General features: G+C 44.3%; 2 protein-coding genes across 2 annotated transcripts; both read right to left on the bottom strand.

Annotated features, from left to right (window-relative positions):
• Positions 1-1,831: 1,831 nt before the first annotated feature.
• Positions 1,832-14,942, bottom strand: AMDHD1 (amidohydrolase domain containing 1; the record flags this gene model as incomplete). The annotated part of the gene is made up of 9 exons (XM_082006674.1): positions 14,409-14,942; positions 13,176-13,282; positions 12,104-12,168; positions 11,256-11,533; positions 7,173-7,398; positions 6,073-6,197; positions 2,957-3,050; positions 2,393-2,553; positions 1,832-1,946 (listed from the first exon to the last, which is right to left on the bottom strand). The coding sequence occupies exons 1-9, from the start codon at positions 14,543-14,545 to the stop codon at positions 1,832-1,834; spliced, it is 1,308 nt and encodes a 435-aa protein (XP_081862800.1). The 5' UTR covers positions 14,546-14,942.
• Positions 14,943-23,920: 8,978 nt separating this feature from the next.
• Positions 23,921-25,939, bottom strand: SNRPF (small nuclear ribonucleoprotein polypeptide F; the record flags this gene model as incomplete). Its single annotated transcript, XM_082009488.1, has 4 exons — positions 23,921-24,381; positions 24,959-25,023; positions 25,265-25,390; positions 25,826-25,939. 4 exons carry the CDS (start codon positions 25,937-25,939, stop codon positions 24,315-24,317), a joined length of 372 nt encoding a protein of 123 aa, XP_081865614.1. The 3' UTR covers positions 23,921-24,314.
• Between the last annotated feature and the right edge of the window lie 31,268 nt (positions 25,940-57,207).

Below are 57,207 nucleotides of genomic sequence, written 5' to 3'. Positions count from 1 at the left end.
TCAGAAACGCCTCTGCTCGTACTCTGACAGCTTTCCCCAATGACCTGCATAAACATTATTTTTGAGTGCTGTCTTGGGTAGAATGGACCATGTGATTGCATACTTCAGTTGTTCTTCCAAGCTCTACAAAAACAAAGGTCCACACCCACATCTGGTTCAACATCTGATTGCAGGAAAACGCATCTAGTGGCAGGAATGCCATTAGATCATTTTAAAAACTGATTTAGTTGGCTAGCCTGATCAAATAAAGCATAAACAGGGATACTCTATGGGGTGGCTTAGATATTTTGGATGTTAACAGATGTGCCCAAGGCTCGGGGAGATCAGGAGGTCATAATAAAGCTCATACATGCTTGTGATGGCTTTCAAATACCTGCTAATCAGAACGAGACTGTTGTCCTTCCTCAGGGGTCTAGTTCAGTAAAGAGCTCTGCTCTGTCCCACAGACTAGGTTGCCTGCTTATATCAATAATTATTTTTGATGCTAAGTTCTTCATGCTTGTCAGGTGTAGTTTTATTACTTCATCTTAAGAAAGTTAAGCCCTTCTGTTTCTGCAGCTACCATCCATTTGAAAAGTTGAAGAAAAGTCCCAGTCAGTGTGCAGAGACCCTCTCTACCCCAGACTCTCTGCTTAAACACTGCAGCAGCTTGAACTCTAGAGCTGTATCACCCTTTTTTCTATGCACCACATCCCCAAATGATGGGACAAGCCCCAGAAAAAAGTAGTAGCTGAAAGAAAAGAGAGATTCAAAAAACATCAGGATCTTAAAGGTTTGACATTGCTCTGAGTAGGAGTCATCAAACTCACACTAAACTTGTAATCAGAAGCATATTCAAATTTCCATCAACAAACATGTCTCATGTTATTTCAGATTCTGCCTAGAATAAATCAAGTTGGGTTGTTTTGGAATATCTGTATCACACTGCATGTGATCTTCTATTAAATTTCATGGTAATTGAAATTGAAAGTTGTCTGTACTTACCAAGACCTCACTGGGCTAACTGCCTCGGAGAGTAAACTGTAAGGTTTTGGCATCACTGATTTCCAACGGTAGCCTGATTCAACCTCTGACTTACAGTGTACTCCAAATTTCAGCAGCCCAGTGAGTGGTGTACCTGATTGCATTTTCATCTCCTCCTTTTTCTTGTGCCTCTATAGCCCTGAAGGAGCTGTGAGATCCTCAGCAAGGCAAGATGTTGCAGATCAGCTGATAAGCAGTACCTTGCTGGGCTCCCAGCTGCTGCCTCCCATTGAGTTTCAAGGCTGTAGAAACCAGGTAACTTGGTATTTTGGAGAGGTAAGATACTGTGCTTCCTACCACGGCTGTGGTTCCTGGTATCTGCTGAGTTCAAGACTGAGCAGACCCAGGAGGTATGAATGTTTCCTCAGGATGCTGTGGCCTCCCAGCACCGCCAAGGGCCATTCCAAATGTGCATGCCTGAGCCCCTGACCCTCCGTCACAGGTTACTTAACATCACTCTTCCCAATAAATTTTACGTGGATCCAAACTTCTTCATTCATTCATGGTTTGTTGGGGTTACTTTCCAATATAATAATTTTATAGATTAATATTGTATAGGAAACCATTTTTTGAAACTGTTTTATTTCAAATGGGTACAATTAGAAATTATTTTCATGCGGTGGAGAGAAGGACAATGGACATAAAGATGCACCAGATGGGTAATGCCTGGTAAAGTTTACTTGAATAAGAGGGCTGGTAAGGTGAGCAAGCAAGCAATTTACCAGTAAATACAAATCTGATTTGTCTGTTGCTTTGAAATATTCCATTCTAATTTGATGACAGTAGCTTCCTAAATTACTGTCTTCTCTCAGTAACTGCTCATTGTCCCACAGCTCTCATTTTGATAGACCACTTTTCCTTTAACTATAACATAGTCGATCAATGCTTCATGTCCCCCGAACTGGTAAATCAAGTGCTCCCACCTAAAAAGACAACAACATGTTTAAGAATACCCAGACTTGCATAAAAGCAGGTCACATACCTAGTATACCTGGCAGTTATAAAAGATTTGCTTGAACCGTTGGAAAACACTACTCCATGTTCACATGTTGATCTCTTGTTGCATGATGTTGCATAATGTACAAATCAGCAGAGAATTCCACAAAATAAACAGGTATTATCTTTAGGTAATTTGTAATTAGGCATGGATTATTTGTAATATTAGCCCCAAAAGTTGTAGACTTTATTTTCCCCTGGAGTGATTAAGGAGAATGAAAGTGGGTCTAAAATGCCAGCAGTGTGCCTTTTTTCAGATGAAAATAACTTCTAAAGCACGAGGAATTCACTAACCTCTCCACTATCCACAATAGGGTGAAAAACAAAGTCCCTTATGTTAAATCACATTTCAAATTACAATGGAAGAACAAACCTTGATGAATTTATGATAACAAGATCCCCCTGCTTGCCAGTCTCTATGGAGCCATGCGTGTCCGATTTTCCCAGAGCATAAGCTGCATTAATGGTAGCAGCTGCTAGTGCTTCATTCATTGACATCTTCATGTTTACACAGGCCAGATGCATCACGATAGGCTAATAGGCAAGTTAAGTGGAAAATGGGAGTTACCAGTAACACAAATAAAGCTGTTCACACCTCAAAGCCCTAAGCATTCTCCTCCCTCCTTGTGCAACAGCAGGAGTTGTCCTGCATAATGTAAATCTTGCCAAATCCAAAATGAGAACTCTACAATCAGGAACCTTGAAAGCCTTTTTATAAGCCTCTCAGTGCATATGAAGAATAAAATTCCTACTGGTTTCAAGAATTTCTGGCAAAAGTACCAATCCATATAAATAAGCATGAACAATTGTCTAAGCTGGGCATAGAGCTCTCTTTGCAGATACAAAGACTATTTTAAGTGCACAAGATCTATACAGAAGTTGTACTGGTAAGAGATTTCATAATTTTGTGGTGTCATAAGTATTAAGAATAGCTTACCATTGAAAAGCAGTATGCATTAGGATTAAAGTCACTGCCAAGAGCAACTATAACTCCTTCTTCTAACATTTTTCTAGCTTGAGGTTGCTTCAGTCTAGTGAGAAAAAGACACTTGTCAGTACAACTTGCTTAGTTATTACACGATGATTTACAAGAGCAAAAGTCATCATTCAGTTTGGCTACATTCATGCATTCAGTTACACTAATCCTTTTAGAGACAAATATCTATCACTCTATGGACAGCATAAATGGGAAGTGTGATCCACTGCTGTTGCAGTAACAGCATGTGGCAGCAGCCAGTATCAAGCACAGGCCCCAGGCCATGGAAATTCTGGTATTCTGTTGGCAATTGAGTAAGCTGAGGCTGTGCGTTTAATTTGTATAGAGTATTTTTCCACTTAGCAATGTTAATGCAAAAGATATCTTCAGTAACTTCAGTATTTGGAATAGCCATTTCAGAATTGTTCGGCCACTGGGTTAATCCTGATAGGTGTTTGCAAGGGTGGGCACCAGCCATAGGAAATACGCTCTCTAAAAAGTTTTAGCCATAGTTGCTGTAAATGTAAATGACACCAAACATTGTGTCTGAAAACAGAATCATAGAATAGTTTCGTTTGGAAGGGACCTTTAAAGGTCATCTAGTAAACCCCCTCCAATAAGCAGGAACATATTCAACTAGATGAGGTTGCTCAGAGCCCTATCCAACCTCACCTTGAATGTTTCCAGGGATGGGGCATCTACCACCTCTCTGGGAAACCTGGGCCAGTGATTCACCACCCTCATTGTCAAAAATTTCTTCCTTAGATCTGGTCTAAATCTACACTCTTTTTAGTTTAAAATCATTACCCCTTGTCCTATCACTGCAGGACCTGCTAGCAAGTCTGTCCCCATCTTTCTTTTAAGCCTCCTTTAAGTACTGGGAGGCTGCAATAAAGTCTCCCCAGAGCTTTCTCTTCTCCAGGCTCAACAAGCCCAACTCTCTCAGCCTGTTCTCATAGGAGAGGTGCTCCATCCCTCTGATCATTTTTGTGGCCCTCCTCTGGACCCTCTTCAACAGGTCCATGTCTTTCCTGTGCTGAGGGCTCCAGAGCTGGATGGCAGGACTCCAGGTGGTGTCTCACCAGAGGGGAGTAGAGGGGCAGAATCCCCTCCCTCGACCTGCTGGCCACGCTTCTTTTGATGCAACCCAGGGTACAGTTGGCCTTCTGGGCTGTGAGTGCACATTTCCAGCTCATGTCCAGCTTTTCATCCACCAGTACCTCCAAGTCCTTCTCAGCAGGGCTGCTCTCAACCCCCCAGCCTGTACTGATACTGCAGGTTGCCTCGACCCAGGTGCAGGACCCTGCCCTTGGCCTTTTTGAACCTCACAAGTTTCACACGGGCCCATTCCTTGAGCTTGTCCAGGTCCCCCTGGATGGCATTCCAGTGTAACAATAAAAATGAAACATTAGAGCATCTGCTGCTCAAAAAGCAGTATTAAAACCACTGCAGTTAACAGAAAAGAACAGTAAATGAGCTCTCGATGAAGAGCTTATATTCGCTATAAGACAATCCTCTCCCTATAGAAGGATCTTGGCAGATTTATGAGAAAATACCACCTGCTCCTGCAAAACACGATGCTCCAGGAGTTAACCGCGAGACAAAAAAGATTTGTCCAAAGAGCTGTTCCTCGTCCTCAAGTGTCCTTCCAGCCTCTGCATCCCTTGCTGTGCTCTTGCTGCCAGACTCCTTAGGAGTACTGCAAGCAATGGTTAGCAAAGGCCAAAATGACAGACTGCTTACCATTAAGCAACTCTCCAGCTGCATAATTTGGCCATCAGGTGAAGCTCTGGCCGCTACTGCTTTTCTTAAAACCAGGGGTCAGTGTAGGGTATGACCGGTCGAGGTATGAGCTCTCATCATTGGTACTGAAGGAGCTGAGGGAGGCCAGCAAAGGATGTACCACATCACCTCATAGCAACTTCTAATATGTTGCACAGCTTTCGTCCCTCTAATACTCTTTAACCAGTTGTCATATCTCTTCTTCATTTTTAGAGTGCGTTAGACTGGGAGCCTTGTGTGCAATAAATAGTGCACCAGACACGGGGACAAACAAGGCCTTATTTCCCACGGCTTGTTATTATCTCCATCTGAGACTTATCCTGAGGTTATAAACTTTCCACCTCATGGAGTCTCTGGAGTAACACGTGAGTTACAGCTGCAAGCTTTTCCACAGGTGGCTGCATCTCTATTGTCTCCTCCCTGCCTGGGATCAGTTTGCAGGATGACACATCCTCCCTGAGATCCGTATTCTGGCGGCACATGTAGTTAGAGTCAGCCACTGGGTTCAAAAGCACTGGTGCAGGACACAGACAGCTAACCATAAATACAAACACAAGCACAGACCTAGAAGTGAGCACAGGTGGCAATCACATGAGCCTTAATGCCTTGGAAAGCAAGTTGCTGAAAATAAACCAAAATCAGCTCAAGGATCTTCTCTTCACAGAAGGGGAGGTATTATTGGGTCATGGTCCTCATCATCTAGTTGGCTTATTTTTGGCATTAGGGATAAGCAGGTGATCCATCTGTGCTTATCTGGAACATCTGCATATGGAAAATAGTGTTCTTAAGGCAATTCTGCTCAGTGTTGCCTGAATAAAATCAGACGAGATTTTTAAAATGCTACCCATGGTCTTTCAGCTCTTTAGATAACCAAAGGATTCATTTCCCAGCAAAATCTTCTGCAAGAGAGCAAATACATATATTGCAGATGTAATTTTCCTGAAAAGATGCCAATATGGTTTTCAAAGTCTAAATGGATTACAGAAAACCAGACCAATTTTCTTTTAAATGAACGCCTATCACCTTAGCCTGTCATAAGGGCAAATTCCAATGTTGACTGAACCACTTCAAATCTACTGCAAGAGTTCTCAGAAGTAGGATATTGCCTCATTTTTGAGGATCTCCACAGGAACAATGTATGGGGAGGCTCATTCAGCTCTTTCGTGATTATCTTCACTTATCCAGCCTGATCCTTAAGGCATAGATAGAAGCTTATGCTTGTACATTAAAAGACTCTAAAAACACAGATATGATTTTGCTGTTACAAAAGTTTTCCTCCAATCTAGTGGCCTTACCTTAGCATGTAGGCAGTTGTTGGTAAAAGGACAGCAGCACACTTAGCTCTTGCCATTGCTGTGATGCCTTCATCACTAACTTCTTCCAGGTGGCTGATAGCCTGGGCTCCTAGTTCAGCTCCAAGCTAAGCAAATTTTCAAGAAATTTACTCACCATTCTCAACTAATTCAGTAAAGTAATGTTGTTTTCAAATGACTGGAGGAGACAATTCACTATTAATGTAAAATTTACTAAAAGAAAAATCATAAAGAACGCTTGAAAGGACAAACAAAATACAGAGAAAAATTATTTGCTAATTTACTGCAGGAAAAGTTAGTCACGAAAAGGTATTAACCATCCACTGTGTGAAAGTGCACCTTCAGTGCTGTTTTTAACAGATGAACATGCAAAATATGGGACAGCTATGGATAAAACTATTATCAAGTCCTATTCACAAAGTATCCAGCAGAAAAGGGCTGACAAAACTGACACTGGTTGTAGAACTAGTAGTGCAACTGCTGCCTTCAATGGTGAAGCACCAAAAAGGCTTTTATGATCAATAAAGTTTTTGTTCTGGTTTGTTTTCTTTTAAATACAGCAGCGATAAGCTGAGCAGATCCCACAGGAAGGAAGCAACGTTTAAATGATGGTGAAACACAGTCTCAGAGTGACTTTCTTTATCAAGATATTTTGGAGCCTATTCTGGACTAAACCATCCTTCTGAGTGTGCTCACTGTACATCTGACTTGTTGCTGCTAACAGGACATTTAAGGAATAAAGATTTTTCAAGTTGCATAGAAATCATGGGGTTTTTTCATGCTTGGGTTCATGGATATCCACCTTCCCCATCTGTATCCCGTGTAGAAGATAAGCAAAGTCAATGTTTGACTAGTCAGTGCACGTTAGTCCCAGAGGTCAAGGCTTCCTCCCATGTCCTTAACTCCAAAGCTGCACAAGGGCTGCACTCTCTGTGGTCCGATAGAAATAGATGTCTATGAGTGGTCTATTTTACAAAGTCTTAGAAAAGAAAACCTTGGTTTTGAAAACTGCAGTTCTTTCAATGATTCGGCTCTCACAAAAGCAAAGCAAAAGGCTTAAGTGAATGGGAAGAAAGATGTACCTCAGCAGATTTCATCGGATGGAGTTCATCACCATGGAAGTTAATCTGTAACCCTATATCTTTTCCAGCTTGAAGAATTCTCCTAGTAGACTCCAGATCAAAGACTCCCTTCTCACAGAAGACGTCTATATTGTTAACATGTATTTCACCACTTAGTTCGAGTTCTTTCAGTTTAGGGAGATGGTTATTGATAATGTCATCTGTGGCTTCAGTAGCAGTTTTCCCTCTAATGAAAAGAAAATGTTACAATAAGAATAACATCCTTGAAGTCTGGGAAACATTCAAATTGTACATGCAATTTCTAGATTATTTGGAAAATGATGCAAATACAAAGCACTGAAAAAACCTTCAGTAAAAAATTTAAAACTACAGTAATTCATGTACTCTCAAACACTAATTATTTTCCATTCAAAGAATATTAGATCGAATTACTAGATATTTTTATAAGGTTACCTTCTTGGATGCTAACCAAGACAAGAGAATTTTAAAACTAATTCTTCTGCTTTCCTATTCATATATTCTGACCTACTTATAGTGTATTCTAAAACACATTTAAATATGTAAATGATTATTTAAATATTTAAACTATATTAATGCAATATTTTTATTAAAATATCAAAGCTCAAAGGGGATGTGCAGCACAAATGATCATTTTAAATTGACCTCTCCTCCTTTTATACCATTCAGAGTAATAGCTAGATAACTGTTTCTAAATCAGAGGGGCCTCACGAGGTTCGATTTGCCAAAGTCAGAACCATTTATAAACTCCCTATTACACAAAGATAACCCAGGAGAGATCAGTAAATGCCTTTGAAAGAGCAAACAATCCCCAAATCTGCAGCTGAGTTAATATTTTGCAATTTTAAGATCTGAAGATAAGTGACATACTGCAGCTACATGTCTATGACATCTCAATCCTCATTTCAGGCACCGGAAAGCATGTACAGACCAGCATTATAGAAGTGCCACATGTGGGCAAGTTGGGAGTTTTACAGTGGCAGTAAATTCAAGAAGCCAAATTCTGCTTGGATAACTGGTCGTGTGGTTATAAAGCAGAGCAGAACCCGGCTTAATGGCCCTTCTTTTGTTCACCTCTCACTGAAACAGTCATTGGGATTGCTCAAGCTTTTACCATGTCAAGCCTTCTCCCTTTTCTTCTTTTACTCTGCAGTCTTTGGAGGAATTTGGACTGAAAGATTAGGACCAGAGTCAAGACAAAACAGGGAAATGTAAGTCTTAGTTTCACTTCACTGGGGGACATAATGCCCAAGACTTCAAAACTGCCGTTGTTCTAATGCAGGCGAGTTCTGCTCAGGAAATCACTTTGAAAATATCTTCCTAAAGATGAAAAGGGTGCAGTGAAGCTTTGCCAATCAGAAAAAAAAAAGACAAATTAGAATCAGACATCCTCTAAATCATGGTTTTGATTCAAAATGATGCCTACAGGGATGACAGAACAGTTATTTCTTTGCCCCACTGCTGTGAGCTTTTTAGGTGTATTTCCTGAAGAACTGGAGATACTCCAAGTCTGGAAGTTCCAAGGCTGGAAACATTTTTTAAAAGCAATGGATGGGAACAGGGATCTCTATAAACACAGCAGCCTTATTTTTCTCTAGGATGGCTCAGACTAAAGTAGCCTGCACCGTTTGGCACACACCTCAGTAAGTACTGCCTATTACCAATGCACTGTATCATAGTTCCACAGAATAACTGTGTTTGTAAGGACCTCTGGAGCTCATCTGATCCAACCCCTGGTGCAGAGCAGGGTCAATTTGAATCATGTGTCAATGGTGCCTTCTAGAAGCAGAAAATCAGACTGAATTACCGTATACCTAGAATCATGAACAGATACACACAGCAAGCTCTCAACATCTGCCCAAAGCTAATTTCCAGGTGGGAAGAAAGAATAACCAGTGCTGGCAAGTCTAGAGGTAGGCTCCTCTTAAGATTCCACATATTGAAGCTTTACAATACATGCCACATATTGCAACACTTGGCATCACGGTAGACTTGACATCTTTATCAATTAAATGAACTTTCTGGTGATGCTTCTGCTGCAAGAGGCCAGACTTCCAACAGTATACTGAGCCAAGTGTAAGCAAGCAAGCAAATGGCTTAGGAAGAACATCACAAAGCTCCTTGGCAGCAGCCCCACAGGGGTTTAAGCACCATTCTCCGTGAGCAAGCATAACATTGCTCTCTTGTTTCACATGAAATAGAATGACTTTAAATTGATCCAATGTTAGCAGATTGGTGGTAACAAATTTGCATGACTATGATCATTCCAAAACCATCAGAAGATTATTAGACCTTTAATGGCTATCTAGTCAAGAGCTGCCATTAGGTCTTTACAACAAAAAAGGGCATTACATCTTAAGGCCTACATAAATCACAAAGATTTAAACAAAAATAGTTAAATCAATCTTACTCTTTTGTTTGTATGATTTATACATAACTGAACTACAGGGCAGTTTAATGGAATATAATGATGAAAGAAAACTGGCATAAGCTTAAGTGACTTGGAAGTTGTCTGTTCAACAGCTTCTAGAATCCACAAGATCATCATTTGCATAAATAATAACAAAGAGCAATTCCCAGCCTCAAGCCTGCGGGCAACATGTTTCCCTTGCGATCCTCCACTGTCACTGAAGCTGCAGGAAATTCAGAGTTTAAAATTGGACTCAACAAAGAGGGATGTTTCTCTCAGCACATTACTGGCCCAGATGTTCAAGAGCCAACCAAAGGCTGAGGACCATGGCTCTGAACAGCAGGCCCTGGATGAGGGGAGAACTGCAGAATTCCTTCTGGTCAAAATCAAAACCCGAGGCAGAGACTAAGTTTGAAGGGTAGCAGAAAATTCAAGCAAAATATTCAAGACATGAACATTTGAATGAAAAGAGATGAGGATTTAAGAAGACACAAACTGGAATATACAGACAATTCAGTATTTGCTTCGGGAAATTTCCTCAAATCCCCAACTACCTTTTCTCCTTAATTAAAATACAATACCATCACTAGCTATATTTTGTTATGTTTGGCATGCATCAGTGGGGACAGAACCATGTAGAGAGTGAAACAGTACACCTGTCTTTCTAACACATTAGATTTTATATATTTGTAAAAACACTGGAATTTATTTAATTAGTTTATTGAAATTCTTGAAATATTTTTGTGGGAAACACTATTTATTGGGATTTTGACTGAAATCCTCCCAAGATTTTCTAGGGGAGGAGGAAATGAAGGGCAAAGAAGTATATATAGTTTGGGTTAAAACCTTGATTTTATTTTACCATTAAGTCCTCCAAATTTTAGTAGAACTGCTTGAAAGAAGTATTTGGCGCTTTCAGCAGATTTTAGTTACTTTATTCTTAACCATCTTCCAGTTACTGAAGATGATACAGGATTCCTTTTGAATAGTTACATTAACAAAAGATAATTTCCCATCCTGCCCCAAATACACAATAATTAGATTGTAAATAAATTTTTCTAGGTCATGTTTTCTTGAATGTCAGAAGAGGTAGATTTTTTTGGAGTATGCTTTTTTTTTTTTTAAATTAACATCTCTTCAATATTGCCACAGTATCCCTGTGATGCTAGGCCTGCCTCCACCTCACATGCCTTGTTTTGTAGCAGCCTACCGCTTAGTCTGTCAAAATACACGTTTCACATACACCTACGTAGCTAAAACTCCTCACTAATTCTTTCATACAATGAAATGTGGTAACTTGAAGATGTTATTTTCATCATAGGGAAAGCAGAGACTAAGCTTGAAGGGTAGCAGCAAACCCAGGCAGAACTTTCTGCATGAGAACCCCAAAATCCACATTATGTTCAGTGTGAGCATCTGCTGGAAGCAGGCATACTGTGCTAAGCTTACATTGGCATTTAGTAGCCATTAAATAAAGCTTCCCTGTCTTTCTTCAAATTAAAATTTAGGAGACCCTTCTGTAAATACTGGCTATTGTTTCAAATATGTTGTATTTTAGGAGGGCTGGGCAGAACAAACCTTTCTGAAAATAACAGCCAATTTTCAGTGCAAAGCAGTAGTATTTAACAAGAGCAAGAAAAATCAAGTCATATTACTTTGGCACAGAATGAGCTCCACAGTACGTTGAAGAAATGCCAATATCCATGGATTGCTTAGCGCGTTCTATCACCCTGAGCATTTTAAGCTCTGTTTCTAAGTTTAAGCCATATCCACTCTTGCACTCAACCAACGTAGATCCTGCTCTTCGCATGCGTTCAAGTCGGTCTTTGAAAGTATTGAACAGCTCTTCTTCCGTGGCCTTCCGAGTGTGTTCCACAGTAAAATGTATTCCTCCCCCAGCCTGGTGGATCTCCATATAGGATGCGCCTGCCAGCTTGGGGAAAAAAAGAAAACAAAAACCAACCCCCTCAAACAATTAGCTATTAAATGTGCATTTTCTATCCAAGGGACTCTGGAAAGTGCCTTGAGGTCTCTTCACAGTGAGAGAGAAAAAGAGGGCGGAAATTAATTCTTCCTCCCTCCCCCTCCTCTTCTCTTTCCTCTCCACTTAAATGAAGAAATTATATAAGAAGAGACATAAAGAGAATTACACTGAAGATTTGCTTCCCCCTGAGCCCCAGGGGAAAACCTATCTCTAGCTCAAAAATTCATTTATGTGGGAAAAAAAACCCCAAGATTTAGATGGTAATAGAAGACAGCACTCCTGTAGTGCTTCTATTAATGCAAAAATATATCAAGGCTGGCTGCAAAGGCTGCACTCCTCTCCTCCACTCCTCTCTCAGCCTACCAGTATTCAAAAATCATCCCTCCTCCCTCAGTTAGATTATCTGACAGAAATTATATATTTTTCTACAGATGAAAAATAGGAGTCACTAGAAAGTTGAAATAGTTATGCATAAAAAAAGAGGAAGAAAAATCCCACTGTGTAATTTTATGCCATTACCTTCATTGCAAACTCATGAACCCTATCACCAGCCCACACTGGATGTGTATGTGCATCTACCAGGCCTAAAGAAAACACAATAAATGTATACTCAGGTTATTTCACGGTGTAAAAGAAAAGCTTATGAACATGTAAGCAAATGAAATGGACAGCAGAAGCTCCCATATAAAGCCTCTATTGGTTAGAAAAAAAGAAGAATCCAACCCCCCAAAAATCTAGGATTTTCTTCAAAGGCTATTAATTTTCTTTCAATTTTTATAGGTGTCACACCTTATGCAAAACGTCTCTAGGTAAGTGCACCAGTTGCTGAGTTTTTCATGTTGTTTTGACGACATTTTCAAACTGTGGAAGAAACTATAAATGACACACTTTGAAGGAGTCTATTAGACTTTAAGTCTCTGTTCTTTAAAAAAAGCAAAGTGCTTAGGCTGGGTTTAGTATGCCAGCACTTACTCTAGCAATAGTCCACTTACTCCAGTGGGAGCCTTTTCTATGAGCTGTGAAATAAACACTACTGAATGCCCAAGGCCATTGCAAACGTAACAGTGGTCCAACAGCTCATCTGCTAACACCACTTGCAAAGTTTAACATGCAATAGATTTGCCAAGATTTATTGCTTTATCAGGTAAAGTTGCAGATTATGTGCCTTAAAATCCTGCGCTGCCCTTTTGCCTCCAACCGGCTGCGGGTAGGATGGCAAGACTGAGCTCTGCGGCAGAACAGCTGATGGGTGGAAATGGTACAGAAAATAGAGGTGAATCTGAAAAGCCACTCGGCAGGCCAGCTGTGTTACTGTTGTGATCTATGACACAGAGGAACAGACGAAAAACAAAACAAGAGGAAACAGAGCCCTACCATGAAGCCAAAAAAACCCCACTCCAAATGCTGCAACTTTCTCCTTGCAGCACTCCTGATGAGGAAACTACAGTAGTCTGGCCCTCAACACAAGATACTATCAAACCAGTAATGAATACAGAGCAAAAAGGACAGAGGGATGTTTAATACACATTTACTTTGTCTCTAAGCACTTGCTGCCATTCAGCATTGTATCGTTATGAAAAAATAAACCTACCTGGTAACACACACTTCCCGGAGCAGTCAATTATTCTTTCAAACGTTGCTCCTGAAAACTGATTGCGAATGACATCTGCCTGGCCCACAGCTTTGATACAACCATCTCTGCAAAAGCAGACAACGAACAAAGGAAGCTTGAGCCTGTTTAAAAGTCAAATGCTTATTGACAGAGCTCCTGGAGCAACAACTCACTGAAAGAAGGGGTAGGGACCTTCAGCAGGACTGAAGATGCACACAGGAGGTAGCTTGCTAATCTTACAGATGCACAGAAAACAATGGGGTAATGCCATGCATTTGAAGTTGCTTGCCATCACACTTGTCTTGCTCTCTGCTTAGATCCCTCAGGACAATACCTTGGTACTCTTTTGTTCCAATTTCTGCTAGACAACATTATTTTTCTCTTGTGGATCAGCAAACACACAGCATTCCTCCAGCAAGTATCTGCTGGGCACTCTTCCCCTCACGGAAATCACACTGTCATCGCCAGCCTCCACTGCCTGCACCTCAGTCATACCCTTGTGCCCTTGGAAGCCATAGGGATAAACCTCTTTGGGGCTGTTCTTCGGTTCAACAGCATTTTTCTTCGGGTGGAGCTCGAGGATGGTACTGGGAACCCAACACTGCACTTGAGGGATCCCCTCCAGCCATGCATGGAGTTCCACCTCACCCGGACGAGAGGAGCTTTCCGGGGCGCACGAGGCACCTCTGTCCTTTAAGCCTTGTCTTCCTCCAGCTCTCTTCAAGCCACTGGAAGAGTAACCGGGCATCATCACGGGTACCTCACTGAAGGTACCTCTACGCTACACGCTTGAATTTTTAAGAAGCAAATAGCAGTTAGAGCATTGAGAAATGGGAGAGATGTAATTATATACGTTAATTACCAACTACGATTTCATTAATGACACGTTCTGTTAGTTCATGGCAGTTCACCTAGAAACAAAGCAGAGGCAGAGGAGGGTAGCAGTTACGATCGGCACCGGGACAGAAGTTACCTCGCCGCGGCTGGCAGAGAGCATTATAAAGGCAGTTACCAGGAGGGGGATTGACACGATCGAAGTTAGGAAGGCGCGCCTGCCCGCGGGCAGGTGCAAGCGCCGGGCACCGGCAGCCCGGCAGCCGGCGGGCAGGCCGGCGGGGCGGGGGCCGCCCTCGGCCAGCGGCACTCGCAGCCAGCGGCACTCGCAGCCAGCCCCACCGCCCCCGCCCCAGCCCCGCGGCCGCCCGCACTCACAGCCCCACCACCAGGCTGGCGTCCCGCAGCGCGGCCAGGCTGGCGGCGCCCTCCCGCCGCAGGTACTCCTCGCCCCGGCCGCAGACCAGCACCAGCTGCTCGGCGTTCTCCAGCAGGAGCCGGTGCCGTCCCGCCATGGCAGCGCGGAAAATGGCGGGTGGCGCGGGGGGCGGCTGCCGCTGGGCTCAAAGTTCCCCCCGGGGCGGCGCGGGGCCCCGCCTCGGGCCTGCCCCTGCCCGGCTCGGTCCTCGCTAACCAACCTCCCAGCAGAGAGTGAAGACGCGGAGGTGGGAAGCAAAGCCGGGGAGAGGCCGGGTGATTCCTCCGGGGCACGGATGAGGCGGGTGATGGTGACCGTCCTCACCCACGCCACTTTCGGCGCTTGGCAGAAATTTAGGCTGAAAAAGCTACAGGGCTTTGGGAGTGAGTTTGGCAGCAGCCTGCTGCACTGGGCGAGGGATGCTGTCCTTGCTGTGGGCCGGGGCAACGTGACACCATCCGTACGTCGTGCTGGGCCATGACGAGCTCCACAGCACCAGCTTTGCCAGTCAGGGATTCCCGGAGGCCTCTGCCCGCACTGCACCATGTGGAGATTTCCCTTTGCTGAGAAAACGGGAGCTTCTGAATTGGGAGCATTTGTCTGCCCACATCCCACCTCCTCAGCATCCATCACCTCGCTGATGTCCGTTGCCATCACCTCACCAGCATCCATCACCTCACCAGCATCTATCACTTCACTAGCGTCCATCACCTCACCAGCATCCATCACCTCACCAGCATCCATCTCTTCATTAGTGTCCATCACCTCACTAGCATCACCTTGCCAGCATCCCAGCACCAGCCCCCCAGGGACCATAACACCTCTCACTGCACCAGGGATTCAGGCAGACATTAATTTATCCAGGCAGATGTTAATTTATCCAAGTTCATGACCAAAAGGTTTGTGCGGTTCTGCTGCCCCCTACAGAATTAGGGATGGGAGAGTTGGGGAGCAAATATTTACTCTCAACATGGATTTTTTGTTTTTCTCTCCCTTCAAACATTTGTAGCATGTACAGGGCTCCAGTAATTCCCAGCTGGAAAATGGAGTGTCTTTCTGAACAAGTGGTCCCTCAAACACCCTTCTGGTGATGGTAATCTTCTTCAGTCACCTTCTTTTCTTTTAGAAAAAGGATCAATTTAAAATGCTTGTAACACATCTATGTGCATATACATATTCCTGTACAGCAGAAACAGATGGATATGTTGGCTTTTTGAACGAGCCTTTCTAGTGAAGCCTTCTTTGCAAATGAAGCAAGGTATGCAGCTAAAACACACTAATTTGCATTTAATAACAAACCTGAAAAGTGAGTAAAACTATGACAGTGTTGTGATACTGCTCCACTTGCTCCATACTGCACCACAACATAACCTTCATCTTCATCCTAAACATCCTCTCTCGCTAGGTGTGCAGAAGATTGACAGGCGAGGTGGTAGATGGTGCTTTACTGCTTCCAGGAGTTCCTGCTGCTGACTTTGGCTTTCCCCAGCAGTATTGCAGTATGTTTAAAGGCCGAAATTAAAGAAGAACATTGCAACAGAGTCATAGCAAGGGCAGAAGGACACTCGGGGCGGGGGGGGCAGGAGGATGCTTAAGCAGCAGTGGTGGAGTGAGAGCTGGTATGTCAGGAATGAAACATGGTTCACTGTGGTGGAGCCTGGCACTTGCCGGATCAGTCCTGCCTATAAAAGCAGCGGGGAGAAGATGATTCAGTTGGAGCAGAAGGGAGCAGCCCCCACCCACTCCAAGCTCCGGTGCTTCTGTAAGCAAGGGCTAAAAGTCAAACAGAAACTCTCCTGAACGCTTCTTACATTTATATTTCTCACATCTACACATTTTTTGCCTTTTGTCTCTTTCAGCAATTCCAGAGAGAATTTCAAAGAGCAAAGGTGACATCTGCAGCTCTATTTCTGGCGATCCAATCTCAGACTCCAGACACTCATCACATTAGTTTTGGTAAAACGGGGAAAAAAGGAAAGGTCAGTTCTATGTAAGGCTTTACACCTGCGAGAAGTGTGTTGATACACTCTTAAGGATAAAATTCAGTTCTGTGCACTAGACATTTCCAAGAACCAAGGGCAGATTCTGATTTAAATCCTTAGAATAGGTGAAGATTTTGTGCTTGGTAAGACAGGAGTATATTTCATTGTCAGACTTATGTTCTGCTTGCAGAAAACTTACAGCTGTGCTGTTGTATATGCCCTGGTTCTTTTCTGTTGAAGACTTTTCTCTGTAATAAATCCCCCTGTGAAGAAAAAGGTCAATCCACTGCAAAGTCAGTGGTTTCTGACATGGCGTGCCTGATACATTTTTTAAAAGTAACGCTCAGAAAGTTAAATGCAGGAGCGGTTTCTTGGTTGCATCCTCAGGAAATTCTTGAGTTTGACACAAAAAGTGCAGATTCTAACAGTTGGGCTGTATTTTAAAAATGTTAATGTCAGAATTTATTGGACGTAGACAGAGGACAGTAGGGTACCAGAGGAACCCTGCCTAAATTCCTTAAACTTAGAGCCTTTAAATCACAACCTTGATGTTGCAGTGAAAATGCTTTTTGAAAAGAATTTTAAAATGTGGTACCTTCAATAGTGTTTGATAATAATTTATTTTTCAGCAAAATTTTGTAGGTGTTGATAAAAACAATCAAAAGAAGAGAACTCCTTTCACAGTAAAAGATGGAAAGCCAGTTCTTTAAAGAGCTGGTGGGTCTTTGCCTGCTGAAAAGGCGTGTGTTGCTAAAACAGCCTGAAGATAATATCCTGTGCTCATTTTACTTATGTTGTTATCATTGGGTATTTTAAGTTCCTTGAGTTTGCCAGTTTGATTTGGAAAGAACTCATTTCACCAAAAAATTAAACAAAGTAAGGTAGCAGAAAGAATAGAGAAGGAAGAAAGTAGTAAAAGTAGAGGTAAGTAAAAAAGTCAATATCAGTTTATGGATTTAAGAGATTTCATCTCTTCTTGCTGGTGCTTATATGAGTGTGTGATATATTAACTCCTCAAGAAACATCTTTCAAATACACTGTTGGAGTTATTTCAGAATGTTTATTCTTGTAAACAACATGTAATTAAATACAGAAGGCCCAAGGTTGGATATGAGTCCTAGACCAAATATTGACTACATTTTCCTTAAGTTTGTATGTTAGGTTTTTTCATCTGCTAAATTGTCCTTTACAGTAATACGCAGAGCATGAAGAAATGTCCCAAAATGAGACATTGTGCATGTCTTAAGAAAAGTTAATTGCTAGTGGAATTTACTGAATGCTATTTCCTTGTTTACAAAAGCAGCAGAGGTTACTGGACTCTCAGACTCAAACATAGAAATTGCATCACATGGATGAAACTGACTTTGAAACGTGGAATTGACCCAGATTGCACATTTGTTACATACTCTTGGCTCCCTGATGAGTTTTAAATCAGATTTACAAATATTTTGTGCATATCTTTGCAAAAGTAAACATGAAGTCATTCTACATTTTCTGTTTCCTATTCAGAATAACTTTGCATCTCTCAAACGACAAAAACATTGCATTTGCTCAGATGAGCTTTCTGAATCCTCCCTCTGTTCCCAGGTTCTATCTTCATAACATCTTTGGTGAAGTCCGTAACCCCCTTATGATGGGGGAAGCTTTGGGGGCAACGCCCCAATCTGCCCAGAGGACCTAGTTCAGCAGGAATGGTTCCCTCTGAGCATAGTGTAACCTTTCCAACCCATGTGCCTAGCTTTCCTTTTCACAAAAACCACAGTGAAGGGAAAAGGAGAACTTTGTGCAGCTGTGTCCTGTCAGGGGTGAGGATGTGGGCACACCCAGATGTAGGAACTGGTATCATTCCAGCATCTGGCCTTATGGCCAAAGCTCGTCATTCTCTGCAGTCAGTGATCTGCTCAAGATAGACTTTGAAGTGTTTTGACTCTTAGCAACAATTAAAATTTAGGGTCTTCTCAGCTAGGTTGTAGACTCCTCTTTTTTTTTTTGGCCACTCCTAGGAATGGGAAGGTTTCCAAGTCAAAAATAAACAGCAACCAACCTGTACACAAAAAATAAGCTCAAAACTGTGTGTTGTACATCTTGAGTCTTGCTATGTATCTTTCTAGTCTTTTTTTGACTACATAACTTCTTACCATATTTAGTAAGTAGTTTTGCAGGGTATAATCTTTTTCTGATGGAGTGTTCTACTAGTTTGTCTCAGATTTCTTTTATCTTTTTTGTCTTAGCATTTTATCTTCTATCTTATTTTAATATATATTTTTATCTTATTGTCTAGAAACAATTTGAACAACTTAAACACATGAAAGCATTTTTTTAGTTGCATACCTTATATTTCAAAAGTAAGATCATGAGCCCTTTTTTTTGTACCTTTGATACATACGTAAGTGAGCAGTTGCGATTCTTCTGCCTTTAGGACTTGCTCCAGAAGGAAGGAAAAATCTGTGTGTATTCATGGGGCTTACTCCATACCAACTAAGGGCCAGCTCCAATTACATTGATATCTACTCAAGAATACCTTACTTGCATCTGTATTGCAATTCTCTTCACACCATTTAGGACCAAAATCTGAATTAAGCACATGTGTAAGTCTTAGTCTAACTCTACCTGCATGGGTTATCCCATTGAAATGAATGGAACACTTTATGGCAGCAAAAATGAGCATACGCATCCATCTTTGCAGTGTGTGGGCCTAAGAGCCAAGACTAGATATGAAGTTATACACCAAGGTATTATTTAGCTTGTGTTTGATGCCTGGTGCTATGCAAAAATAAAACTGCCTTTCTGAGTTTGAAGCCTGATCAATGCACCTATCAAAAAAACCCCTGTAGATGTGTAACAAAAAAATCTCAAAAGAATTTGAAGCTACATGAAAGGAGCACACTTCAGCTGGGAGTGAAAACTCAAGACCCTATAAAGCAGGTGATTTCAGTCTTTGAAAGAGGGAGACAGATTACAGGGCAAACATATACTTGTTTTCTTAGTTCTGACTGGGCTTTTTCTTTTGCAAAATGTAAGTCCGCTTGTCTTCTGTATTATTCATCTTAGCTTAGATTTTTGTAGAATTTTGACTTTTTTTCATCTAGATAGGGGTTTTAAGGCCGGGGTCTTTGTGTAGAAAACTGTCCCTCCACAGAAAGCTACTGGGTTTACTGGGCCTTTTAGAAACAGCAGTCCACAGAGATTTCTTTCCACAGTTGGCCTTCAGGAGAGAGTGAAAAAAATTTGGAACGATATCCAGCTTTAAATGGACTGCTAGACTTTGTGATAAAACTATCTTTTTTCTTCCTATCATCTGGTCATTTACTAGTAAATAACCAGCACTAGCTGAGTTTTTGGGGAACTGCATTCATGACTGACTTGCCTCTAAGACTTTCACTTTAAATAGCTCTAAACACCTATGGGTTTTCCATAGGTGACAAATAATAGTGTTTAACCTGGAAGATACACTCACTTGTGAATATGCTGAGGTATGACATGATTGAGTTTATAGACGTCCTTCATGTTGATACCTTATTTCAGAAGCCTTCACATCAGACTGCTGCTGGTGGCGACGCAGAGTCGGGGCTGGCGCCGAGCTCTCCACTGTGCCTCCAGGAGGCTGGTGGCAGGACCCCAGTCACCCTCTGCTTTGAGTGGCTTACCAGGAGCTCATACCCAGTGCTTTGTGGAGGTGTTTAAACCCAAGATGGGAAGCTGGCCATAACGCTGGCTTTATTCCCTAATTAGCTTGCCATCACATAGCTCCTTGCCTTAGGCAAACCAAGTAAGCTAACGACACAACCTGTGGCATGTTGAAGGCTTCCGGAAAAACCTCTTTTTTCCACATCATCTCAGGCTTCAGTGTAACGTGCCTGTATGAATCCTGTCAGGGAAGGAGCTGGAGCCTGCAAAGGGCAGAGAAGGATCCCTGCCTCTCACTTTTCCACCCTAATAACATGTCTAAGGCAGGCCAGGACCACAGCAGAGGACCACAGGCATCTTTTCTCTTTTGTGACACTCCACAATTGAAATCATGGGAGGACAAAGGAGGAATTCTGTTTTCCCCACGTGTAAAACAGAGATAATACTTCAGCATTTGACAGCAGTGTTACGGTAAGCGATCGCTGACGAGAGAAGGGTCAAAGTTAACACAGCGGTTGTCATTTACGTTCACGAAGCGTACTTCTAGCTGTCTGGGTTCTGGTTTGTGGAATGTCTCTCCAAGCCACACCTGATAGGTAGCGAGTCTTGGCTCCATCAGAGCCTGCAGCAGGGAGTCTCAGACTGGCCCTGGCAAAGCGACAGTCTTTCGTTAAGAAAGGCTGATAGGTAAGGGACATTCCATTCACCTCCATCTTCATTCTTAGCTTAAAAACATGGTTATTGCGTTCCTGACAAAACTTAACATTCTGGATGCCTGGTGACAGAAACTTTATGACAGAGACCGGGAAAATATGCTCCCATTTTGCAGTGTTTTGTCTTAACTCTGTTAACGCCCTGGAAGTCTGTGGGCCTCTATAGCTGCCAGGAGGCTTTTGTTTGTGTGGATGTTGGCTACAAAGTGGATACAAATTTGCCTTCCTTAATAATGGTTGTACAGCCACACTTAAAGTACCGGGAGGAAAAGCAGCAGACTATTTCTTAGAGACATTGGGATATAACGGATCCCCACATCTCACTTGAGGTCAAGTATTCACAACTATTTCCAAGTATTTTATAAGCAGGTTTAAAGACTAAGTGCATTTAAATAGTAACTATATACATACTGTAAACTATACAGACTGCCATTATTTTCTTGTGTTTCAGACAGGAAGGTAATGGGCATTTTGTTCACAGCCTTCAGCTATTAAAGGGAAGACAGCTACGAATGAGAATCCTGCATATACTGAAGTTTTTCACTTAGAAGTGAAACTTCATTTCTACTGAAATAAGGCTACAAAGCATTACATCTGCATCCTCTTAATTAACCAGTTCAGAGCTGAAGGAAGGAGAGAGCAGGTGAAGTTCAGAGCAGGGAAGGAGAGGCAGTGGGGTGGCTCTGTATGTTAGGGAGTGTTTTGATTGCATAGAAATCGAAGATTGTGAAGACCAAGTCGAGTGCTTGTGGGTAAGGATGAGGGGGAAGGCCAATGAGGCAGATATCCTGCTGGGAGTCTATTACAGACCACCCAGCCAGGATGAAGACACAGATGAGACATTCTATAAGCGACTGGCGGAGGTCTCGCATTCGCTGGCCCTTGTTCTTGTGGGCGACTTCAACCTACTGGACATCTGCTGGAAGTATAACATGGCAGAGAGGAAACAGTCTAGGAGGTTCCTGGAGTGTGTGGAGGATAACTTCCTGACGCAGCTCGCGAGTGAGCCCACCAGGGGAGGTGCCTTACTGGACCTGCTGTTTACAAACAGAGAAGGACTGGTGAGAGATGTGGTGGTCGGAGGCCATCTTGGGCTTAGTGACCACAACATGATAGAATTCTCAGTTGTGAGCAAAGTAAGGACAGGGGTCAGCAAAACTGCTACCATGGACTTCCGGAGGGCAGACTTTGGCCTGTTCAGGTCACTGGTTGAGAGAGTCCCTTGGGAGACAGTCCTGAAGGACAAAGGGGTCCAGGAAGGCTGGACAGTCTTCAAGAAGGAAATCTTAAAGGCGCAGGAGCAGGCGGTCCCCATGTGCTGTAAGAAGAGCTGGCGGGGAAGGTGACCAGCCTGGCTGAACAGGGAGATTTTGCTGAGACTCAGGGAAAAGAGGAGAGTTTATCACCTCTGAAAGAAGGGGCAGGCAACTCACGAAGAGTACAAGGATCTCGTTAGGTCAAGCAGGGACAAAATTAGAAAGGCAAAAGCCCAGCTAGAGCTCAGTCTGGCCACAGTTGTAAAGGATAATAAAAAATGTTTTTACAAATATATTAACAACAAAAAGAGAGGAAAGGAGAAGATTATGAAGCGGTTGGTCTTGAGAGTGCTCACAGGGCACCTGCAGGACAACCAAGGGATCAGGCCCAGCCAGCATGGGTTCATGAAAGGCAGGTCCTGCTTGACCAACCTGATCTCCTTCTATGACCAGGTGACCCGCCTAGTGGATGAGGGAAAGGCTGTGGACGTTGTCTACCTGGACTTTAGTAAAGCCTTTGACAGCGTCTCCCACAGCATTCTCCTGGAGAAACTGGTGGCTCGTGGCTTAGACGGGTTTACTCTTCGCTGGGTGAGGAACTGGCTGGATGGCCGAGCCCAGAGAGTTGTGGTGAATGGTGATAAATCTGGCTGGCGGCCGGTCACAAGCGGTGTTCCCCAGGGCTCGGTTCTGGGGCCGGTATTGTTCAATATCTTTATTGATGATCTGGATGAGGGAATCGAGTGCTCCCTCAGTAAGTTTGCAGATAACACCAAGTTGGGTGGGAGTGTTGATCTGCTGGAGGGTAGGAGGGCTCTGCAGAGGGACCTGGACAGGCTGGATCAATGGGCAGAGGCCAACTGTATGAGGTTTAATAAAGCCAAGTCCAGGGTCCTGCACTTTGGCCACAACAACCCCATGCAACGCTACAGGCTTGGGGAGGAGTGGCTGGAGAACAGCCCGGCGGAAAGGGACCTGGGGGTGCTGGTTGACAGCCAGCTGAACATGAGCCGGCAGTGTGACCAGGTGGCCAAGAAGGCCAACAGCGTCCTGGCCTGTATCAGCAATGGTGTGGCCAGCAGGAGTAGGGAAGTGATTGTACCCCTGTACTCGGCACTGGTGAGGCCGCACCTTGAATCCTGTGTTCAGTTTTGGGCCCCTCACTACAAGAAGGATGTTGAGGTGCTGTAGCATGTCCAGAGAAGGGCAACAAAGCTGGTGAGGGGTCTGGAGCACAAGTCTTATGAGGAGCGGCTGAGGGAACTGGGGTTGTTTAGTCTGAAGAAGAGGAGGCTGAGAGGAGACCTTATCGCTCTCTACAACTACCTGAAAGGGGGTTGTGGCGACGAGGGTGTTGGTCTCTTCTCCCAAGTAACTAGTGATAGGACAAGAGGAAATGGCCTCAAGTTGCGCCAGGGGAGGTTTAGATTGGATATTAGGAAAAATTTCTTCACTGAGAGGGTGGTCAGGCATTGGAACAGGCTGCCCAGGGAGGTGGTGGAGTCACCATCTCTGGAAGTGTTCAAAAAATGTGTGGATGTGGCGCTTCAGGACATGGTTTAGGGGACATGGTGGCGCTGGATTAATGGTTGGACTTGATGATCTTGAAGGTCCTTTCCAACCTAGTGATTCTGTGAATCATTACAAAGTCATCAGTAGTCTGCAGTAAGCATACTGGGATATTTTTGGAAAGATTTCTGTTCCTCATTCCACAGCCCATATTATCATCATTAGAGTAAAGGCTATTCCTGCAGTTCCTTCAGCTCCTCCTCCTCAGCAATTCGGCTTAGAATGACAGCAGGAGAAAGCCACATACACACAACGAAAAGTTCTTTACTGTCTATTATACGCTACTTTGGTCTCAGTATGACCACCTGACAGCAGAGTACTGACACCGATGCTCAACTGAGGCGACACGTGAACGAACCCTCTGTTTTCTTTTGGAGTACACAACTTTAAAGGTTTAATTCATTCCAGTAATCCCTTAAATTCAGGTATTTCCCTTGACAGTAATGGCATTTGTTGACACAGGTACTACTTAGAAGGTTGGGGGGGGGGTGTTTTTAAATATTCACTTTTCATTCTAATATTTTCAGTTTTCAATTGAAATAATTGCCTACTCCTCCAGCATTAGTTTTTTGGATGCCAATAAAAGCTTAGAGACCTTTTTAAGAGTTAACTTCCCCCATATTAAAATATAATGTGGAAAAAAGTAAACACATGATTACAAAATTATGGAAAAACAAACAAAAGAAAAAAAAAAGTTTATTTCCAGATATACAAAACACCTATTCTCTCATTTCTCCATCTTCTTCCTCTTCTTCCACACCTCTGATGTACAAAACGTTATTGCACCTGTAAACAGAAAAAAGGAGTTCTGTTAACTGTGTTTTAATTTTCCACCCCTTATATACACTGCGTTAAGCATTTTCCTGCTTGAGTGTAGCCTGACAACAGCCAAATTCTGTATAACATATTGCTGCTGTTGACCTTGTGCAGCTTTCCACAAAGTTCACAGCAACTGCAAAACCCCCTAGTTTATAAAACCAGTAACTGGTTGACAATGCTGTACAAGAAATTTTCACTCTTGGGTTAACAGTTAATGGTCAGGTTTAATTTCCAAGCATGCAAAAATGTTTTCAGTAGCAATACACTAATATACTCCACTAATGCCAACTGATGAATAGACCTACAATAACCTGGAAAACTAAGGTATTCAGTTACCTGAAATAGGGACTATAAATACCGCTTTAAAAATATTTCAAAAATAATTTTTCCTTGCCTCAGAAGGGATCTCACAGCCCTCACACAAAAGTTATGTTAACACTTAGCATCTCAATTAGACAAGAAACACAGTGTCTAGCAATACAAATTTTAGCGCAAGTGATAAGATTTAAAGAAACCTTGCCTTTGCCACAAATATCCTAATTACCTTATCAAAACTTCACCCAGGTGTCCAGACAACGCACCATCTATATACTCCTCTGTGTTTGCAAGCTTGAGAAGAAAACCAGCAAAACTCAGAACGATTTGTGACAGAAGCAGCTTCACAAAGCAGACCGTGGTTGCGCCCCGCGACCCACCGCCCGGGGCAGATCGAGCGACCCCGCTCCCACCCGACACAGCGCCCACCGGCGAGGCACCGCCGGCCGTTTACAAGTGCCCCACCTTGCCCACCGGCGCCACCCCCGCCCTCAGCCGGAACCCCGACGGTTCCCACCCCGCCGCCGGCCCTCACCTGCATGTTCATGTAGCCGTCGACGGAGACGAGGTAGCCCTTGTACTCCATCCCCCACTTCAGCTTCACCATCACCGGCTTGCCCGTCAGCCCGTTCAGGAAGGGCTTGGGGTTGAGGGGCAGGCTCTGCCGGGGAGACCAGCCGGTCAGCGCCTCCCTCCCCTTCCCCCCTCCCCCGCGCGCTCCGCCCCGTTGCCTCGGGACCGATAACGGCCGCGGCTCCCGCTGCCTGACTGCGCCCCCCGCCCCCCCCGCCCCCTTCCCACGCGTGGCGCTGGTACCGCCCTCACCATGGCGACGCGGCGCGCGGCAGCGGCCCGAGAAACACAGGCCCACGCGGGAACCCCTCGTGCGCGCCGCGGGCTGCGAGAGAATGGGAGGCAGCTACCGCCGCTCCGGTTTCCACTTCCGGGGGCGCCACCCTCACCTCTGACCCCTCACCCCCGCTGCGCCGCACTTTCAATAGGCTGGGACGCACCCACGCGCCAAACGAAAAGCGGGGCTGCCCATTGGCTCGGCGGTGCCGCCTTCCTCTCTCATTGGTCAGGCTGGCCGCCCTACCCCCTTTCCTAACCAATCGTTGGCGCCGCGAGGCGTTGCGTGCTCGGCGGGAGGGGGATAGGGTTGCGCGGCCGCTGCCGTGAGCCTCGGGCCGTCCTTGCGCACCTCGAGCATGTAGGCCTTTCCCTCGCTCCCGGCTTGTGACTTCCTCGCCACCCCGCAGGCCCCAAGGGGCTGATTTTGCCCCTCTCAGACCGACGGCAACATTATTTTGCCTTGGAAGTCGGCCGGCCAGAGCAGCGGCTGCCCTCCCGGCCAGGGATGGACGCGCCGCTTCTGAGCAATCGAGCGTCTGCGCGTTCTTCCCAGCAGGGTATTGCTTACTTTTCACCTCAAGATTTACCAGGGTGTAAATTCACCATTTAGAAGGGTGTTCAGCTCGGCAGCAGTTAGCATGTGCATTTCCGTCTCTCTCTGTACACAGGTAGATCTCCGCGAGGTGGCAGTGCTTAACTTGTACGGTGGCTGTGGCACATAACGGCAGGCTTCTGACAAACTCTCCTGATGTTACCTGCGAGCCTTGCAGGTGGTGAAAGCGTGGCGACGTCGATTCCTGTATAAGAATAAGTTTGTGGGCCAGCACGTTTTCGTTACTCCACACGCATGGATAGAAGCCTCAGAGTTTATAAGATGCATAAGTAATGTCCTTGCCACTGTAAGAGTGCTCTGCTCAGTCTCATTTGACTCCCAGGCGAAAAAGTTGCCAGAGCTCTTCTTGACTGTAGAGAGCACTAGCCTGTTCGCACTCATGAAACTTCGGTCCTGCTCTAGCTGTAATTTGTGACTCTTAACCTTTGACAGGCAAATATGCTGAACAAATGTTTGTACCATTTACTAATTTGTCACATCTACACTAATGTCTTCTACTACTCTATGTCTAAAGTCATCAGATGCCACAATGTGTATTGATGTTCCTGCATACAGGAACATATTCCCTTAATCTTTAATGTGTTGGATGCTGAATGTGGAAAACATACATTCAGGAACTAACCTTTTTGTAACAGAACTATTACATTTTTTGTGCACTTCACCTTCCAAAGCATGGTCTAGTGCCCTAGTGTTGAAAGCAAACCCATCATCATCTGGTTAAATCTGAGTGTTTAATGCTGTTCACTCAACAACCTATCTTCTCCAGATCCAGGCTGTCTTCACACACAGTGGTTGCAATACCTTTATGGATGGGTAGGAGTGAATAAGATTTGGAATTGTAATTCTTTTTAACTAGCATGTATCAAAAGTGCACTCAGATACTTGTGTCCATGGTCATTAGAAATGAGCATGATTTTCTTTTAGGGTGTGTTGAATGGGCAACAGAGACAACATCAAAATTATGCTAATAGTCTTTCTGGTAGCAAGACTCACTATGGGCCCTCTGAAAGAGTAACTAAGTTACAAGATTTCTGTAAGGAAGTCTGTGTTGAGACTACATAGGAAAAGCGTGAACACAACGGTGTATATAGCAAATTTTTTCCTGCCACTTTGAGTAAAGAATAGCTGATTTCAAGTGATAACATGTATATGTGGCAGAAAGCAATGAACTTAGAGTGAGTGTCATGGATAAAATCATATGGTGGGAGTAATTTTTGCACTTTTCTGAATACTGCCAAGGATAAATATGTATAGCTGTGAATGACAATGTAACAGGTTTGGTATGTTATCTGTAAACAGCACTTCTTATTTTTACGTATTGAACCAATTTTGATCACAGTGTCTCCTACTCATGTTGGGAAAACTTTGTACACCAAGAAATACAGGAGCCATTACATTTAGCTTTTAACACACTCTGTTCCTCTGACAGATGAGTAAGTATTCCAGCCCTGTTGTTATGAAGTTATCAAAATTTCCCAGGGTCATAGATATCAGCCTAGAAGTCAGAGAGCAGGAGTGCTTGACTTCTGGTTTCATAATTGGTGCATGAATTCACGTGTCAGTAATTTCATCAGCTGTAGACTGGATCTGCAGCATTTTTGTGTGGTGGTAAGGTAGGAAGGAGTACTGAAGGCACAGAACGCTTGACTACATCTGACGTAAACTGGATAACTTGGTTAATCAGGAAATGAAATAGCTTTTGCTTTTTTTTCCCGCCCTGTGAGGAATTTGCTGTTTACCTTGTTGACTGAATCATTCTGACTCAGAGACAGTTTGCTTACATGGGTCTTCCCCTGACCTTCAGCAGAGGGGTGTTCACCTTTTGTCCTTTTTGTATTTCCTCATGTAATAGGGGAAGTAATCGTTTGCATTCTTTTCTGCCTTTGGGTCAGGGTATTTAGGCTGCTGCTCAACAGGAAATTAACAGGAAAGGGTTTTTGTCATAGATTAATCCAAACCTTAAATCTTGAGTGGATGGATAGGATTTTCTTTTACAGCTCAGGGGTGGGAATTTAGCACGACTGCCTATACTCTGTTCCTAAGGAAACACATTAAGCAACTGGACATCCGACAGCAGCAGCATTTCTGGTGGAGGGAAGCGTTAGATGGCGTTATCTGTGTAAGTGCAAATGCTCACTGACATCATTAATGTGCCATGCCACCATAATGCCAGGCAGAGAGGGCTAGCCCATGTACCCTCACATCCCTGAGAGAAAGCTGAGCTGCCCAGAAATATTTCCTGATTGAGCAGAGTTTGCTGGGACAGGACTCCCTGCAATAACCCCCTTCTGCCTGCCATAAACACATTTCTTAAGGAAACTTTCAGAGCTGCCTCATGTTCCAGCTTCTGGGCTGCACATTTAATGAGTGTCTCGTGCCTTTTCCCAGCGATATGCCAGTGTAAATGGGGTTTTGCTCTGCTGCACTTTCCTCCCACATCAAGGGAGTTACTTCTGATACCATGCAGTTCATCTTCACCAAAGCAGTAGCAGCATCAACTTTGCCAGTCACACTGAAGATGGCATGTGATGGGCACCGGTTGCAATCAGAGAACTTAAAGCAGCCGCAAAAGTACAGCTCTGAATTAAGAGTGGGACAACCTGAGTTAACAAAAAGGAAGTTCCACCAGGAGACAGTACTTTCAAAGGATGGGTTTGCATCAAAATAAATCCAGTGTAGCAGCGCAGAGTCAGCCCTGCTAGGCAACAGATGAACCTCGGCCTTCTGTTGGGTTCATAATTGACAAAGCCATATAAGAACCTGCTGCCTTCCCCATAAGAACCTGTCCCAGGTGAAGATGTACCATCCTCCTTCCTTCCCCTTGCCAGACTCCCAGTCCTCAGTGTCTGGTTCTTGAAAATACTAGGTGATATGATGCCTTGGTCTAAGACAGACAGTTGGTAAGCAGCCTTGTGCAGACCAGGAGTTGATCTCTGACAAGCTCTCCATTCTAAACTACTTGGGGATACAGTGATTATGACTCTCACAGATCTAGAGGGATTTTGAGACTGTGTGCACCCTTGGAGAGCTTTGCAGCTGTAACAATACTGCTGAAATGTGAAGAGGATCTAGGACTCGGTCCAATCTTGCCACGAAACAAGTTAATTTTTAATTCAGCAATAGGCATAACGGAAGATTTGCCATTATAAATCATATTGTAATGGAAAATTTTATCTTGCCGCAGATTTTTTCTAGAAAGTATCTGATGAAATTTTGTCTTAAAATATTTTTCAATAAGAAATGCAATTTTCTTGTATGTGCAAAAAATCCTTATCAGTTGTCAGCTCTTGGTGACTCGGGAACTGCTGTGGCAGTATATGTGGATTGTCCACAGCCCTCACATGAAGTATAATCCTGACCTTCTGGGGCTTTGCCAGAATAAACCAGTTTCTCTTCAAGCGATATTTTCATAGGGATCTCTACCAGTAAAACATCTTTCCTCTCTCTGTTGACGATTTGTCATTTTGATAACACCATCTTTCATCAAATCTCCATGAATGAATCAATGACCACCCACCACAGACCTTCACCATGGATCAGGACTAGGATCCAGTAGGCAGTGACATCAGGCTCCAGAAGAACAGGGGTCTGTAATTTCTCTCTGAGACCCTCATCAACCGAACCAAAGCCAAGCTGTGCTCGAGCAGTGAGTACACAGAATCCAAGTGCTAGGAGCCACAAAATTAGTTAGCTTGTTTCGGGTTTGATCCAAGTAACATGCTTCTTGCTGCATGCTGCCACGTCTACATCTCAGTGAGACTGTAGCCTAGAATAAATGCTTGGTCTTGCTAAACAACACTTGCAACTAGCTGAAGGAAAGGACATGGGGAACCACAAAAAGTAAGAGAGTCTGTCTGTCGGCTCTGCATGCCTGGTGGTGGTTGGCATACCAATGTGTGGAAACACAAGTGAGATGCAAAAGTCTGTTTGGGGTGGATTTGCCCGGCGAACAGAGACTGTGCTGTGAAGGACTGCCAGTGCAGGAGGCAGAGGTGAGACTGGGAAGGTGGAAATGGAGGGTTTCTTCTTGGGCAGAGGATTTATGTGCTGTTTCAGCTCAACGCAATGCCTTGTGCCTGCAGACTGATGTCAGTGTGAAATGAGATTTGGGGGGTGGGAGGTATATGTTAACAAATGCCTAAGTCTTGCAGAAGTCACAAAAATCTGTTGGCCTGCCCCCCAAAAGATTTGCCAGAGTGACTGTGCTTGTGAACCTGTCACCAGGCTGGGCTGTGCTGGCAAGTAGGGGCATGGGATGGGTATTGTACAGAAATTATGGGAACGTTAAAGCCTCCTTTTATGCATATTGAAAACCTTTATTTGTTTGTGCAAATAGTATTCATGCAAATTATGCAGCTACACTGAAGGGAGGCCCTTTAAGAATGTGTCTCTGAAAACACAGACTTCTTTGCCAAGAAATAATGGGACTTCCTTAATTATCAGCTGTTATCTTCTGGTTTTGGCAAACTTCTGTTGCTTTATGTGCTGTTGTTTCTTTTATGCTTTGACATTAATGAATTGGAAATGAAGTTATGTGCTGAGGAAAACAGTGTGATCTGTATAAATAATAAAATGGCATTCTTGTGTGTGTCAAAAAGGGGGGGGCGGATCAAGCATTGTGCAGAAGGAATTTGGAAACTGTGCTTTCACACAAACATCTTAATGGAAACTAATAGCTGGCTGCAAATCACAGAGGTGGTTCAAGAGTTGGTGTTTTGAGAAATCTGTCTGAGAAATATGTCTCGTGTTGGAGAATCTCTGTGTTAGGTGGCAAGCTGTATTTTAACAGAGGAGCTGATCTGCTTCTTCTGTTGTCCTTTTACCTCCAGCCGTGGCTGAAATTCCAGTGGTGGTGATACAAACCCAACAATCATTTCTAAAACTTAATGTTCTTTTATTCATGCTGAAACCCTCTTAGGCAAACAGTTACCCTGACAAAGAGAGGAAACTCATTTTTAACAGTGAATCTTGGGAGGGGGAGAGGAAGGATTGTTTAGGCAACAGGGCAGTCAGATGTGTACATGGGTCACCAGGGGGTTGCTGGTCAAGAGAGACTAGATGTTGTACAAGAGGTCCCCTCACCATTTCAGAGAAGAGCAGAAGGAAACTAGCTGGAAATGAGAAAGTAAGAGAGAGGAATGCTGCTGGGTTAAAAGAAGGTGCTAAATCCAGGATTCCTGAACTTCTTAGAAATCTGTCTGAGCCCAAGCAATATTCTGGAGAGACGAAGCAGAGAAATAGGAGCCTGGGTCCCAGGGAAACCTGTGGGTCATCAAGGCTGACTGGCAGCTGTAGGGACAAATATGTCCTGAACTCCCTTCATTAGACTGTGAGGCTTTAATGTGCTGTGGTTTTATTAATTTGGCCAGGTGCATCTACCCTTGTGATAGCCAAGGGGAAGAGTGATTTGGGGTTGGAGCCTCTGCAAAGTCTCCCAGGCTGTTTGCTGTTTGCACCTCTCCCAGAGGAGGCAGAGCTGGTCCTGAGGCACCTGGGTCAGAAAGTCTCATTTCCAGGAAGGGGCTGCAGGCAGAAAAAATCCCCAACCCCTCGTACTCTGCAAATGTTCCAGAGGCAACGACTGCATTTCATGTTTGACTTGAACCTGAGCCCAGCACCAACATCTCAGCTGGGAGGCAGCAATCACTGCCCTGCATCTAAGACCAGTGACTTCTGCCTCTCCGCTAAACTGGTGGTCCTTTTCTGAGGGCCTCTCCAGGGCCGGGGAGTGGCAAAGGTCTGCTGTGAAGTCAAACGTATGTGTACAAACCTTCCCCATGGAGTAGACTGGAGGAGAAGCTTTCATGCAGCCAGTTTCTGGTCAGCTACCAGAACCTCTGAGCATCTTACTGCCTGCCTGAAACAGGCAGGAGTCCAAGCTTGCGTAGGTGGGCAAGCTTTTCTCAGACCCCACAAACCCCATAGGCTTAGCCTACCCAAGATAGGAGGGGTTACGGGGACCAAGAATGAACTGTGGGGGTGGTCAGTGAATTAGGACCAGACACGCAAGACAGAGAGCACAAAAGACTGCAGCGTGCTCAAGGCAAAAGTAACTCAAAATCCTATGGTTCAACATGCATCATCTGGTACAAGTCCAGGAGAGAGAGCATGGCTGTAGCTGTTTATGCTGGTTTTATGCCAACCATTCCCAAATCACCAGTGCCCTGACTTTCATATTTCTTGGGACGGTGCCCAGCTGTATCTGCTGGGTGCAGCGTGTCACCACAGAAATGCCTTTTTTCAAAATGCTTTAGGAGTTCAGTAAGTTGGAGTTTTGGCCAGCCAAGTTTTCACTGCATTGTGTCAATGGTAACGGTGCTCGCTGAGAGCAGCTCTACCTGCTTCATTTCTAGCCAGGAGGCCACTGATGTGCTGGTGTTCCCTTGTCACAAGTGCTTTCTGTGATGCTTTATATTGCTATTTAGTTTGCCGTTTCTGCCTTCGTTTTGCTGAGTGCTCTGTTAGATCGCATATACAACTCTTACTTTTTTTTTCCAAAGAGCACAGAGGATGGGAGCTGGCCTCTCTCTTTGCCCGGTGGGTGTTTCTGAGGAGGCAGCTGAGGTACCATGGGCTTTCCCGCTTGGGCACCAAGAGCCTGGAGAGCCACAACAAGCAGTTTCAGTGCTCCAAATGGTGCACTGACAATCCCTGATGCCCCTTGCACATCCTAGGTGACCTGGCCCAATGCCACACCCCACTACCCCACTGCTCCCTTCAGGTCCTTTTCTGTTCTATACTGTCTTAATGGCAGCCACTGTTGCCTGTCTATCCTGGGTCACGGGTGGCCTTAGCAGCATAGCATGGACATTTGCCTCCATTTGGTGCCTCCCTTCTCCAGAGCAATGTCTTCTCCGTGGCAATTTACACCACAGGTAATGGGAAGGGCCAAGTAGGTAAGCAGAGGATGTTCTTGTAATGGGAACCAGAGATGGTTGATAGAGGATCCACCCTCCTGCCCAAGAATGCAGTGACAAACGTGCTTACAAGGGTAGGTACTGCCCGGTGAGTGAAGAGAAGATAAGGCCCTGAACATATGGTTTACTGCAATGCAGGATAGAGATACTTAAGCTAGTTTGGGTAATAAAAACAATAGAAAAAAGCCTGCTTCTCTGCCAACAAACATATTGCGGTGTCTGAGCCGGCTCGCTCTGACCAGTATGTGCAACAATTTGGAGGATTAGTGTATGTTCAAGGGTTAGACGGTGGCCACATTTCAGCAGATTTTCACAAGCGTACCAAAAGGTGTACCCTTAACAAAAACCATTTACTGCGACACCCAAGTCTTTGCTCCAAAGCTCGTTATCATTTTTCCAGAAGAAACATGTTTTGTTTTGTTTTTTTAAATGAGGGAAAAGGAACGTATTTTTTTCCCAAACACCATTCTTGGAAATTACCTTCTTGGCTGAAATTTTCTTGAAAAATATCAGCTTGGTGCAGATATTTCCTGCTTCCAGGAAAGCTTTTCTAGAGATCTGCCTCCTGTAAATGTTTATAGAGAGAGGTAAAGGCTGCCAAAGTTGTAAGCCGCTAAGAAAGAGGAGCTTAGAATGGAAAACAGTGAAACCTTAACAATAGCATTGCTGACTTCTCTTAATAAACAGATGCATTTAATATGGATTTTGTATAATAAACACTAGCTTAGATATGAAACTATTGTACCATTTCTTTGCTATACAGTAAACAAAGTTTTAGCATAACCATTCACAATGTTGAGTATTTTTCTGGCAAATGTTGTATTTCTAAAATTAACCTTAAGGTTGTTTCATCAGTTGTAGGTTGCAATGGACTGATACTGATGTTCCTTTCACATGATGCTTCATGAAGGCAAGTGACTACTTGTTTTGACAGACCGTAAAAGATATGTAATTAGAAGGGGAAAAGGGCTCGTTAATACCTGTGACACTTTATGGATTTACATGCTTCTGTGAATCGGACATAAAACACTTCAGCTCATGTGGTTTTGCGGTTTCTTGCTTTAAATGCTCAAGAAGAAGCCCTTACCATTTTTTATCTCTGGGAAAGGAGATCTAGAGGATTAAATGGTACAATTAAAGATGTATTTAACAACAGACATCAAATCCACAGCTAAACAGTCTTGTTTAAGTTTAATTTGCAGTACTATCATGTTGAGATCCCAAGAATTTTAACGGAGGTATGAATTTACATTAAGTAGTTGATAAGATAATTCTCTAATGGTAGAGTCAAGTCGATGGCAATTCCTGTGCCCCTCTGAACTGGGCTGTCCAAGGAGAAGCACGCTCGCGGCGGCGGGTGGTAGTGCTTCTGTCCCAACACTGGGCCACCAGCTCCTGGCGGAACACCCCGGCAGACACTTCACCTATCCAGAAGGTAAGAGTGGCTGGAAACCTGACTGCCATGATACTTGTTCGCTGTTTAATAATGAGCTGGATTTAGGTCTGCGGACGGACTTTCCCACAGGCCACGTTGATGATGACCTTTATAATACAGCTCTACTTTTTGTGGTGTTTGGAGAGCGACACGTACCAGACTCAAGAACCTGTATTTTGTGGCGTATCTTTGAGGTTATATATAACTGATCTCCATTCCTCTAATACACTGTTCATACAATGGGTTTTCTGTATGGGTCCATTACTTGCAGTACTAAACTTGTCAGAATTTCAGGGAGTTTATTCTGAAAATAGAACGTTCATTTGCATGAAATGGGATTTTTTTTCCCCTGAGTGGTCAACATCAGTAAGTTAAGTATATATGGAGAATACTGCAGACCAGTGTTTCTGATGCTGAGCAAATATATGACTATATAGTAGCTTATACAAATGAAAAATGCAACCTTTTTCATGTTATCAAGTTGACTCCATCCTCAGATAATGGGCTAAAAGGTGCAAGCTAAGCACATTGATCAGAGTTGTAATGTCTTTAGCAAATGAGGGAAACTGAATACCCTTTGCCTACATAACCTTTGCCTTCACTAGTTTTGCTTTATTCACGTTGGGAAGTACACATCATCTCCCAGTGTGCTTAAATAGCAGCAGGATGGAAGTAATGACTGTGCTTTCAAGGGCAGAATGGCCTTGAGTTCCATGGGAACTGGATGCTAAATTATACTAAAAAGTCATAGAGCACACATGACTCAGACTGGAGTTGTACATCTGAAATGTTATAATGAAAAGCATCGCTTAATTACTTATTTTTTTATTTATAGCAAAGGCAAATCCATTTTATATCATTTAAAAATATGTTTTACTTTCCATATTTTCTCCGATTTAATACTCATATGTATATACATATATACACATATGTGATACCACAGAAGAGTGTAGACAATACCATGCATATTCATATGTATTTATGTGCTACACATTATATGTATATATGCTCTATATTATTTACTAACAACCATTTTATTTCAGACATCAGAAAAATGTGGGATTCCGCTGTGTCTGAGAGCACTGATTACATTCACAATGGTGAACAGATTAACCATTTAGTTGCAGGTATCAAGGTTGTCACTCAAACTGGCAGCACCTCAGAATAGCTAAAGCTTATCAAAAATTGTCTGGATTGGAAATGACAGCCATACATGCATGAATGCGTCTGTATGGCTGGAAGACTGTTGAAGTGTGAAGTGAAGAAGTTCACTTCAGTTTATTTTTTATCATAATTACTGTATTTTACGAGGGAACATTGACTTGCCACATGATAAATACAAGGGGAAACAGAAAGAAACTTCATTCTCTTATCATCTTTGTCTCCCAAAGGTCACCACATTTGAACAAAGCGTATTTATTTCATTCCTTATGTATTTACGTAGTCATTTACTGTACTCTGTATAAGTGAAGCAGAATAATTTTTTGTGAGACTAATTAAAAGTTGCATGGTAGAAAATGTTTTTGTGATCACACCACCGTAACGAAATTGAGCTGTCTTTACTGACATGTGCTCCATTTACTGGGTTTTTTAAAACATATTTCCCACACTTCCAGCATATCATTGTTTTTTAAGAGTGAAAACATAGTACATTTTTTCATCCTAAACAAAATAGTATCCCTAAGGTACATATTTAGGAAAAAAATGGTGGCATTTTATCTCATCTTCGTTCTATTTGTTGTGTGGCTTTATGCTGCTTCCTAGCTCTAGAGCATCTTAGAAAACTTCCATGTCAAATCAAGAACAACTAAATTGCTTCTGGATCAATGCATAAAGTTTATTTGTCTCATCCAAGTGGCATTACAGTCTCCCTCAGTCCCAACATAAAGTACCAACCAGGCAATTTTACCGTGTTCTACATTTCTGATCCTATGTGGAATAAACATTTAGTGAATGGCAGAAACCATTGATTTAGTTATATGATTTCATCATAGACTGTTAATGGAGCTGAGGTTTGCACGGAGGAAGGTTTTAGCATGACAAATGGACAAACATGAGCTTTTATTTACAAAAAAAAAAAATCCCCCAAGTTAGCCCAAACCACAGTTAATTCTTCACAAAGACTGCCATAGGTGGGGAAAGGACTTAGTGCTGTGGCTGACATTTTTGAGGACAAAATGGTCTATCAAAGGAAGGGGAAGGTCCAGTTTTAACTGGCACAGCACTCCAAAGTGCCCATTTGGCTTCCACAAAGAATTTGGGAAGTTTTCTTTTTCAGGTGTTATGTGCCTAATTAAAATGGAAGAATTAATACTGTCTGTGTACATACTCAAAGGCAACTGCTTATCTGAACCGGCCGGTGGATAAAGCGTTGGTAATGGCAGTTCATGATATGCCCCAAAAGACTAAAACACGTGGCATCTTTGATGCACTCTGTCATTTTAGGCGTGGGGTTGGGGACCAGTCTTACCCCTGCCACTGGTCCAGCAAGTTGCCTTCAGCAAGTTGTGAAACTCCCATTTGCAAGGCAGGGACATTTTTTATTATGCTGACTGTCATCGCATTATTTTATTGATGTTATGGTGGCACTTAGAAGACTTATGCAAGATTGCGGCTTTGCTGTGTGGGGCACTCGACAAACGTGAAGAGGGTACCCTGCAGAGATATCAAACCATGGGTGAGGAAAAGGAAGCATCATTTAAAAGGTGGAGAATAGAGGTAAGAAAGATCCCTTAATGCTCTACCTGCCATTCAGGAAGTGAAAATGGCATTGCCACGATATATTAGTTTTTGTTGCAAAGCTGTGACTGTCTAAAGCGCAAACCCATACGTATATTTTTCCTTTCTCGGTGGCTGACCACGTGAGAGAAGATGGAATGCCTCCCTTTCCAAATGTGTGCAAGTGGCTCTGAGATATGGATAGATATGCGATTGTCAACTCCAATTAGTTGGTGAAATGACCTACTGTACTTCTCTTCTATAGGTACTACAAAAGCCGTTCCGCCCATGAATTAGGCGTCGGTGAGAAGCTGAATTTAAGCCCACTATTGTATGGGAATGTCCACTCTGCTTTGCCACACTAAAGACATTCAGGCAGGCAGAACACCCTCCACCGACTCATTAGGGCATACATTAGAGGCAAACTCGCTGCGCTCGCCATGAACCCACGGCGCTCTCTTGAATGGTAGCCCTTGGTGGACGCTTGCAGGGCAGGCCAGTTCCCACAGCACCCCGCTGATCCCCTGTGAACGGATTCGCAGCTCCCCGCTGGCTGCAGAAATGGAGTGCTTGCCCCATCCTCACCCGCCACTGACAGCCCTCATAATAATAACCTGCCCGGGAGGCGAGGGATGGGGACGGGTTTCTGACAACTCATTAGCCTGAGATACGGTCGGTTCCTCCCAGGGATCATCACCACCAATGCCGCAGAGGGAGCGGGACGATGCCGGGCAACACCGGTCAGACCCTTTTGGGGCCATCCTTTCCTGAAAAAGTTACTTTTGTCCTCAGGAAGGAGTGCCTGCGGAGGGTGGCTCCAGGCTGGGAAAAAAACAGAAAAATTGGCAGGGCAAGAAGTGCTGAGGAGAAAAATGAGGCCAGCAGGGGGTCGTATGATACTAGGATGAAACCACAGCTGCTCAGAGAGATGGGAGGCTGCCCTCGGCTTAGGCATGCACACATACATCCTCCACCCTCAAGGCAACAGTTCAGTTCTGAGGTCCAGGATCTGATTTCTGTAGTGCTGTCTGTCGTCTTCTTTTGGCTTCGCTGGGACATCATGATCAAGTTATCGGTCTGGAAAAAGAAATCAAGAGAAGAACTGGGAAGACTCTATTAAATATTGCTTTTCACTGTTCTCTGCAATTTGTCTTTTAAAATCCAGGTACACTGAACTACCCCATGATTTTTTGGCCCAGTCGAGGACTACGTTTGAGATCCTGCCCACTCCCCTGTGTCGCTGGAGTGGTAGACAGAGCACTTCTGAGCCTGGCAGAAATGGGTGCAACTGGTCTATGAAAACCACCAACAAGAAGTTCCTCAGGCCAGTTGGGCAGGAGGGGATGTGGAGGGCTGTCCATGAAGAGCTGTTTTTCTGGTTGTCGTTGGAAGTTGTTACCTTACCTCCAGCTTGGAGAGTGCTGCTTGCGAAAGAGAGATCTTCACCCAAAGTACCCAACAGGGGCAATGTGGAGCAGATTGGCTGCTACTGATGGAATTGGAGCAAGACATGGGGAATCTTAAAGCAGCTCACAAATTTCGCCTTTGTTAGATATATCTTGTGTGATATCAGAGGCAATTTTCTTTGCAAACTGAAAGTCTGGACTGCATTTCCTCTAACTGATGTTTTCATGTTCAATTATGAGGATCAGAAAGAGCAAAACAGTTGATTTATAAGATCTTTGTCTGGCTGTATGTTGGTAGACAATAAAAATTTAATGAGTTTTACAAATTTTAGTGCAGAAACAAGAAACAATTTTCAGCACTACGGTTGAGAAATACCATCTACTGGGGATGGAGGCAGTCACTGTAAAGCAAATGTCAGCAAGACCCAGTTTGACAGCAAAGAAAGTAAAAAACAATTCAGGTTATAAGTAAATAAATAAAAAGAATCATCAGAGTGTGCTGTTCCCATAGCTCAGCTTCTTTGGAGATAAGAATGAAGACTTTCTGAGCCACAACTCTCAAAGTACTCGGGTGTTGTGGTCAGGGAAGGCTCATAGATATGGCTGAAGTTTTGGGGGATGTAAAATCACAGCAAAACAAATTCTGTTTCTGAAAGGAAGGAAATGGGAAGGGATAAATCCACATGCAGTCGTTTAAAACTGTGTTATGTTATTGTTTCTGTCTTCTAAGCAGGCTGTATTGTAGGCAGGATATAAACTATGGAGATAGAGATATTCCAGGCACACTTGGAGTCATACCAGACCCACTAATAGTCCCCCTTAGTCAAGGAAGCAACAACACGTAGTAAATCGTATTGGAGGCCAATGAAAGGTTTTTAACAGCTTTATGAACTGGAAAGGGAGGAACATGTCAATGACATTAGTAGAAAATGTTAAATTTGATTGTGTCGCAGGCAGAAAAATTGCTCAAAGACAAATGTGCAGATTAAAATGACCTGGCAGAATTGAAGTCATTCAGTTTTGGGAGCTATAACTGTTGAAAAGGAAGCCAAATATATTGATCTAGGTTTTACACTGCTCCTTACAGCACATGCAGTCTGTCCAGAGGAACTGAGCTCTTGTAAAGATAGAGGCCCAGCAGATGTACATCAAGGTGACATCACCTGCTGGCCAGTGACCGCTGGTACTGTCCTTCTGGCCTAAAACAGATATTGGTGGGAAAAGATGCAAAGAGACAAAAAGAAACTAAATTAATCCAAATGAAAAGGCTGACTGACGTGGTCTGAGACTGTGGTAAGATACTGCTACGTAAACGAGGCACGTGTTCCCAGACTGTGTCCAGCTTGAGAAAGACATAAAAAACCACCCTGGTGCAGTCCTTGATGGGAGACTCAAAACAGGAGAGGGATGAACTGGCTATGGATGTGGATGTGTGCTTTGTCAAAGGCAGGGGAAGTCCGAGGCTGCTGTTGAGAGAAACCACAGAAGTATCTTGTCCTTCCCACCAGGAAGGCTCAGTTGCCATAGAGAGAAACTCTAACTTTGTGAAGAAGGAATTATGATCAGCGGCGTAGGCAGGAGTGCAGCTGGGGTTTTGTACACGGTAAAACGGCCTTGGGAGGGAGGCAGACATGTGCAGCTGAGGGCTTTCCTCTGGAAACCTTTCTCCAGAAACCTTCCTCCGGGAGATTCACCAAAACCTTGCTTATGCAGAAAAAAAACCCCCATGACTGTGAAAATGCACATTCTGTTGGATTCATTTGTCTTTAAGTGTTTTGTAAATAATGTTGTTCTTGGGTGTGGAAATTTCTTCTAGGAGTGAAAATACTGATCTTCCTGGAGATGACTGTGTATTTTTGAATTGCCTTCAAATATGAAAGTTCTTGCACTCTTGTTAAAGGCGGCTGTTTGAAGTGGTTGCTGCACTTGCAGGTGGATGGACTCCAGCTGGTGGTGCCACATCTTCCAGCAGTACAGCCATAACTAGAAAAAGATATGCTTGGCTTCCAAGTTCATCTTCGGCACTCAATTTGAAATGGTCTCAAAAAGACTGAGGAAAAAAGGAAATACAAAATTTGACTAGGCTGAAAGCAACACAGTCCAAAGCAGCAAAGATTTCAGTGTTTCGTCTCAGAGCCACTAACAGAGCTGCATTGGCTGCAGTCCCCTGATGACACACACGTCTTAAAATCTCAAAAGAAATACCTGCACTGATGTTCTCCTCACTGTGATCCAGACCAGATTTGCAAGTGAGGTGGAGTCCAATGTTTGAAGCCAAAAGTGTCTGGTGAAATGCAGGAGCCTGGAGGGAAGCGAGTCAGGAGGAATCCACAGAGGAGGAGGGTCCTTGAGAGGGGACAGATGCTAAGGACCACCACCTCTGTGAATGCAGCAAACAGCAGCTCCTCTGAAACTCCTCGAGGCAAAGGAAGGAGCTGATGTCACTTTTCCCAGTGTGTGAGCAGCTCCGCTTTCTGGGTGTGTGTTCGTATGGTGGTATATAAGGCAAGGAAAAAACAGCTTCAGGAGGTGAGTCTTTGGAAAACTGAAACTACTTTTCAATGGGAAAACAAACATGCAAAGAAAAAAAGAGGATGTTTTTCAGACTCTTCAGGTGATGTTTTTGGCTTTTGTACGCTTCCTTCCGAGCCCATTAAACACTCTTTCCCAAAGTCAAAGCACTTCTTTCACTGCAGCAGGCTGAATGAGCCCAGAAAAGCAGCCAGCCCTAAGTTCTCAGTGCCATTTCTGAACCCTCTTATAATATTTTAGATACCTCAGATATTTCTCTGTCAAGATCTCTGAAGGCAAGAACTGTTAAATCACATCTGTAAAACAAAGCATGGAGAATTCTTTACATGTGTGAAATTCCTTCTCATTATATAGAGAGAAATAGTTTACAGACTGCTCTAAGTACAAGGCAAATAACTCACCAGAACAATAAGAATAGTATATACAAGCCTCTTAGCCTTGATGATCTTGTTTGGCAACAAATGTCTGAATGGCTTGAATGGATTACTTGAAAGTATCTAAACTAAATACTGTCTTTTGTTCATCAGCTGGGAGATTTCTTCTAAGCATTCTACTCCAGTCCCAAAACGTCTGCAGGTAAGTGAGAAAAAGAAAAGAAGGCAAAATAGCACATAAAAGGGATTTAACTCTCTGTTAAACAGAAATGCAAATGGAGGGATTCTGGCTAGCTTGGGAGATCCCTGCTCAGGCAGATCAATGCTGGAGGCTGGACAGGAATGTTGTGAACATACATGTCTAAGAGCATCCATGTCACTCAGAGCTGCAAAACTGGGGGGCATCCATGATCATGTTCAGAAGACACAATAGATTATCCGTATTTATATAGGGAGACGTCAAGAGATCAGATCAGAATCTGGATTCTCATGTGTGAGGCTGAATTTACACGTATGAAGACACTCTCTTGGAAAGCTACTCCCCTCCTGAAAGCTTGAATTTCTGTCATGTAACTATACTTGAGATATATGGAACATACTAAGCTGTGTACATCCATTGGTGCATGGGTTTGAGTGCTGTCTGACATATTTTCAAATAAATGTATCAAGCTCCATGTATTCTCTGTGCAATCCTGCTGAGTCAGCAAATCCCTGGATAAATGCCTGCACCACACCACTGAGTGGAAGGCTCCCATATTTTACTTCTGCACCGTGTCTGTACCCTGATTGGAAGCAGTTGTTGCCTAGTCTATGATCCCTGAAGGCCGGCAACAGAAGATCCGGATCCAGGGAACAGCCAGAGCGCTGTGTTGCAGCCATGGGGTAAACCTCACAAGGTTTGTTTTTTTTTTTCCTGGACATTTCCTTTGTTTTCCACCTGGAAGTTTTGCTCAGGTGGCTTTTGCCAGCTCCCTGTACGGGCCCTGGACTTCCTGACCTCCCTCTCAGCAGGGAGGTTGGGCCACGCTGCACCTTCCCCGGCTGCTCCATAGCTCTGGCTGCTCCGGCCACTGCAGAGGTGCAACGCCGACCCGCGGGCACATGTTTCCAAACGGGACGGCCAGGCCGGCGCTCGGGGGGGGGCTGTAGGCAGACTCCCTCCCCGCCGCTGCCGAGCGCTGCTGCCCTCCCAGGCGCGTCATCCCACCTGGAAGCGCTGACGCCCATCGCGGGACCCCAGGCATGCCGTGTTCTTACACGCTCGGAGGTGGATGTTGGAACATGTGTTTTTAGAGTTGCTAGCCATTTTTGTCTGACGCATCTGCTCTGCTGTGTGCTTTCTTGTTGTCTCTTATTCCCTCAAACAAGGAATAAGCCAAGGTTTTGCAAGCCAAGTCTAATCCCGTTTGCATGATGCTTTTAACTCCTGTATTACTAGTTCAAAGCACATGTCCAAATTTAGAAGCAAGACTAATACAACCTCGGGCTTAGCACTCATCAGATCTCACTAATTAAGCATGTTCAGGCCTGGTCAACACTGGATGGAAAGTTGTCAAAAAATTATCTGCCTTATCTAGGAGTGGTCTTGGAGACTGCAAGTGATGCACTTCTCTCGGTAATCAGCTACTGTCCCGGCCACCCTTAGCTTGGCAGTTTTGGATGTCTGGGGCAGAGTTTGGTTTAATTACATGCATAGCACTTCAAACTCATTTTTCCATGCAGAGAGGGAAAACCAGCCTGATTTTGAAGACCGGCACAGGGCTACTTGGCATTTAAATCCCCAAATTCCTATCCAGAGGACAGAAAAGGACTTTGATGCTGCAGAACGTGTGTGCTGGCCATCTGCATAGTGCCGTTTCCTAGTGCCAACCCCTGAATACATAATAAAAATGATGATGGTTCAGGCTGGGCTGTTGCAGACACTCATTTATCATCAGTAAAATACTGAAATACCTTTTGCTAGAGGAGGGATGTTGATTGAGGTACCGAGCTCCAAAGAGAATGATTCTCTTTCCTGTGTTCTTTGTCCTGTGTAACCATCTGATCATGGATCTGATCATAGATACATCATCTGGCCACGCTGCTGTTACCCACGTTTGAGTGAAACTCAGCCTCCGTTTAAATGGCTAGCGTGATTTATATGAACGAGCTATATAAGTCTTCAGTATGAACCAGATTTATCACTTCATAGCTGATAGCTGAGTTTATCTCTAACGGAGGTTTTGCAAACAGCTTAGGGATAGTCATTGGGATAGTCACTGGATAGTCATTACAACCCCCTTGGGCTGTAATAAACCACCTTACTTGGAAGACACTATTTTGCCAATGACAAATGCAATACAATTGGAGAAAGGTTAGCACATATACGTGCAAAACAGCGTGGCAAACTTTCTGCTACAAAGGTTTAACAACTCCGTAACTCCCTAACTGTGTTGCAAACACAAAGCTCAGCCTTCTGTCTCCAGGTGACAGAAATGCCCACAATGTTCATCATCTTTGACACAGAATCGACATCTGGTCCAAAGCCAGCCAGGGTCAACATTTTGAAGTCATGATGTTCTTCTGGTTTCACCTGAATTCTACCAAAGTCAGTGAAGGTAAAGGGGCAATTTACAGATCTAAACAAAAGGCAGGTTCCTGCCTACAACATGGTACTATCTTCTAACTCTTTGTTAAAGAAACATTGTCATATTCATCACACCTTTTGAGAGTGTCAACCAGTTTGGCTTTTCAATAGCTAGTAACGGCAAAAAATACAAAGTAAAAACCATTTTTTTTTGCAAACAGTGTCTAATTCTGTTAATATAATGCTGTCGGATTTGGAAATATCCGTGTTCCCCTTGCAGCTAATTGCTAATTCTAGTCAGGCAGAAACTATCAGTATGTTTTCTTTTGAACATAAAAAAGCTCTCTCTTCATTGTTAGTTATGTACATACTCAGTGCAGCTTTGTTCACATTTTCTGTTGTTTACTGTGACTCCTAGGACTCCTGATCGAACAAGACAGTGTGCTAGCTGTGGCGTGTAATGACAGAGATCCACCTGCTATACGGTAGTCTAACACTCATGCGTTATTTCCATTTCTATTTTTCCCCCATAAGAAAGTACTCATCCAAAACCTGAGTGCCTTCGCAATTGCCAATGGCCAAGTAACAATTAACGTTTTAATGGCCAACTTTTCTCAGGGATCATAGCTCTGAGAGCAAATTTCAGTGTCTAAGGTGAGTACTTCTATAGCTTTGCTCGGAAAGCAAGAAAAGGAAGAAGGTCTTAGCAGTATTGAGAGTTGCCACTGCAGTTGTAAATTAGCTTTGCTGTTGCCTTGGCATATCAGGATTTCAGCAATAAGCCCATACAAAACACATATGAAAATACCTTGACTGCTGCAGGGGAAGAAAATCTTGCCTGGAGCAGGGACCCTGCACCTTCAGTCTTTCCAAACAAACACATCGTCATGTTTCGGGTAAGGTATCAAACTATCACACTTAAAGAGCATTGGGCTTGGGGGTAACTTTTCTGGTGTGGATTCCTCCTCCTCCTCTTCTCTGGCCATGCGCCCTTCAGTAGAAACTGCTTAATCCAATGAGCCTTGCTGTGAATCCTTGCTGCACTGGGGAAGCAGAAGTCCGTCGCTGTGGGATGCCTCCATCACTGTGGGATGCCCCCGGCACTGTGGGATGCCCCTGGCACCGTGGGATGCCCCCGGCACCGTTTTGACCCACAGGAGGGAGATGCACGGACGAGAAGGTCCTCGTGCCCCAGTCCCTGCACCATCCCCTTGCCCCTCAGGTGGACTTCCCCGGCCTCTCAGCCCGCCACACATGCCGTCTCCTTTATAGACCTGTCAGTCAGGATAACATCCTTGACCAGGCAAATCGAAGCCACTTTTCAGCTGGAAACAATGCTCGAGCCACAACGCGGCATTGTGTTCAAAGCGGATTACACAAGCAGTGCTGTCTGCCTGGCATGATATTATTATATCAATAGGACTTTTCTTTCTCTATCATCTTTTAACAAAGAAACCCAATGCCAACCTGCTGCCAGCCGGCACTTTTAGCAAAACACCGCTGCTTTTCTTGGAAAGCGCTAACAACTATGGCTTGTTCATGACAAAAGCCTCAGGGGCTCTGGTGAGGGGAGTGGGGAGAACTTCATCAGCGGTCCAGATTCCTCTTGCCAAAGCCGGTGGGTGCACGCAGCAGAGGTGGCTCGAGGACAGTGGGGTTCACGTCCCTGCGGCACCAGTGGGGTCCGCGTCTGGCACTGATGGTGAGGCGAGAGGAGGAGGTCAGCAGTTGTAGCAGCAGAAAAATAGCACTTGCCAAGAAATATCTTTTGCTGTTTCAGGGCTGCATTTCTTGCCGCTCCTGAATGCTGTGGAGACTTTTGCTGCTGGCTGACGGGGGGTCAGCGACAGCCAAAATGTCCCCCCAGGCCAGCTTACTCCTCTCAGCCCTTGGGTTTGTTAGATCCAACAACTTCTAGACACATTCTTCCCCCTGAAGCAATGTTGCACCACCATTGCTTTGCACCCTCTGTTATCTCTGGCTCAATCTGGGCTATTTATTTCTCATGACATAATTCCAATCAAGTTTCAGAGCGCTTGATTCCTGTAAAGCGGCATGAAAAGGCTGTCGCTGCTGTGCCTGCTGATTGTGGATTAAAACAAACATGATTCCATCTGGCTACATCAATCTGTCATGTTCGCCCATCTGGGGTTTTGCCTGCCAGTTAAATTCATTTATCATTAGAATAAATCCCTTTCAAAAAAAGGGAAAGTGAGGCCATTTGTTGGGTTGAGTTTAGTTTAATTTGAGATGCCTGCCTGAATCTACCCAAGGAAATTTGAGAGCAGCATTCCCAGCCCATGCTGGGAAATATGCCTGTCTCTGCAGATGTGTCTGCTTGCACAGGAGGGCTGGAAGAGAAGCCAGATACGTGCCCGGGTATTGCAGAAAGATTGTCCGAGGGACGGTCTGGTGATATTTGTCTTTGTGCATGTCAAGAGTAACCCTATTGAAATCAGCGCAGGGCACTGATATAAAACTAGCATATGCCTCATCAGGAGGCAGTGTGTTCAAAAATGCTAAGTTCACCCTAGGTCCCATTTTCAAAGGTGACTCAGTAGAAGAGGCCAAGATTTACTAATGCCTATCAACATTTGTAAATACATGTTTTCACAGTATAGAATCTATGCTTTTTAGTGTAGATTTCTCCCATCCTTCTCCGTTGTTCATCTATGGGTTGTATTTCCAGAGAATAATCCTCTTCCCAGTTTGAAATGATCTAATCCTAAATCTTGCAGTCCCTGCTGGCCTGGAAGTCTCTCCATCTCCTTCACCAACTTTAGTTTTCTCTGCACTGCTCCTTGTACAAGGTGAGGCCACTGACATTTCCTAAATTTCCTGACATTTGATGCTTGGTTGCTGCCTTCTGTATGGTATCTACTCTCCCCAGGTCATTGTTTGCGAAGCTGCTTGCACACCTTCCCTTGCAAATAGGAAGGGGCTTGGAGCCTTCACACAAGCCAGAAGTCCTGGTTGCCTTGAGATGGAGCATGTGCGTGATGCACCGGTAGTCCTGTGGGTCCCTGTCCTGCAGCGGTGCTTACAGCATCCCCAGGCACCCAACACCTTCCAGATGTGAACAAGTGACCCAGAAGTGGGCCAGAGATGCTGGATGTACACTGGAATAAATCGCTGAGCCTCTGAACGTGAATAAGCCAGTCAGCTGTAGTTCATTACTACCTTAGTCATTACTTTGCAAATATTTGGGCTTCTGCCAGAATTCATCAACATATTTCTGGATTCCAGGACTGTCAAGAATTCATACCAGCTGTTCATTAGTCACTGCTCACCACTCAACTTGTTCATGCTAGGAAACATCGGTGTTTGCTTAGGGAATCAGAAACCACACTGGCTCACCAGCCAGGCTCCCCGGTCACAAAGGTTCATTAGTGGAACATGGTAGCCAGCATTTTGTAGGACACCCATAACTGGAAAATTATTTGCCCAGATAGCCAGCTAATGTTTAAAAAAGAAAACAAACCAAATGCTTCAAATTCATTTCCCAAAACAACACACTCTGCTGCATGGCTGCCCTGAGTGGCTCTGACCAGGGGATCTGCAGAGAGCTGGTACTATGCTCCCGCCTGTCACTTAATTGGTCCTCAAAGACTTTTTGAGTGGCTACGTGGCATTTCAGGGGTATTTCAGGGCCTAAAGTCCACAGTGAACAAGGCTCTGGAGCAGAGCCCCGGAATCAGCTCCTGCTTCATTGCATCGCTGCACGTGGCTCTGTCTCATGAGGTGACCTGACAGCCTCACCTGGGTTCACTTGTCCCTCCTTGAAGATGAGGCTCATTCGCTAAGGTGGCTCTGAGCAGCAGCGTTTGATCAGACCAGCCTCAAAACTTACCATCATGCAGTGATGGGGCTGGCGCCCTTTGAAAGTAGAAGAGAGAAGAGGTGAAGCAACGTCATCAAAACAGGGTTCTTGGTCCACTGCAGAAGTACATCAAAGTCCCCAGTATGGGACTTGATGTGCAAGCCGTGCATAGACGTATTCCCCAAAGACTTGCACACTCCTGTGAGGCTTTTCTTGAAACTGAGGAGGCTGCAGCAGCTGCTCCTTTCATGTTTTGATCCAAAACAAGTAAATGGCCAACTCCCAGTGACTCTGCTGTGTGCAGCTTGGCCAAAGCTGCTGCCTGTCTTGAGTCACCGCAGAGTGGTAACGTCAGCTGGGACACAGCCTCTCCCATCAGCTGGTCCTGGACGGGTCCCCTCCTCAAAGACAGCCCTGGACTGGCTTTGTTTAGCGCCAGCATCTCCTTCCTCCTGTTTCACATGCTCCTCCTGTGTTACGCCCCGAGGTGCACGGCCCTGGCTTACAGCTGAGCACTGCCCGGGGGAATAAACTTTTGCAGATGGGCATATGGCCCAGCTCAGCTTCCTCACCTTTGCTCTGGGCATCCTTGGGCCAGCAGGCATGGCACCTTCTGCCCTGGGCCTCCTGAGGATACAGAAGAGGGAGGGTGACTTCTGGGAGATCTCTGTACGTTAAGAGAATCTGCTCCAACAGGCAGCATTACCTGGTTCTGGTATTTCAGGTTGGATGTTTGTAGATGTCAATCATTCATAAGAGGTGGGTTTAGCTCTGGGACGAATGTCCCCAGCATCTAGAAGTCTTTCCCATAAGCTCACTCATGCCCATCTTTGCTAAAAGATCTCAAGTGGGAAATTACTGAGGAGAAACTAAACGGTAAATGTGGAGTCCAGTATACTAAACATTTGTGCAGATGAAAGGAAATTGCCTCTATTACAGGGAGATAAAGAAGATACAAACTCAGAATTTAACTAAATGGTTGATTTTCTCCAGTCAGTCAAAAGGAAAGCTTTAATTTCCCTAGAAAGGACAAAAGAAAGAAAAAAGCACAGCCCAAGGGAGGGGAGGAAAGAAAGACATTAAAAAATATAAGACAGTATTTCCCATTATGAAAGGGGCTTTTTGGACACATAATGCTCAGAACTACACTATTACAAGATTTCTTGTGATTTATGACAAATCTTATAGCTGACAGAAAATACTTGACATAATTCAGTTAATATTACAAAAGGTCTTTGGAACAAGCTAGCACAAGCTTTAAACTTTTAACTTAAGATAAATTAAAATTCTTACACCAAGAGCCCATAAAGATAGCGCATGTTCCAGCAACATCATGAATGCTACGGTTATGTGGACATATGCAAACCTGTTGCTGGGTTTTGGGGATTGTGCTTTAGTCTCCTTTTTTAGAATAATCTTGCAAATTAACTAGGGAAAAGAAACAGTGTTTCATATCCATTCTTGCTTTCAAACATACAAGCAATCATTGCTGCTCACTGAACGCTAAAATCTGCTGTCAGACAGCTCCGTGTCAATCCCACCGGACATTGCTTTTCACAAAATACAGAGATTCTGTGCGTAGGAGGGCACAGACAAACCCACAGAATTGCTCACTGAAAAAAAACACTGTCCCAAGATAGAAAATATAAATCACTGCACTGAAGATGAAGACTGCGGACTGACCCTTCACAAAAGTCACTGTTGACTTTTCTCCAGGTTCTGTTTTGAACCTGTGCCCTTGGTTCTGCCTCTGCCTTCCTTTGCAGGCTGGGATAATCTGATTACTTCTATTGTGTCTGCATTCCTGTTCATAAAACGTATAAAAAAGAATGCGTTCCACATCTCCTTGCCTTTCAAAGAATAGTGAAGTTTGCTCAGATTTAGTGATGTACTGCTGCAGCAACAGGGAACGTGGTATATGTTAAAGCGAGCAGCAGATCAAAATGAGTATTACTTTCTGTTGCAACACCTTAGAACAGAATTTTTAGTGAAATGGCTTAAAAAAACATGGTTTCAGGCAAGTATAAAACATTTTATTTAAGTCCTTAGAGAAAAAAAGAAGTGACTGTCACTTTTGCTTCTTCCTTTTCTCTGGTCTACACCAGAAAGGAGAAATAAAGACTACAGGGTAAGGGAGATACTTCAGTTTAGATCAGCAAATGTGAAGGCAATATTGCTTTATACATTGGAGGATGGGAGGAGAAAGAAAAAAGACCCCTTTAATTCCTTTAAAACCATATCAAACCCCAAAACTTGTTCTGCTTCCATCCGATTTGGAAAGTAAACTCATGGCTTGAAATGTGTTTAGAAATGAGAAATTATTTTCTTGTTAAAATCAGAGACATTTCAAACACATCAACATGCTTTTATGGAACGAAAAATCCGTTTTCATCTGACCTCATTAGACACTGGCGCTGACATGGCAGTCCTCTCTACTAGATGCACATATCAAGCTGGTGGCTTCATGCTTTTTCCCATTCTCCCTTTCATCTCCTTCTTCTCTCCTTTGTTCTTCGGCGGGTTTCTGAACGGCAGCTTGTTTTTCTTGGCTGCCTCTCAGGAACGTCACTCGACGTCGGATCACTGGATCTCATCTTCTTTGATTTCAAACCTATTTTAAACCCATTAAAACGCCGAGCCGTCTGTCCTGTGGTGTTCCCGCTCCTGCCTGGTTTCCAGGAGCTCGGGCATATTTAGGCAAGGGCAGTAAGGTGCCAAAATACCTCCTAGTTCGTGGCCCCAGGTTTGTCCCGGCTGCCCCCTCCCTTGCCGGGTGCGGTGCTGCGGGGGCTGCGGTTACGCACGGCTGCTGGAGCCCCTGGCCGGACCCCAGCATGAGACAGGGACCTGGGGGACCCCGTGTCCCTGCCAGGCTTGCTAGAAACCCCCTCCCCGAAGCAGCAGGTTTCCGGGCGCATCGGGGGCGGACGGGCTTCGGAGCGGCCCTTGGTCAGTCTGTAGGCCCCTGCGGACCTTTCTGTGCCAGGGACCCGTAGCGGGGGTGGGATACCACTGGCCTACAGGAGCTGCAGGGACTCGTTCCCACCACCCAGGTCTGCAGTGGTCCGTGCGGGACGTGGGGCAAGCTTTGTCACCCCGTGCACTTGGGAAGCCGTCCCCTTGCCGACGGCCGGGTAGAGCCCTGGCCTCCAGCCCGGCTGCCAGACGGTTTCCCCGCTGAACTTCTGACGGCTTGCGTCCAGGGCTCTGCTCCAGTCTCACAGTCACTCCAGCTGTTAGAAATGTCTAAATTTATCCTTTATGAAATGTGAATAAGTCGTTTCTTATCGGCTCGTATCTCTCCAGATGTTTGGGGATCTCATCTGTCAGGAATGTGTTTAGAATTTTGTCCAATGCCAAAATCGCAAAGCTATAAAAAATATTCCCAGCCTTACTAACTCCTGGATCATTCTGAATTTTCCTTTTAAGCATTGCTTATCTCTCTTCATGCTTTTCCGGTGCTTTCTGGTTTTGAACCGAAGAAGACCATTATCTCAGCCATAATTCAGTCATTCAGTGTCCCATCTCTGAGAATGGCCGAGACCTGGTGAAGAGCCAAGTAAGCTCAGAATGGAAAACCACGAAATTATTTGACCATAGTTAGAGATACTCCCCAGAGTGTAGTGTCTGCTGTGTGTCTTGAAAAAGTTTTTGGTCCTGCCTGTTGCTACAGACTGTTCATTCACATGCAACTGTGTATGTGTTTATTTGCTTCCCTGAAAAATCTTAGCTCTGCAGGTCAGCGCATTCTGTTTTATGGTCTGTAAAGATAAAGAAACTGGAAATGGAAAATGATGTCTCTCATCTGTCTTGCTCTCTCAGTGCTACAATATTCCTATATTATCCATTATTATGTTTTTTTAATTAGAGCTGGAAATCCCCTCAACTTCTTTCATTTCTTCTTTCATTTCATTTTTGCTGGCATTCAGTTATGATTTCCTTTTGCTCAGCTGCGCTGTGCACTGGGCTGCCTCAAACCACCATACCATGACCCATGTGCCGGCAGTATACCGTGGGCATTTCTCTTCAGTTGTTGGTCAGCCAGATCAGACTTAGCTCTCCATCCGTCTAGCAGAGTTCTGTCCTCCCCCGTTCATTCCTCCTGCTCTCATGAGGATTCCATTCAGTGTGTCAGCACCTTTCCAACAGTGGGGTTCCCAAGGTGGTGAACAGCCCTCTAGGTGCTGTCTAAGGAGTTTTTCTGTTACAGGAAAGGACTTAGGGCATAAGGAACATTAATTCCTTGCCTGTGTTGGCGGTGGGCAGTGAGCCCAATCCCCCCGGCATCATAACATTCAAGCCAAAGGACTAGGGTTGAAAGGCTTAGCGGTACTTCAGTGAGTAGGAATGCAATTTCTACTGGGACCGGGGCCACAGGGAGAAGTGTTGCAAATCTGAGTGTCCTGTCATCTGCTTTTTCGGCATCTTGCCACCTTCTTGTCCGTATTGCCCTGAGTGTGCTCCCTGTAAGGGGATGGAGAGCGCTAGGTGCCCGGCACTGGGACCACAGGGGTCAGGGCATGAGAGATCCAGGACTTGAGCAGGTGACTCATCATGCGAGACGGATCAGTAGATCAAAGCAGCATCTACCCTACGCACGTCTGAGGGTTTTTCTTTGAACTGCAATGTCCCTGTCATGCACGTGGCTTACAGCTGCCCGAAGGACTGGTGGTTCGTGTGATCCCGTATGCATCCCTGGGTGCTGGGGTCCTGCCGCCGCTCACCTGGAGCTTAGTAACCGTCGAAGGACACCTCGTTCTCATGCGCCAGAACCGCTCTGCAAATCCAACCACTGAGCAAGAAGTGGAAATGATCAGAGGATTTGTTTACAAACTGCATTACTACTCCTGCGGTGCCAAGACTACTCCCATGTTTGTCGTTCAGAGATTTTATGGGCATAACGGTGGAAACGCCACTGCTGGACTTCGTTGTTTTCAGATGCTAAGCACGACAGTTACCTTGTCACTGCGACACTGTGCTTGTCCTGTGAAGGAAGGGTTTCAAGGCTATCAATGGACACTTTCCACAAGGTCTAGGCTTATTTTATAAAGCCAGAAAGCAAAAAGAGTGATTGTATCACGTTTTTTAGTTCCGCACATCACTTGGCTTTTGGACTCATGCTTTATAGCACAAAGTAAGGAATGTTATGGTCTGTCATGCTTGAGCATTTCCTCTATTATTTGATTGTCTAATATTCTTTAGGGGTAATTTTTTACACACAATCTTATATTAATTTGGTAAAAAAGATAACAGCAGAAGGGGAATGAGGGAAGAGAAAGAGATGGGGATGCAGAGAGCAGGAATGAATGACAAATCAGGGAGGAGAAGACAGCTATCTGGTGTAAGCTACTGGCGTAGGATTGGTTTTGTGAACAGAAGGGAATTAAAGACGATGATGGCAGGAAGGATGCAAAAGCATGGAAAAGGATGGCTGCAACATGGAAAAGCAGAGAAAGTTTGAGACTCAAGAAGAACTGATAGTAAGGAAGAAAACAAGAAGAGGAGATCCAGAAAAGACACAACAGAAATGAAAGCTCATTTATTTTTATTTTCCAGACCAAACAGACCAATTTTTTTCTCCTTAAAGTATATGGTATGTGTTTCAGCTGATCAGTGCAGGATAAGGAGAAAAGAAAATCGCTGTCAAAGCTTTCATTCATTGAAAGATGCAGTTTGCAGTAGCTGAAAATAGTTGTGGATTAAGCCCATAGATTTGGCTATAACAAGAAATAATGACTTGGAAATGCTGGAATAAACCTTTTCATAATATCCACAGCAGCTTTTATTACTCACTTGTGATAAAGGTAAAAGTTTAAATTCAAGCAGTAATAGTATCAACACTGACTGCTATTGGTGTCATCCCAGTTGAAATAGCAGTGCAACCAGGATGCATCCTTCAGGATGCAGGAGACCTTGGTTCAAGCCCTTTCTCTACCTGCAAACATTTGCACCCGTATCTCCTTTCACACTGCTCTCGGTTTTGGTGATGTTTTGGGGTGTGCTGCTTTTGCTTGTTTCTGCTGACACCGTGCCTCTTTTCATATACATTTACTTTGCACTTGGATCTATATTGTTGTAGAGATGGGCCGTTCTTCCTAGTGTGGTGCCCAGAGCACCAGGTGATAAAGCCATTCTCTCACGCACAATCTCTGCTGCAGCAAGCTGCAAAATTTGCTAAGGAAATCTAAATGAGCAAGAAAAAACACTGAGAACAATTCAGCCTCCAACAGCTGGTTAGTTAGGATACTTTCCTGAGAAGGAGGTTTAATTCTGCCTGGGACTCAAAACAATACTTTACTGTTCATGGGTGAGGGCATCTTTCACTCCTTCAGCTGCTTTGGGAACTTGGCAATTCAGTATGCTGAAAATGGCAAATAACAAAACTTTCAGGGACCATAACCAATAACAACATCTAAGGATATGAAGGAACGTGCTCCAAAAATCAGTGATGTTCAGATTTTCATTTCAGGCATAAGAAACTGGTATGATCAGCGTTGTTTCTTTTGTTTAATCTGAGGTTGTCCAAGGAGAAAACAACCACATTTGTGACCAGATGATGAACTGAAAAAAACAGCTACTGACTGAGTCCTAGGTAGTTGTTTTGATTTTCTTGAAAATGGTGCTTCCATGGCCTTGAAGTGCTGGAGAAGCACCCTGACCTTCGGTGATTTCAGGGGCCCACCACTGAGACATTGAGGATTGGCAGTGTAATGTCTGCCAAGGACCTTCAGCAGTCTCAGCAAATGAACGAGATGAATCTCCCCAACCTAAGCACCAAAAGCAATCGTACCTTAAAGGGCAGCTGTGCCAGCTGACCCCAAGCAGAGATCCCACCTAAGGCTTAACAGCAAACCTGGCAGGGAACTAAGTCAAGAGCAACAGCAAAAAGAGAGCAAAGCCCCCCATTTTTGACATGTCCCAGTCTAAGCATACACAGCAACTCGAACTCCTTCTTCAAAAAAACTGTAAAAACGTCCCGGTTCCCTACGGAATTAACATACGCTTGTGAGCAAGAGTGTCAGGGCTGTTTATAGAATGGTCTCATTCGTACAAACTAAGTAGCGTCTGGCTGGTTTCTGTCTCCTTTTGTGCGCTTTTTCGTCCCCTTCCAAGCGCAGCCACAACATCAAGTAGTGGTACTTGAAGGAGGTGCCAGCTGCCCGGTGAAAGTGGTCTTCAGCCACCAGCTATCAGAATTACCCTGCAGATTTCAGGCAGAGTTTAAAGCAATCGCTTAAAGAAGGCTTGCCTATTGAAATGTCTTTATATGAGTCCACAGGTCCATGCTGAAATACCTAGATGAACTATCGCACCGGGCTGCACGCGGGTGTGGCAGTCCCTTCTGCTCTTATGTAGGGCCCAGGCAAGGTGGGTGACTTCTCAGTAGTACCCAAAACCCGTTTGCAGAAGTGACGTAGGCATTTACGGCCTCCCAGCCCTATAGCAGCTGTACTCTCTGCTCCTCTCTGCTGCAAAATGTCTCCAGATCCACATGTTCCTGCTGGATGTTGTGGTATCACAGGCACACACACCAGGACCTGGAAATCTGAGCTGCTTTGAGGAGGATGGAGATCCCCCCGGAGGACTCTCTCAGAGAAGATCAGGCTTCTTTCTGGCCATGCTGATATTTCATGTCTTCACTGCTGCCTGCAGCATGGTTTAAAGGGACCAAAACTAGCTGTAAGCAAGAGCTTAATACAGGCTAATTTAGCTTAATTGCTCAATTTTCAACCAGACCAAAAGTCGTGAGGCCCCTGGCATCTTTAACATATGCCGGAATCAGGGGAATAGTGTTACTTAGGCTTGTTCCTGGCCATCTTCCCACTCTGTACGTGTCCTACATCCACCGACACACTGAACAACCTATAAAAAATGATGTTTAAAAGCTCCCTAGTGATCCAAGCTTGTAAGCAGCCAAAGGGTGACTAGACTAAGTGCAGACTGATATGAATGAGCTCCGTGAATCTGTAGCTCCACGTTTATGGAGCTCTTTTAGTTTAAAGAGCGAAGTGGTCTTCCATTTCAACTTACAGTAAGCTAATTCGTTTGACTATGTGATATTCTCCAGATAATTTGCTAGATGTGTGTTAGATGTACAGAAGAAGAAATTCCCTTTTTAAGGTGTGTTTTCCATTATAAATTATGCCAGCACTCGGTGATACTCACACCCGGTAACCCGCAGCATGAAGTCTGACTGTAATGAGTGCACCTAGACTAGCACGAGCCCTTTCAGGCACCGAGTCTTTCTACTGCATCCCAGTGTGATGGGTCTTACTGTACACATTTTCCTGCACATCAGTCTCATATGGGTCAAGGAATCATAAATATGAAATGGCTTTGTCCTCTGCCTATCAAAAGAGAGATTATTGTCAGAGAGCAGAAATAGCCATGATGTCATCCTGCGCGTACAGCCAGCAGAAAGCAAAACAATGTCTAGAAGGGGTGGAAGGGCTGCCAAGACCCCACAGAAAAAGCAACATCTGAGCTGAGATTTTGATGCTAAGGAAAGGGGCATGGGCATAGACAGACTTCTCTAACATGATGGACCTCCAGATTTTAAAGACAGCCTTGTGGTTTGATCAAGAGTGTCATTTCTTTACCTTGTGTATTATTCACTTTCTCCTTAGTATACACAATCTCAGATGTTTAATTTTCTGGTGGGGATGCTTAAGTCCCCTTAGATGTAAAGATCATAGGAAGCACTGGTGGTACTACCGCATAACATCCATTAGTTTTGCAATTGACCCACACAAATGTTAATAATTTTGTATGGGGAGTAATAGAAATGCAGCCAAATTCAGTCCCAGCCTGTGCCATGAGAGCTCTAGTGCTCAGATACATAGCATGACTTACCTGAGCCCAAAAGGAGGCATGGCCAGCACACCAGGATTGCTCTCTGCCTATGTGCCTGCAACGGTAGCCTCCTCTGTGCCTGAGAGATTCCGGTACATCTCCAGGCTGCATTCCTCTGGTTCCCAGTATGCCCACTCTGCCTTGCAAATCCATAGATGCTGGCTGTAAAAGTGGCATTTTGGACCCTGAGCTAATAGAGCAAAAGACAATGTCGACCCAGCAGGACAAATCACACCTTTTTGCATCTTACACAAAAGGCATGAGCCCACCATCAGATCCAGTGCCTGGTGCTCCACCATATCTGTGCTGCCACATTCCCTTTCTCTTAGCAACAGTATGTGATGCTTTCCTCGCAAGTGAACAAAAAGATGAAGCTACGCAACACTGAATTA

Source organism: Phaethon aethereus (assembly GCF_964289735.1).
Source record: "Phaethon aethereus genome assembly, chromosome: 1".
In the NCBI taxonomy this organism is placed as follows: Eukaryota; Metazoa; Chordata; class Aves; order Phaethontiformes; family Phaethontidae; genus Phaethon; species Phaethon aethereus.
Note: the sequence above shows the minus strand (reverse complement) of the source record. Positions and strands in the feature narration are given on the sequence as shown.